The sequence below is a fragment of the Saccostrea cucullata genome, unplaced genomic scaffold, assembly GCF_032062105.1.
Source record: "Saccostrea cucullata isolate Sc308-1 unplaced genomic scaffold, CSIRO_AGI_Scuc_v1 ctg2716, whole genome shotgun sequence".
NCBI classification, from domain to species: domain Eukaryota; kingdom Metazoa; phylum Mollusca; class Bivalvia; order Ostreida; family Ostreidae; genus Saccostrea; species Saccostrea cuccullata.
The window spans coordinates 52,328-115,281 of record NW_026938365.1 but is presented as its reverse complement, the minus strand read 5'-3'; the positions used below and the strand labels follow the sequence as shown (position 1 = coordinate 115,281).

Genomic DNA, 62,954 nt, shown 5'->3' with positions numbered 1-62,954 from the left:
AGATTTTTAATCCCACTTAAAACGTTTTCTAAGCGTTCAAGTCGTGCTTGTTCATGGTAGAATTGTCATAAATATAATATAATTCCTAAACATGCATAAAATTTACAAAAAATTTACAAAAAATTGTTCCAAAAAAATCTTTTGAGCAAAAAACGATAAAACCACGTGTTTTATTTACAGTGGACCCTCATTTATCCGGACGCTTTGGTTCCCAATCAATTTGTCCGGATAAATGAAGCATCCGGATATCTGAATCACCAGTTAAACAAGACAAAATAGCATATAAAAATTTCGTTCCGATGTATTTTCTTTTGGGTTTGTATAAATGCTGTTATCTGATTGGTCAGAAAGACTTGCAAATTGTTTATTCTGTGTATTTATAGCATTCACGGTTATCGCTCCTGACTTCCTTATTTGGAAATCGTCCAGACCTGTTAATATAATCATTGGATGAAGAAGAAACGGGATCTCGGCGACATTCACGTGGGGCTCACGAAGGTTATACCCTACAGGTTTGTTGATACATGCTATCATTTCTTGTGTCTCCATGGCTTTCAAAGAAAAAAATCAGTGTAAACTCGACATAAAAATGCACTTATGACATAAAAAAATTATTGCCATTTGAAAAGCAAACTGTATTGGAACTGCAGAAAGATATTTTGTTTGACATTTTGCCGCGATGACGTATGATTTGGTGGATTTTCCTTTCCTGCACCCCAATACACAAAACGTCAACATTTGTACTTATTCATGTTTAATTCGTCTGAATGCAGACTAAAATGTTAAATATTATTAATCTGAGAATTGCTTTTACCTAATATTCCATTATACTTGTAAACTCTACATTGTATGCATGTGTCATTTTAGAATTCACGTGGTACAATTAAACAGATCAAAGTTGTACGACCCTTGGTTTTCCGGCAGATTCTAATTACGTTAATTTTGTATGAGGAGAGAATATTTTTTTTCTTAAAATGCTTACTTCAACTTTTTACCTTATTCCTGAATGATATATTGGGTAAATTTGAATGAAAAAGCACACGATTAGCAGCCGCATTGCCGCTTTAAAACTTGAGGTACTGTGAGCACTAAGCTCACTAAATGATACACCCGCTCCCCATACGATTATCATGGCAAAGTCCATGTTTTTCTCTGGGAAACTCAAAATAAGTGTCCAATCACAAAGTAATATAGGAGGTGCATAATGGCATTATGGATGAAGAATCAAATTTTGAAAGTTTTATAAAATTTTATTCAGTGGTATAGGATGAAATGTGGATAAAAGCTGTGCATCCGAAAAGTGAAACAGACGGACGAACTTACTGACGAAGAAACATCCCGATCACTTTATAGTACCTCTCATTTTTATAATAAATTGATAAAATTACAAGAAAGATTCTTTATGGATAAACTCTACAATCGGTTTACACATACACACAAGGGTTGAGTTCTGATTTTTTTTTCTGTTCTTATGACTGTCACATGTTTATCTATTAAAAGTAGGTTTCATAAGTACACCTGTCGTTAATCAGGAGACCATGTAAGCATGTAAAGTGGGTCACCTGATAAGAAGTGTCAGATATTTTCATTGAGATAACTTCTTCTGTCATTTGATCATATTTACAATACCCGCTCGAAAAACCAGGGGAATATATAGTGATGGGAATGTCTGCCAGTCTGTTCGTCACACTTTAGGGTTCCCATCTCTTATCTGCAATTCCTCATATACCAATAAATGAAATTTAATGATACTTTCATCGAATCTTTGTTACATAGTGCGATTGTGACATCCTATTTTACCTTTTGATCGGACAAATATTTTGAGTTTCCCACTGCAAAACATTGACACCGCCATTCTTTCTATAACATTGAGGGGTATCCATCTCTTCCTTTACCACAAAATAAAAATAAATTATGCTTTTACAGATTCTTTATAACATACTGTCATTGTGCACTTCCTGTTTTACTCTATGATCTGACTCTATTTCGGGTCTCCCAGAGCAAAACTTGGACTGTGCTACTGTGAACATATGGAATATCATTTTGTGAGCTCAGTGCTCTAATTACCTCTATCTAGTTTACTCCTTGTATTAAGAAGGGCACAATTATATAGTTTATTCTTGAGCTTATCTGGATAAATTAAATTACAAGTTGCGTTTTACGTATAATTGTAACCTCCTCCTCGCAAGATTAAAAATAGGTGGAGTTAGGGTTTACAGAAGTCCCAATGTTCGTTTTTAAATTTTTTGTTGATACAAAAATAATTGATTGCTTTTTTAAATTCATCATTCAGTAAGTTCTATGGTCGATACAATTATCTTGTCAGCAAATACAATTCATCATTGCTAACAACGTTTTCATACTAATTGTTAGTCCATCATTTATACACTGAATTGACGACTGATTTTTTTCGTTATTTCCTGATCATAACATGGAGCACACGGCAGGTTTGACCGACCGACAGGGGATACTCATTCCTCCATGGCACCTGATCACCTGTTTTGGAGGTCCTATTTTGCGTTGTTTAATGGACTTTTTGAGCTTGAATACTCTTCGTTATCTCCCTATATTTCATTTCAACCATAATTCATGCAAAAAAAATTTATATAACTGAATTAGGAGCACTTTTACTTTTATCTGAATTGTCATTTTATAAAATCATATTTATGATTATATTTCACATTATATCAAATAAGTAGGTGTTATTTTTTTTAACCAAGCAACCCGGGGTAATTTGGATAAGTCACTGGTTTCAAAATTGTGTACTGGATGGCTAACTGTATGTTACCTCAGGGTATTAAACAATCCTGACTCATGGTCATTTGAATAAGGACAGGGTCATGGATCCCATGAAGTGTGAAATTCTAAGAATTGATTTGAAAGGTCACGCTAGTCTTATCACATGTCCCTCGCCAATGACACAATTTTTTTTAAAAAGTGTTAAAGTTTCATATTATTTTATCTATTTTAGGAAATCAAACCATAGGCTGTTTGGAAAAGGGTTAAGTGGAATGAAAGTTTAGGTCATGATCTTTCTCTAAGAATATGGAAGGTCGTTTCTCGCATTCAGTAGGTTTTGACTTAGGGTGTTGCATCCTTCAACCAATTACAATCCAGAAGATCCAGGACATGAGCAAATGCAGGATAGCAGAGTTCCTCCTCAAGGTAAGTTAATGTGTACATTTAAATGTCAGACTGACCTGCGGGTGACACTAGTTTCATTGGGACAATTCTAATTGTATTTCAATTTATTTTCGATGTAAAGGCAAATTGGCAATAGATTCTGAAATACAGAAAATTCTTAAAACGACAAAGTATGTTAAATAAGGTCGAGTAAGTTTAGCACTAGAACAGCTGTATCGATGGAGATCATTTATCAGGACAAGGTACTTTAACACAACATTTAAGTCAGTTGTCCCACAACGTATGAATTCCCCTTGACCAAAGATAAGACATCCGCCCCGCTCCTAAACTGTCAGATAAGCAGTATAGTAACAGTCCACACCGTGTAACACTAGTGTTCCATCATGAGGTCCCTGTTAGCTCTTCTGTTTGTCTGTGGGACCGCCCTGTCCCACCCTGGTTTCCGGCTCCTTATCCCCAACGGCATTAATGTCCCTAACCCCTGCATTAATGTAGTCGGTTTATGGAATGCAGTTGGACACAACATAGAAATTGGAGGTGGACCAGGAAATGTCTTCGGAGCGGTAATATTTCATTTTATTCATATCCTTTTATTCATTCCTTTTTTAAGTTTACTCTTTCATCGCTTTGAATCATGTCATGAATAGGTCTTGAAAGATACTGTACAATTCTAAACTCAAAGGAAAAGTACTCCAAAAATGATTTTCTAAGATAGTAAAAATAATGAAAACTTAAAACTCCTCTCTACAAATCCATTAATAATCTTTTGCAGTGGTCTATGTTTCAGCTGTAGATAATAAAATATATAAAGTAAAAAAAACCACCAAAATCGTGGAAAGAAGTTGTCAGAGTTTGAATTCTGTAAAAGATGTATTACCTGTATATAAAAAAAAACAATCTACTAAGATACAACAAAGAAGAGCTGGATCGAAAGCATGGTTTCAGTTGTAGTATGATCAACGAATTTGTGATTGTGATTTTCAGGACTTTGTAGCAGCTAATACTCAATGGACCAAGGACTTGTGTCAGAAAGACTCTGACATGGACGGCAAGACAAACGGGGAGGAGCTAGGGGACCCCAACTGTGTGTGGAAGCAGGGGGACGCTCCAGCAGGGGACGCCACTGGACATCCAGGTATGACGTCACTAGTACATTAACTGGTGGACTAACCAAATTAATGGGGAAGATGGGAAAGGGATACAACATATACCCCATTTATACCTTAAATCAGGGGAACTATAGATAATTAAGCACGCCTTATTTCAAAACATATCAAGATAACTTAAGATTTTCGCATTTATTCTATGTCGGTGCTACCTTAATAGCTGCAATTTCTTGAAAAGGATAACTTGAGATTGAAAAGTCTGTAATTTATAGTGTGTTTTTAACATTAAAAAAACTTTTTGCAACTTCAACTACTGATTGTTTTTTCTTCATTGTTCACTTCTGTAGATACCTGAATATTCGTGTATTTAGCTTCACTGTATATAAAGAATTGTAAAAGGATGGCTTTCATTCTCTGTATTTTCAGGTATTTGTGAACCCATGTCTGATGCCAATTGTATGAAGATTAATGCCAACATCACTTGTATATAACATGTCAATTTCTAATTATACATTATGAACATTAGTGCACATTTCATTCAATGATTATTTTGTACTGAATGTGTTATAGTAGTGTATGCAAAATACGTAGAATGTATAATAGTATAGAAAGGTTTAAATAAATGAAAAAAAAAGTTTTATTTTATTTTTAAGGCCACTTGTTTAATTCTGAACATGTGAGCATGTTCTTAATATCAAGATTGCTTAGGCCAATTTTTGAGTTTGGTTATTGATTGTGGGATTTTACAATATGTACATTCGGTGTACACTATAAACAGTCTACATACATGTGACAGGTTAACTAATATGACTTTTGAAGTCGGCTGGCAACCTGATTTATTACGTCCTTATATACTCAAATGTATTTTTAGATGGAATACTGTTATAAACTGAAGTCTGTTATAAAATACAAATAAGGCTTGTTTCATAAAAAAAGCAAGACATCAAAGTACTCGTTCACGAAGTGTAGGGGATCATAGGACACATCATGGCACCTGATCCCTCCTCTGATGTTTTGGAGGTCAGTGTTTGCTCTGCTCCTACATGTATAATGTATTGCTTTATGGCCGGACTTTTGATCTTGAATACTGTTCTCCATATGTTTCACTCAAATACAAAGTGCAGTAACTAAATGTAAGTGATCACGGGACTTAATTACAAAAGGCAAGGCACTATATGGGACTTAATAACGAAGTGCAAGGGATCATAGGACCCAAATGCGGCGTACATGTACAAAGGAATAAATGCAATGAATACGTGATATAATGATAATTTATTGTATAGTTTTAAATATCGTTATGGTGACATTGAAATTCAATTTGCAGATGATTCTTCTCTTTTTTATGATTTTAGGTGAGTTTTTTTTTCGTGCATGCAAGACAGTATTCTAGGAAAACTTGTAAATATTATACTTATTTCAAATCAATCTGAACTTTTATTATGCTTTTTTGAAAGGTCTCAGATCTGATTACTGAACAGGTTTTATTTACACGTACATGTCACTATGAATAGGTTATACATGTATGTAATATATTGCATGCACAATCGTGGTATGCATTGAAAATTTTTCTTAGGTAACAAAAATTTGCAAAAATAATTTTTATGTATTCTTATGCTTATATGCAAGCTCACCGCAGCTAATTTGCAAAAATAATTTTTATGACTGTTTCAAATGACTGATAAATGTTATTTGTTTGAAGAATGTGTGAAATGTTTTATCCTTCACGTTCACCAGTACAGGAATATGGATTGCATATCAATTGTACTTACAAGTGCACTTGTACACAGTATTTGGAGTACATTTTTCATAATTAATCCGCGAAAGTAATATTTTAATATTTCCTACATAGTTCTGTGGCATGTTAACATGCTGACTTAAATAAGGAGCCCGTTATCTTATCCTACATTGTATATTTTAACATACACTTGTGATTAATTAGCGCCTTTCAAACGAATTTGAAGACTGGAACAGTAATTTTATCACCCTTAATACAAAGTACCGATTACTTTTTCTCTTTTCGATATTTATAAGTGCTTTTCATTTTTCCCCTCTTCTACGAGACCAGTGATATTTTCTGGACTGAGGTTGGCTTAAAGCCTTTATAAGTCGAAAGAGTGTACATACTTCAGTTAACGAACGTTGTAAATTAATGATAAGGCGAAATTTTAAGTAATTATTTTTTTAATTATAATGATTAATACTTTCCTTTTTAATAAAGAATCAAAGCATTGATATGAAGAAATTAAAGAAAAAACAAATGAGAACATTAAAAAAAATGAATTAATAATTAATATCAAAGAGTAAATCTTCGTATCACTGATTGTAAGTGCGTTATGTGTTTGGTCAACTTTCCCGATATGAAAGAACAGACATAGTATTATCAATTGTTACCGTTTAGAAAGTCTAAAGGTCGTGGCAATCTGGATTCTACACTGGGACTGAAATGTTGTCAGGAGTACTAACTGTGCTTTTCTTATCTTTCTCTGTGTTTGGACTGCCCGGTTATCGCTTGAAGATACCTAACGGAATCAACGTTCCCAACCCGTGTACCAATGTGTTCGGATTATGGAACGGAGTAGGGCACAATATTGCAAATGGAGGAGGCTCTCTAAATCCGTTTGGCCAGGTAAAATAGAAAATGAAATACTGAAGTACATTAAAAGCTTAAATTCGATGTTTCAACTTAGTCCTAGAAAAAATTAAACTTTAGATTTAAACTTTTAATGTAACCAAACTTTTAAGAATGGCATTTTGCGTATGTTATAGAATTCATGTTGTATAACATCCCTTCAGAAATGTTTCACTTATACCGGCCATGGAAAGTTACACATTTAGACATGCACTCGGTGGCCATTGAGCATCCAACACGTATACTGCGACACGGGACCTCGGTATACGGTCTAATTTGAAGGACCAGTCTCCACGTCCCTCGATGGGATTCAAACCCGCGACTTAAGGATCGAAACAACTCCTTACATCATGACTCCATTGCAAATGTTCCAACCACTAGCGTGTATAATGTATACTATATTCTATATATAGAATATTTAACTAAAGTTTAAAGAATAATATCTGTTGATCATCCATTTTTTATTAACTTAAAGGATTTTATGGACGCTAACTATACCTGGACTCAGGAGCTATGTGGAAAAGACTCGGATTCAGATGGAAAAATCAACGGACTTGAACTCGGAGACTTTAACTGTTCCTGGTTTGAAGGACAGCCTCCCATGGGGGACCCCACAGGACATCCAGGTACAAGTACATAGAATGCGTAAATACTTTACGGGGGTATGGGGGAGGGGGTCAATTGGGGTACCCAGAAATCGCAACAAAACACAGAACATATTTATGCCTGGGACGCACTGGACATCTACCTTACTTTTGTTGAAATGTATCAGACACAAATAATGCTTCTACCTTTTTTCAGAAAGTAGAATGAATCTTTTTGGGGAAGAACCTAAACTTTTTATCATACAGGGCAGGATTTCGCAAAAGTGTGTGTTCATAACATTATACATTTTAAATATTGAGTCTATTACAATTAAACATATTAAGATCATAATAATGATTTCCCCAACTAAGTTATTCATGATCTAAAATGAGAGAAATGCATGCCAAAATGAGGAGCAATGCTGTTGTGAATGTATCTAAAATAATGGAAAGTTTGGCTTTATAATTGTTTCACAAGCGTGAAAGTATTTTCATGATTTATATTTTGGTTATTTTTTTTTATTTAAAAATTAACTGGGGACTGTTCACTTCTATACGTTGTTATGGGTCAGAATTACCCGAAATGCCAGCAAAGATCAATAACACAATTTAAACTTAACAATAATTTATTTACAGTAATATATAATAAATATATCAAACATAAAGTACAAACTTAGCAAGAATTTAAAAATACATACATCAGAGTGTCCGTTGCTGCACACAATGTCCCAGTGAAAATATATCCCATTTATATCTATATAATAGTATATATAATAGTGCTTATACGACAAAGTATATATATGCATCGAATTGACAGGGTATTTATATAGTATCATAAATCTAGAATATTCTAGAAATTATTAAAACATGATATTACTGGATCAATCTGGACATACACAAAATTTAAGAATGTTCTAGATCAAATGACCGAACATGTTGACCACTCTGGAATGTTCAAGAAACTTAATGTTACTAATAATATACATGAAACAATACAAATACAACACAACTCACAACACCTCCCCCCTTAAAAAGTTTGAATGTCAATGAAAACTTATATTGTTAAAGTAAAATATATGTACATTAATACAAATCTAATTTGTTCATGATACTCTGGACAAGGCATCTGCAATAACATTGTCTTTGCCTTTGATATGCTTAATTGTTATGTTGTATTCTTGTAACAACAAACTCCATCTAGTCAGTCTTTGATTCTTGTTTGACAATTTGTGCAAAAATGTCAGGGGGTTGTGATCTGTATATACAAGAATTGGATGCAAAGTAACATTCAGATAAACATCAAAATGCTGTAAGTAGGGGTGGGACGATACACACATCTTGCAATACGATACGTATCTCGATATATTGGCACGATACGATACGTATCTCGATATTATGATAAATTATAAAACTATTCCAAATAAGAAGTATTTTATTTTTTTGTCCAGACATTAATTCAACAAATTATTCTACATCAAATCATGTTAACTTTGGTTTGAAATTAAAACTTGAAGTTCATCAATTTCATTGACTAAAACTGTACAAAACAATGATACATGTACATACTATTATTACTATTCAGAGTTTGTTCACAAATGGTTGTGTATTTCATCAGAGAACACGGACTAAAAATTCATTTAAAAACATCGATCATATTTACATTATTATTAAATCATTGCTGAAAGTGTGTCGCCAAGTTGAGATTACAAAAAAAGCACGAGATAGATTAACAATTTATAATATCAAATGTTCTGGAAACGATATTTTCTGTGTATAGAACGCATTTCATACTGAACTTTTCTTGTCCAATCTCCCGAGCCTGCTTAAAAGTGAAAACGTTTTACCCCTAATCAACGACTTATTAGTTCTAAAGTGCGTCTTCAATATCAAAATAATCTCTTCACTTCGTACAAGCCGCCATTTTCAAAGGACAGGTACTTTCATTTTAAATTTTTGGATGGGTCCTTCGTGTATCGTTTCGTACCGATATGTGAGTGCTTGTATCGTAAACCGCATCTTGCAGGAAAATATCGGTATGTATCGGTGTATCGGTATATCGTCCCACCCCTAGCTGTAAGGCTAACAACAAAGCAAGGCATTCCTTTTCAATGGTGGAATACTTTTGTTGACATTTTGTAAGTTTCTTTGAAAAATAAGAAACAACTCTATCTACCTTGTCACTATCCCAGGTAGCACAAAACATTTTCAAAACATTTTATTAGTGTTGTAAAAAGGTTTTTTTGAAACATTTCAGACTAAACATTTTAAAAATATTTTTAAAACATTTCCTCTTCTCATTATAACATTTTAAAAACATTTTTAAAATGTTTTTAAGAAGCTTATGATAAAATCCTTTTGGAACGTTTTTCTAAAATGTTTTTGAAACGTTTTAAAAATGATTCAAAAGGTATGTTAACCTCTCAAATATTAAAGATTTTTATATTACGCTTTAAAAACGTTCTTAAAACATGAAATGAAACATTCCTTTTCCATAAATCTGAAACATTGCATGAAAACGTTTCTGAAACATTTGGAAGGAACATTGTCAAAATGTTTTTGAAACATTTTTAATATTGTTTCAGGAACATATTTCTAAAATGTTTTTGAAACGTCAGTCAAAAATTATTCAAAGGGTATGTATTGCTTTCAAATATTAAAGATTTTATATAACATTTTAAAAACGTTCTTATAATATGAAATGAAACATTTTTTTTCCGTAAATCGGAAACATTGAATATTATGTTTCTGAAACATTTGGAATGAACATTTTAAAAATATTTTTAAAACACTCTTAATATCGCTGTTAGTAAAATATTCAATTCCGGGTATATTTCAGCCTTTGCAGTGAAAATGTTTATTTAAAACCTTAAATAAAATAATTCTTTTTACTACAACTGAAACATTTTGATTATAGTTTTTGCAACATTTTTTGGAAACATTTTCAAAATGTTCCTGAAACATTTATGTAATTGCGGCGCAATTTAATTCATTTAGTAATTTTAAGAGTATGTTGCGTGAATGTTTTTAGAACATTCAATTTACTGGATTTTTTTTTTTTTTACAGACTTCATTTCTCATTGCTGCAACATTTTTTAATGTTACCTTCAAAATTTTCTTAAAACATTCAAATAATGTATGATTGCGATTTTCCTAAAATTGAGTTTATGAAGAAAAAAAGAGAATATATAGAAAGAATAGTGTTAAAATGAGGAATTGTAGTAATTTTTTAATTGAAAGATTTTTTTCCGGTATTTTATAGTTTTGGCTTATTGATTAAACAGACATGTATAAAATCCTTGGATGAAATAAAAGATTCGTCAAAAAAATCAATAAATGAAAGGATGGGCAAACAAACAAATTTAAAATATAAATAAATGAATAAAAACATAACCATTTAATAATATTCTTTATGGTTTTTTTTTTAATGTTCTTCATCAAATTTGTGATCTCCCAGATTTTTACTCTGAGGCATTAGATAGGGATTGGCACACTGGTCAGTTTCAATGTCATGATAACCTTGTTATGCAATTCTCCTGCTGGGCAGCGCGTTACAGAGTATAGTGGTTTGCAGCTTATCTAGGCCAAATTTTGAATTCTGGTAAACAAGATGTGCGCATTTCCTCCGTGCCGATTTGAATGAGAAGACTTTGTATCATATAAACCACAATAACAACCTCGGGATTAATTAACTCTGAATGGTAAGAATTATTAATTATCATAGACTTTAAAAGATCATTTAAAAATGACTTTTACACTACCAGTGCATGATCAATGATTGTATACAAATGTATGTAGCAAAGACAAAGCGTTAAGCATGTTAAGGTTAAATACATGTATTTGATTTGATTATTACATTCTTAATTACACAATTATATCCTTGATTCAAGTTGTATTTGTGAAATGTTAATCATCAAGCAATATGTTTATTTTAAAATGAAATTTCTTTGCAGTATGGTGTTGGTTCCATCATTCGAATTTCCGGCCGCGAATTTTGTTCAAATTCCCACATTCAAAAGACCCGCCTTTAGTGAAGACAAAGGTTTACGTAAATACTATTACTCTTCAATGACATTATTTTCATAGTAATTATTTTTAGGCTTTTTTTAAATTTGATATAATTATTTAAAATATTTTTTGTAAATTTTCATTGATCATCTTAAGATACATTAGATGTAGATACAGACACCATTTTCCGTATCTTTACAGGTTGTGCTATTTTTTCCGCGGGGAGAGATTCCTTATCAGCCATTTCAGTGTATGTGATTCTAACTTATAGATCCGCCGCTCTGTTCGACCGATACAGTGAACATAGGATTTCTGTGATTCTGTTCTTTTAAAATTCAGTGAATGGATTAATAGACGCCGTTTTCACTCTTTAAAAACCCGGTGACTTGATAGAAAATAAATCAAAACTTGTACCGAGAATGGAATTTAAATGTGATTTACATATTGAATATGGGTTTGTATTAAAGGTTTAAAAATTAAATATAATTTGTGTTTATTTCTTTTAAAATATAAATATATCATTATTTAATGAGAAAAGGTAAACTTTCAGGAAAAATACTTTTGTAACCTCGACTTAAATGTTTTAAAAACGTTTTGAAAACCATACAAATTAACGCGAATAAAATTTTTTGAAAATGTTTTTGTTACATTTTAAAAGAATGTTATGATAACATTTGTTGAAACATTTTGTAAAATGTTTTAAAAACGTTTAAAAAACCATACAAATTCACGTGATTAAAACATTATTGAAAAATGTTTTTGTAACATTTCAAGAAAATGTTCCGGAAACATTTGCTGAAATATTTCATAAAATGTTTTTAAATCGTTTAAAAAACCATACAAAATCACGCGATTAAAACATTGTTAAAAATGTTTTTGAAACATTTTAAGAAAATGTGCTGACAACATTTGCTGAAATATTTCACTAAAATGTTTTTAAAACGTTTAAAAAACCATACAAAATCACGTGATTAAAACATTTTTTAAAATGTTTTCGCAACATTTTAAAAATGTTTTAAGAACATTTTAAAAATGTTTTTGTGTTAGCTGGGATGTTCTTGAAACAAAGCTGCCCCGATTCCAATATCACTAGCATCAACAGTAAGCTTAAATTGCTTAGAAAAATCTGGAGTTGACAGAACTGGGTTGCTCATAAAGACAGATTTGATTTTATGAAAGGATTTTTCACAGTCCTTTGTCCATTTAAAGTTAACCCTCTTTTGTAAAAGATTTGTAAGTGGACTAACAACTGAGGAAAAATTTGGACAAAATTTTCTGTAAAACCCAGCCATGCCCAAAAACCTCATTAATTCTCTCTTGTTTGTAGGAATCGGGAACTTTGCAATAGCTTCCACTTTAGCCATAATGGGTGTAACATAACCTTGACCTACTTTATGACCTAAATACTCTACATAAGCATGACAAAATTCGCTCTTCTCAAGATTCACAGTTAAGTTTGCTTTAGCTAAAATGTCAAATAAAGCACGCATGATTCGGAGATGTTCGTCCCATGTGTTGCTGTATATGTCGACATCATCAATGTAGGCCTCGCATCCCTCAAGGTCTTGAAGAAGGGAGTGAATCATCCTTTGGAATGTAGCCGGTGCGTTTTTCATGCCAAAAGGCATTACTTTATACTGGTAAAGTCCATCTGGTGTAGCAAAAGCAGATATTTCTTTTGCTCTTTCTGTTAACGGTACTTGCCAGTAGCCTTTCAACAGGTCAAATTTACTGACAAATTTCGCGTTTCCAATGTTTTTAATGCAGTCATCGATTCTAGGTATTGGATATGAATCAGTTTTGGTAACAGAATTCACCTTTCTAAAGTCTGTACATAATCGGTACGAACGGTCCTGTTTTGGTACAAGAATACATGGTGAGCTCCAATCACTTTTACTAGGTTCAACAATGTCATTGTCCAACATGTACTGCACTTCCCTTCTTAGGTACTGCAATTTTATTGGATTAAGACGGTACGGATGTTGTTTGATAGGCAGAACGTCACTCACTATGACATCATGACAAGCTGCATTAGTTTTCTTTGGAACATCCGAGAAGATTTGATGATACTCATTTATCAAGTTTTTAACTTGTTCTTTTTGGTGAATGTTCAAATGTCCAAGTTTGGCATCAAAATCAGCCAAAATTTCTGAGTTTTTCAAGCGGACACTCTGATTACAATCTTTCTCATTCATTTCTTTACTCGTATCACTTTCAATACAATTTTGAACAGTCTTAGCATTGGCTAAATTGGAAACTGGTTTTACAGAATTTCGGTCACACCTTTCAAAATACTCTTTCAACATGTTAATGTGACAAACCCGTTTCTCTTTACGTCGACCTGGTGTCTTAACTACATAGTTTACATCACTGATCTTGCTTTCAATTTCATGAGGGCCATAAAATCTTACCTGTAAAGGATGACCAGGAATAGGTAAAAATACAAGAACCTTATCACCTGGCTTAAACACCCTATTTCTGGCATCTTTGTCATACCACATTTTCATTTTCATCTGAGAATTCTTCAAATTTTCTTGTTCTAATTTACAAGCATTGTAAAGTTTTTCTTTGAAATCAGACACATAATCTAAAAGATTAAGATCACTAGTCTCAGTCAGCCACTTTTCCTTTAACAATTTCAAAGGACCCCTAACCGTATGACCAAACACCAATTCAAAAGGACTAAACCCAAGAGACTCCTGGACTGCCTCTCGTGCAGCAAATAGTACAAGATGAACCCCTTCATCCCAGTCTTTCTCATACTGGTAACAATAGGTCTTCAGCATTGTTTTTAGGGTTTGATGAAAACGTTCTAGCGCTCCCTGGGACTCAGGATGATAAGCAGTTGATCTATATTGCCTTATACCCAACTCATGCATGACTTGCTGGAACAACCCAGACATAAAATTTGACCCTTGATCCGACTGAATTGCCTTAGGTGCTCCTACAAAACTGAAAAACTTGGTTAGGGCCTTAACTATGCTCTTTGCCTTTATATTCCTTAGAGGTATGGCTTCAGGAAATCGAGTGGATGTACACATAATGGTAAGTAAATACTGGTTCCCATATCTAGTCCTAGGCAAAGGTCCTACACAATCCACCAACACTCGACTAAACGGTTCTTCAAAAGCTGGAATGGGTTGAAGAGGAGCAGATGGTATCTTCTGATTTGGTTTACCTACCATCTGACAGACATGGCATGACTTGCAAAACTTCGAAACATCCTTTCTTAGCTTAGGCCAATAAAAATGACTCAAAATCCTATTATAAGTCTTATTGATACCTAAATGACCAGCCATAGGTGTATCGTGAGCTAAACTCATGACATCTCGACGATAAGCAGCTGGGACCACTATCTGGTGAACAACACGCCACACTTCATCTGGAAAAGCGTCAGGTGGTCGCCATTTTCGCATAAGGATGCCATCTTTCATATAGAAGCATTCTCCAACTTTAGTAGCCTCTTCTGGTGGAAGTGCCCTCTTACTAAGTTGAATGATATCTGGGTCTTTATGTTGTTCAGAGAGTAAACGTTCTCGGCTGAGGATGTCCTTGCCTTGGCTAACTAGTGGATGCAACTCATCATCCTCACCACCAAATTTTGGTAAAAGTTCTTTCTTCTTTTGCTTCTTTATATTGTGCGGTTCCATGCTTGTTTGAGTGCCATCAAGGTCAGATAAGAAAGTGTCATTCAAATCAATATCAACAGAGGAATTCGTCTCGTCAAAGGCTTGAGTATGGTCTGCCTCCATTTCTCGTCTTCTGGCCATCGCTCTAGTAACAGCACAGGCTGGATAAATGTCATCATCTTCATCATCGCACATGACATTGGAAGTGATTTTCTCACAAACTATAGGATCAGGTACAACCTTCCCACCAGCTAGATCGTTGCCTAACAACAAAGAAATGCCTGGAACGGGAAGAGTAGGTCGAACATCTACGATAACAGGTCCAGTAACTATATCTGACTTCAAACTAATTCTATGCAGGGGAACATCAATGGCGCTTAGCTCCACACCCTGTAATAAAACTGACCCACCAGTAGAAGTCTGCTCAGACAAAGGAAGCACGCCCTCTAATAACAAAGTCTGGGCAGCACCAGTATCTCTCAAAATCTGGACAGGTTTAATTTCGCTAGAGTCACCGAGTGAAACAAATCCCTGAGACATAAAGGGCTTATACTCCTCCATAGAATCAATAGAACTGGACTGTGAACCCTGGACATCAGGAGTGTCAGAACAAATCGAAACTAAGGCTTCTCTATCACCTCTAACTGCCGCACAAGCGTGTGGTTGAGTTTTATCAAAGTCATTTTTTCTCTTAAGTTTAAAGCATTCACTGATCAGATGACCTTTTTTCTTACAATAACTACACGTAGGAAGCGACCCTATTCCAGATGATCCTTCAAAACGTCCTGGACCGAACTTAAAACCACCTTGGGATGGAGACTGGGAAATTGTGGAAGACCGAGACCCTGAACCACTCTTTTTATATGTGTCTGAATTGGTAGAATTACTGCTAGTCTGAGATCTTGATACAAAATTCTTTTTATGAGACAGAGCATAAGTATCAGATATGACTGCTGCCTCTTCAAGAGTTTTCACATTCTTATCTTCTAAATGTGTTTTCAAATCTTGAGAAACACATTCCTTAAACTCTTCTACCAGGATGACTTGGCGCAAATTAGCAAAAGTTTTATCAAGTTTCTTAGATCTAAACCAGTGATCGAATAAATCTTCTTTCTCTCGTGAAAATTCAACAAATGTTTGATTATCAAACTTTCTATACTTTCTGAACTTTTGTCTATACGCTTCAGGTACTAATTCATATGCTTTTAATATTGCTTCTTTGACCTTCTCATAGTCTGAACTCTCAACTACCCCTAATGCAGAGTATACCTCAGCCGCTTTTCCAACCAGTACACTTTGTAACATCGTTGACCAAACATTCCGTGACCATTTAAGATTCTCTCGACCTTTTCGAATTGGGGGAAATATTTGTCTACAGATTTTTCTTGAAATTTTGGAACTAATCTGATATTTTTTGCTGCGTCAAATTCAGTTTTGACAATTGACGGTTCTGGTTTGTGCTGTAATTTTAATTTCTCTAACTCAAAATGCTCTTGTCTTTCTAATTTTTCTAATTCAAATTTTCTCTCTCTCTCTCTCTTTTCTCTCTTTCTCGCTCTTCTCTTTCCCTTTCTCGATCTTCTCTTTCTAATTTTTCTCTTTCAAGTCGCATTTTCTCTAACTCTAACTGAAACTGATATTCTGCCATTTTATAAGAGCCTAACTCTGATTTAAATGTATATTCTGGAAGATCGTATTTTTCAAAGACGTTTTCTTCTACTAATTTGTTTGCAACCTTTATTCTAATATCTTGCTTTTTCTGAGAGGATTTAACATCTAACCCAAGCAAACCTAATGCGATCAAGTCATCCTTTTTTAACGTATCAAAAACCTGAACACTTGGTGAATTAAGAAAGTCTGTGACCGAAAACACCATGTTGATTTCTGCTGGCTTATAATCAAATTTAACGGTTCAATAAACAAAATTCTGACAATAAACTACAGAAGTGCAAGAAATTCTTTATCCCGACGAGCCCCCAATTCTGTTATGGGTCAGAATTTCCCGAAATGCCAGCAAAGATCAATAACACAATTTAAACTTAACAATAATTTATTTACTGTAATATATAATAAATATATCAAACATAAAGTACAAACTTAGCAAGAATTTAAAAATACATACATCAGAGTGTCCGTTGCTGCACACAATGTCCCAGTGAAAATATATCCCATTTATATCTCAATAGTGCTTGTACGACAAAGTATATATATGCATCGAATTGACAGGGTATTTATATAGTATCATAAATCTAGAATATTCTAGAAATTATGTGAACCCTCGATATCCGGACGCCAGAATATATCCGGATGCTTCAGTATCCGGACGATTTTTCATCGGAACGAAATTTGTAAATGTAATTTTGTCTTGTTTAACTGGTGATTCAGATATCCGGATGCTTCACATATCCGGACAAATTGACTGGGAACCAAAGTGTCCGGATAAATGAGGGTCCACTGTATATGCATCGAATTGACAGGGTATTTATATAGTATCATAAATCTAGAATCTAGAAATTATTAAAACATGATATTACTGGAACAATCTGGACATACACAAAATTTAAGAATGTTCTAGATCAAATGACCGAACATGTTGACCACTCTGGAATGTTCAAGAAACTTAATGTTACTAATAATATACATGATGAAACAATACAAATACAACACAACTCACAACAACGTATATTTGTTTTGTGTGATTTAAAGAAATCTCTTCTTAATTTCTCAACATTTGCTATTCCAAAATTTATAATTTTAACTAGATCTGATTTTTTTTTCAGGTATATGCGAGCCAATGGACGATCCTAAATGTTTAAAAATCAACGAAGCCGTTACATGTTTGTGAGGTGTAAATCAATATTCTATAGACTTTTATTATTATAATATATTATTTTAAAAGCAGGGGTAAAATAGTTATATTTAAGTTACAATTGTGATCTTTTAGGTGTTACTTTTTAATATTTGCTTACTTATTTTTTTTTCATTATTGAATGACTTTGCATTTTGCTTCAGCGATAATAAAAGCACTTTATATAAGTCCTGTTTATCATTGTCATTATCATGGCGTTCTTGTGTTGTTGTTGTTTTTTTTTTCTAAACATAAGAACGTTTCTGACACAGAAATATCCAATAATTAACCCCCCCCCAAAAAAAAAAAACAACAACAAAAAAATATTGACTGTGGTTGGTATTTTTACATTCCATAAAACAAGTAAAATCTAAAGCATTTGGAAAAATATTTATTTTCCATTTATTAACAAATTTGATAAAAATAAATAAATAGGTGTATAAATATAACAAAAGACAAAATACTAAAAAAAGCGTATAAAATACAATATCAGAATCTGGATTTTCATGGGTTGGCTAACTTCTAGTGTGAGATCCATCAAAATGATGTCCTGAAAATAAAGTGAGGATACAGGTGTAATTTCATTGAGAAAACAGAATCTACACTATTACAGGTAAGATTACTTTCATTCCAAAGTTAAGCGGGAAATAATAAAATCTGGATTACAAATATTTAAGTAAAAGAGAATGTTTATATGAATAAGTAATTATAAATTGGTTTCAATTCTGATCATTGTTTGAGCATCATTTTTTAAGTAAAATACAACTATAAATACATGTGTAAATACCTTTATGATCTTTTGGTTCATCGTAACCTTTTTGTGCTACGTGCAGGGCTTGACCTTTTCTTCGTACCTGTAAAACATTTAGTTTCAGCATTTTGTAATTCTTCATTTGATGTTTAATTTTGACGTGCATATCATAATGCATATATATAATGAAAACGTCACTGACTATGATTATTGGCAAAAACGCTTTGCCAGAACTAAAGGTCAATTTCTGTATAAATAAAAATTGAAATTAATTATTATGTACAGGGTTCTAAACTTTTGCTAAGTAAATACATTATAAATAACGAAATCGTCACTCATGGAAACATGCATGTACGTCATCAAAAACAAGGGAAAGTTTATTTTCGTCACTAAATATCTGTCAACCTGCTTGACCTTGGGCTGTATTTTAACTTTTTTCCTATTTACTATACGTACGTTTTACTTAGAGATATTTTTATACATTTATTTCCAATTTAAAATGAATTTTTTTCTGAATTTCAAAGCGTCTGCTGCTAGGCTGCGTAAATTATTCGAATAAAGTTGAATGCATGGAACTATCTGTTAACTGATAAAATATAGTCTAGATATTACGAAAACTATAAAGAATAAAACTTCATTTACTTTATAAAATTATGCTAAACAAATGTCCCTCAAAAAATGTCATTGACAAGAAAAAAATTACTAAATTTTATATCGCTTAAAATTAAAGGAAATGGGATATGCATTCTTAAATGTATTTATAATGTATACATGAATAAAGAAGAGATATATTGTGTATAATTGTTTCGGTCAAATAAATTTTTATTATTACAGTATTGAGATGAGGTGATCAGTTATATTATTGATGGCTCTCTCGTTAAAACATGTTATTTTGTACAAATCTAAGGCAGCTAGAACACACTATGCAGAGAAAAGAAGTCATTAAAAATGTATTTGGCGAAATTAATCTACTCACGCTTTCCAGGCTTCGCAGGCGTTCTTATATACTTTTGGCCCCGTCCAGGGTACAATAGGGACTGTTTATATCAGGGCACCGGAAGTTCTCCCGATTCTTTAAGTCCTTTGGTAACAGCGGTTGTGATGAATGCATTTGAAGACCTATGAATAGAGAGAAGAGTATAGACTAGTATATCCGAGTTTTGTGCCTACCCATTCTTGAACTGTCATAATGTGTTAAGCAGCAAATAATTAAAGTAAATTAGTAAATTAATGAAATTATATTTTTATAATTAATAATTTGAAAGAAATAATTCTCACTTGAAAAAAGAATACAAGCAATTAATGCAATGTGTATCAGCTTCATCTTCGACGATTTATAACAAATTTCTGGTTTTCTTTCTCTATTTATACTATGTCCAAGTCATCTGATTAATTAACATAAATGGGTTATGCATGAATTGCATGTTCATCGTAACACCGGTTTTGTGGCTACCTTGCGTAATTCAAAAATCCCCATTCCTTCCTGAGCTGTAAATAGGTCAGTGCAAATAGTCCTCTTAATAAATTTATGCGTCCATTCTGTGAAAAGTTTAATTAATTCCACCAATCATGTAACACATGCAGGATTGTCCTCAGCTTTTTAGAGGTTATATGGGATTAAAAAGTCACACATGTAGTAAATAAAGGAGTAAATATTTACCGACTTTATTAATTATTTGAGGAAGTTCAGTCACTTAGGTTATTTCCACATATACATCATCAAAACAGGTTTGATACCATTCCTTTGTCATGAGTAAATAAACAACTTTAAAACGTACATCATCTAATTCGAACGGGATTTATAATAATTTATAATTCCTTCACAAAAATGTGGGGATTTAAACATAGGATTTTGAACACAAAAATTGATATATTTTTCAAGAAACACCGCATATTTTCTTAACTTCTTTTGTTGACAAACCTGATTTGTAACAAAATATGAACGTAATAAAAAAAAATATGCCACCGACTTTACAAACTTTATCTTTCCTGAGCTCCACTCATCAAAAAATGTAATGTGTCTATCCCAAAAGAATTTCTTACAAAATAAAAATGCCCACAATTTTTATCAAATCTTTCGGAGCAAAATTTGACGGGAATGTTTAAGACTGTAAAATCTGTGTCTTTTGAATTCAGCGAAACTTTATTTATTTAGAATGTTGATTGTACAATGACAATTCAGCAACTGAACTTGTACAGTCAACATGTGAACATGAACAACAAAGAAGATTTACAATATATGTATATTGTATCACAGTACTAATAGATCAATTTGTTTAAAAACATTTCTGTTCTAAGGAACTCTGTAGTTCAAGTTTAAATGATTCAATACATATAAAATATAGATTCAAATGAACATTGCTAGCATATTCATCTGTATTTCTTTCTAAAAATAAAAAGAGGAATACAATGTGCTTAAATTATAGAAGTCGATTCATCATGGTCATCATTAGTGCAGAAATTACAATCATGCATTTATAAAAACTATACAATCAACCAGCTTCAATTTCAAAGTTTATAATAACAAATGGAAAATTAAATTTACACAAATCTAAGTTCAATTGGTAACATGGTCAGATATCAATGTCATATTAATTTTGTACTTTATATATGTAAGGTATTTTAGAAAATATTTCACATTCTAACCTTGGATAAAACTACAAAACGCTTAATTTATTCTTAATTAACATAACTATCATGCATGAATAAAAATCAACATTCTGAGCATTCCACATTGAATCCAAATTACATTGCAAATGCTAAATATTCTTTTCATGTGACGATATGTATGAATATGCAATTTAATGTAATTTGATTATCTCTGTTTCGAACACACAAAAAGCTTTGTAAGAAACCATCAATTGTATGTGGAATTTTATCCAATTCTGGAAAGAAAAAAAAACAATCACAATGAAGTCCTCGAGAATATTTTAAAATGAATCTTTTTAAATAATTTTCTGAAGACTTTTAAAAATGTTGCAGTTTTTAAAATCTCACGACATGGTGTCAAAAAGTTGCAGTTGCCTACCAATTGGTTATGATGGCATATTTCTGTCCCTTGAGCCAATTTGAAATCATTTTTCTATTGATTATGTTGACTTGCAAAATGCAAACAATTGTGCACATACCACGAAACAATATCAAACATGCAAGAAAAATGTTTACTTTATCAAATTGAAAGAATTTGTTTGTTTGGGGTTTTTTGGCAAATATTGCAAACATGTGATTAATCATGCAATAAATTTATTTTGACCTGCAGCTTAAGTCTATATCTCTTTTTATCATGTGTCAACCCATAATAATTACACTACAACTATTATATACACATGTAACTACTCGTGTTGATGTATTTTTGAGAAGTTGATGCTGATTTAAATGCTAGTAATGCTGATCTATCAGACAACTCTAAATAAGTCTGCAATCATGTTCATTTAAAGCAGAGTCTAAACTTTCTTTAGTGTTTTAACTGGTTTTATGTTTAGCCAAAACTACACCGTAGCAATGATATAAGTTGATAAACAGTAATCTAATTTTCCATTATATTTACAATAACCAAGCTGATAAGCAGATACTACGTACTGGGAACCATATTGTGTATGGTACAAATCTTAAAATGTCTTTTACTTGAAAACTTAGTATATTATATGAGTTTTTCCTTTAAGTTTTCTCATATTGTTTTACTCATTTATGTAGAAATGATGGATATATAAGCAACTTAACAAAAAGCATTGGCAGAGTTTCAGTTTAACCTATGATCAGTAAGATATTTTTTTTCAAAATTTTGGGGGTTACCTTTCTCTAAACTATACAAACACAGATGTTTAAATTAAAGTTTTAACATTATACAGACCAATATACATTGTCATCATCTAGGAAATTATAGGACTAGACTTGTATTAATGACAGTTCAATATCTAGGACCCAATTAAATATTGAATATCTATAAAGTGTAATGTAACCATGTGTAATTCCATTTACCCAACATGAATATACCTTTGAACACTGACTCATGATGGTTCGTCATCGACCCAGTATGTAATTAAACACAGCATCTGGGGTGATTTTGTTCTAACGAAGACCAAAAAGACAATGGAAGTAAATATTGACACAGATATTCATTGTGCATAATTATGTAACTTAAAACCACCACATCAATATCATTCTGTCATTAAACAATTGATGTAAATATGACACTACATGTAACAAAAACCAGAAGTCACTGTCGAGACTGTAGCTCTACTGGTTTGTACTTATAACAGAGGAAGAGAAGACTACTAGCCATTGGAACTTGAAACTTAATAACAGCAATAAATATAATAATGATTCTTCATTAAGTTTCTTTTTCGGACAAATTCACACCGAAACTGTGGGAGGAGTAGTATTTTGAAAGTATATCATAAAGGAATTTCACAGAAATTTCTATTTTTAGTACCGGTTACTATGGCAACATCGTTTATTGATGTAATAAATTATGCATTTTAGTATAGTTTAGTTTTGTGTACTAAGTTTTATTGAAATCAGACCAAAACTGTGGGAGAAGTAGCATTTTCAAAGTATTTCACAATCATTTCTATTATTAGTAAATGGCAACACCATTCATCGAAAACCGATGCACTAGATTATGTACCTTGTCTTGTCTACTTGTGTGCCAAAATTATATTGAAATCAGATCAAAACTGTGAGAGGAGTAGCATTTTGAAAAATTGTTTACAGGACGGAAAGACAGACAGACAGACAGACAGCTGGGCAGACGACAGACACCTTACTATCGCATGAGCTCTTATGGTCTCTGACCAGTAGAGCTAAAAACTACAGGACCAATTTGTATAAAGTATTTGGAGAGAAAATGAAGAGACTGCCATTTTATAGAGTCTAGTTATTTTCAAAGAACATGAACAAACACAAAAAATACCAACTGAATTAGTAAATACCAACATTGTGCACAATATTAACTACTTGTTATCCAAAATTATGCATAAATGAAACCTTCGTTTCAGTGGCGCATTGTCTCTATTAATGGCACAGTCTACGTTTATTTCCCCAATGCTGCCTGCAGCATAATGGAGAGAGACACAACAATACTGAACAACAGGTAAACAACAAAGAACACTCTGTCTAGGGCCACAGCGACAGAGGACCAGTCAAGACTCTCTGGTTCCTCTCCGTTTGGCGAGGATAGAGGCACTACACTCCCTTATTTCCTTCAATATTTCCAGTAATTGTCCCTCAAACCCCACAGTAAGAGGCTGCTGTTGTTTGGCTTTCATTGTCTATATATTGACGTCGCTTACATTCTTCTGGGTAAGGAAAATGGAAAATGTTTCCTTTTCTTTTATAACGTTCGATGTACAAGTTATCCTGAAATAACAGATCATATACATGAAAATTACTCTTTTTTCCTTTCACTGAGTGATTGATATATATACTATATGCTTGATTTACAGGTAGATTTTCTGCAATAAATTTAGCAACATTGCAGCATCTATCAAAATGAAACTAATAAACCCGATTTTGAAAAGGTATAGTTGTTTTGGCGCAATGAAACATGGTGATCTGTTTCTTTTGATACAAGTACATGCATTGGAGATACATATATTTCATAAAAAATTCTGCACATACCGCGGTATATGTGCTGAATTTTAAAGTCAACATATACTGCAGAGTTATAATTTGTAGCTTAAAAACTGGATTGGTACCTTTATATTTTTTTGTACAATTCAGAAGTGCAACAAGTTAATACGATTTTAGGACTCGATAGAAGATTTACGTTAATTTAAATACTCTTTAAACATTCAAAAATATTCATATTAAAATATTTCAGTTACGTTTTTATCGTGGTCGTACTGCGCATGTACACACGTTATCGTCTGCAATGGCCTGATGACGTATTTCCTAACTGTTGAGGACACGTGACCGCTCTTCTTGTAATGTATGTTGAGAACTAACACTGTCATAAGACAGGACAGACCAACCAAGATCATCGACACGAGAAAGTAAATAGCTGAAAAGGAAGAGTAGGATTGTTACTGCAAGGAAAATCTCCTCTATATTTTCTCTGAGTCGATTAAATTTCAATTGCTATCATAAAAAGTTTGCATTCGTTTAGATTTCCTCCTTTCAGACTACATGCAAATTTGGAAAAATGGGGCTAATACAGCTAATGCAAAATTCCTTTCCTTTAAGGTTTTATATATGATTAATGATTAATTCCAAATGCGAGGGCGAAATCGTAATAAATGAGTTCAGAAGAGAAGAGGAGTATTAATGGATATATCGAGCTTTAGAATCCATGGAAAACAAACCTAATAAAGGTGGATTTTCTCCTGACGCCGGAATCATGTTTACGATGACCAGCTGGAAAACTGCCAGGGATAGAAGGACAGTGATCTCCAGATTGACCTTCTCTCCGGCTTCAGGGGGCAGGATAAAGCCAAGACCGGCCATAAAGGACACCAAGAAGCACGGAAATAACAGGTTCATCACGTAGAACAAAGGTTTACTCTTAACCCCAAGATACACTCCATTGTTGGATAGGATACATTACTGTAATAGGTGATAACACTGGAGGCGTCAGCTCTCGTGACGTCCCATTCCGTGTTGTTGACGTAACTAGACATATCCAGGGTGGAACTTTTGTTGACGATGTGCACCTCTGCGCCAGTGTAGATCCACGACCCAAATACCAGGCGACATTCCTGGGTATCAAACGGAAAGTGATAGACGTCGATTGCACATCATGTCTGGACGCTAGAGGGAAACTGATATTGTACCCGGCCATTGCTGTTGACGACGGCTCATAGTCCTTCATCCCCGGTAGTCCCTTCACGTCAGTTCTGAAAGAAAACAATTACATGTATCATGTAGAAATATTTCTCTGCGTATATGCTGATGTTTTTTGCTTCTGTCTTGCTGTCCAGAATCTGGAAACAAACTTGGTCTTCCGTCAAAATTTTGATAACTACACTTTTTGTATGCGTAGCTACATGTATTATCAACTTCAGCTTAAAATGTGATAATGACATCACAGACAAGGCTCACTTTCACATGCCTGTAGGAGACGGGGAATGGGTAGCACCCCTTCCCATAATATTGCTTGTATACATACTGTTCATTTCATAGAATGAAAATGAATTGGACGAGAGTTACAGTTATGCGCCCTTAATAATATTACGCTTTATGATTTTTATGCGCCCGAATCGAAAGATCCGAGGCGTATATTGTTTTTGTCCTGTCTGTCTGTCTGCAAACTTTAACCTTCGCCATAACTTTTGAACCATGAATGAAATACAGTTTATATTTGGTATGCCTACCCACTAATGAAGCTCTTTCAAATGACACCAATGTCAATGACCTTGTGACCTTGACTGTGACCATAGGCTAAAAATAGGTTTTTTGCAAACTTTAACATTTGCCATAACTTTGGGACACATAAAAGATAAGAAGACTTCATATTTGGTATACATACAACACTTATTAAGCTTTTTAAAAAGACACCATGTGACCTTGACTGTGACCTATACGCTAAATATAGCTTTATTGACGGCAAACTTTAACCTTCGCCATAACTTTTGAACGAACAAAGAGAGACTGAATATATGGCATGCACACTCCACGTATCGAGCCCTTTCGCATGACACCAAGGTCAATGACCCTGTGACCTTGACCGTGTGCTAACTGCTAAAAATAGCTTTTTTGAACCTTCACCATAACTTTTGAACCATGAAAGATATAGACTTCATTTTTAGTATGCATACTTCATTGATCAATATCTTTCAAACGACACCAAAATCAATGACTTGGTGACCTTGAATGTGACCTTTATGCTAAAAATATGTTTTTTTAATATTTGTTGCCGTCGGGCGCATACTGTTTACAAACACATCTTGTTTAAAGGTACAAGTTGCTCCTCCCTCCAGTTAACATTGTTAGATTGTCCCAGTTAACATTGTTAGGTTGTCCCCACTCCGAAATCTAAAATTCTTAAACGTTCTTTCTATAATCATTTTTATCCTGCCCAGTTTGGCTTAAAACTAAATCATTTTAGCGCAATATGAAACTTCCCGTTAAGATTTCTGACTAACTTGTTTCCTGATCCTGGGTCTTGGTCTAAGAACTTCCTTGCTTTACTACAAGTATATCAGTATATAACATGTTAATGGTATTTCTGTTTAATAGATCAAACCGTTTTTGAGATATCGTCTGCACAAAAATTGTAAAGAAAAAGTGGAATAATTATAATAAAAGTGAAAAAGAAACAATACAATAATAGAAGGGTCTTCCGTTGGAGACGGAAGACCCTAATAAAAGTGAAAAAGAAACAATAGAATAATAGAAGGGTCTTTCGTTGGAGACGGAAGACCCTAATAACTAGATACGATCTCGTTGCGAGCAACGAGTGGGTCTTCCGTCCAATTCTTGATGAGATGAGATAAGATTTTGATTGCGAGTTTCATTCTAAAATAATGATTTACCATAATCTGTAAAAAGACATTGAACATTAAGGACTTAAAAAATCGGCCTTTTGCCCATAACGGCCCCTAATTTTAGGAATAGGCCCTTTTTATTCATATCATCTTAAAGCTCTTAAGATTTTGAACATTTTTGTTCAACAACCATTCAGAAATTCTTTTTCGTTTTTGAGCTATAAGCAAAAGAAATATTTAGGGGCCAACCCTTCAACTCCTTAATGGGGACATTTAGCAAAAAATGAAAGGTTACATATTATTCAGAACATTATTTTGAACATCTTTTGTTCAATATTGCTTATCAAAATATTTTTCCCTTTCGAGATATAAAGCATCAAAGATTTAGCATTCTGGGCCCTTGTGGCCCCTAATTGTGTACCGTACGACATAAAATTTGTAATATATAGTTGTAAATAATTGAGATAAACATCTTTGCTTCAGTAATGTATTACAAAATATTGACTGATAAAGAGTTATCGATTGAAGACTTTTGGCCCCTCTTGGCCCCTAATTCTAGTGCCCAGCCCCTTTTTCGGGATCTCATCTTAAAGATCTTAAGATTTTGAACATTTTGTGTTCAATAATTATTCAAAAATTCTTTTTCGTTTTTGAGCTATTAGCAAAAGAAATATTTAGGGGCCAACCCTTCAACTCCTTAATGGGGACGTTTAGCAAAAAATGAAAGGTTACATATTGTTAAGAACATTATTTTGAACATCTTTTGTTCAATATTGCTTATCAAAATATTTTTCCCTTTCGAGATATAAAGCATCAAAGATTTACCATTCTGGCCCCTTGTGACCCCTAATTATGTACCATATGACATAAAAAACCATAATATCTATTTGTAGATGGTTGAGATAAACATCTTTGCTTCAGTAATGTATTACAAAATATGAACTGATAAAGAGTTATCGATTGAAGACTTTTGGCCCCTCTTGGCCCCTTATTCTAGTGCCCAGCCCCTTTTTCGGGATCTCATCTTAAAGATCTTAAGATTTTGAACGTCTTTTGTTCAACAACTATTCAGAAATTGTTTTTCTTTTTTGACCTATTAACAAAAGAAATATTTAGGGGCCAACCCTTCAACTCCTTAATGGGGACGTTTAGCAAAAAATGAAAGGTTGCATATTGTTCAGAACATTATTTTGAACATCTTTTGTTCAATATTGCTTATCAAAATATTTTTCCCTTTCGAGATATAAAGCATCAAATATTTAGCGTTCTGGCCCCTTGTGGCCCCTAATTATGTACCATACGACATGAAAATCATAATATATAATTGTAGATAGTTAAGCTTAACATTTTTGTTCAGTAATACATACCAAAATATTGATTGTTAAAGAGTTATCGATGAAAGACTTCTGGCCCCTTTTTGCCCTTAATGTGATGAGTCAGCGCTTTTTTCTTGGTATAATATGAAAGATCTCGATGGTTTGCACAAATGATGTTCAGTATGTTTTAACAAAATAATTATACTTTCAAAGATATGATGCGAAATGTCTTAAAAAATCGATCATGATTCGTGTCCTAAATTTTGACCCCTACCGAGCTTCCATACTAGGCACTCCCGGAAAATTTGAAAACCCAGGTGCACAACTACAACATGTCCTCTACTATCACTAAAAATTTCAGCTCTCTAGCTTTTGTCGTTTTTGAGTTTTTGTGTCGACAAAATGGTCATCTGAAATTCGATAAAAGGGCGATAACTTCTGACCGGAAGTGATTTGTCAAAAACGGAAATGCCGGAATTAACTTCAGATAAGGATGCATCAACCCTGCAAATTTGAGCAAAATCGGTCAAGCCATCTCCGAGAAATCTTCTGCACAAAATTTGTAAAGAAAAAAAAAGAATAATAAAAGTGAAAAAGAAACAATAGAATAATAGAAGGGTCTTCCGCTGAAGACGGAAGACCCTAATAAAAGTGAAAAAGAAACAATACAATAATAGAAGGGTCTTCCGTTGGAGACGGAAGACCCTAATAATAGAACGATGACTTTGGGTAGGTTAAATGTTGTTTAATTTTGTGTTTTATTAAAATTTTTGTATATTTATTACTTACAGATTGTAAATAAATTTTGTAACTCTTATAAAAAAAATTGCAAACTACATAGACGATTTAAAGAATAAGTTCAACTTGTAACTTGGTATCTTGAATAGACTAATTTACCGATTTACAGGAGATATAAGCTATAAGAACACATCTCTCTACAATGAATATGACAGCTAGTCTAAAAACTTTTCTGGTTATTATTACATAGTTACTGCAGAAATACACATTAGTGTTTAAGTTTATTCTATTCGTACAGTGTATGCCCTCTTTGTAAGATCCTTATTAGCACTGAATTCAATAAATCAAAAAATTTAAAAAATCAAAATAAATCGCGTTTCGAAAATGCACGTATAAATATGACATAAAAACATATAAATTCTTCGGGCGTTCGTTATTATACATCGTAAAACTTGAAGCACTCGTGATAAACAACTGACAACTATAATTCGGGACGCTCGTGAATTTTAATATATTTTTTAATCTAATTGTTATTGTAATAAAACACGCATCAAAGACAACAGTTTGGTTCTTTACTAGTTAATTTAAGCCTTGGAGCGCCCGAAATGCTAATTTGGGGCGCTGGTGAAATACGTTTGGGGCGCTCGTGATTAAGATTTGGGGCGCTCATATTTGTACTTGGGCGAAGGTAAAAAACTTTGGGGCGTTCATGCATGTGGCGTTCAGGTTTTGGGGCGCAGTGACTAGCACCCTTACGCACAACTTTTGTTGTATATTTCTTGCCAAACTATTCTCGGTGCAAAAGTAATTACGCGTTTTGACCGGAAATGACGACATTTGACGACTTTTGACAATTCCGGCATTATTTCCGGCTGACATCACAGTCAGCAAGTCAGAAAAATATTGAAAAACTCAAATTCAATCGTTTTAATTGATTTATTTTGATTCAAAGGAAAAACTTTGAATTTTCGAGTACTTCCGGTTTTTACCGGAAGTACTTCTGATGGATGCTTTTTGTTGAGGATTGTGAATAAAAATATATGTTCTATTTGCCTTTAATCAATCCCGTTAAATTTTTCAAAAAATCTTAAAATTAAACATCCCTTCCTGTGTCGACCGGAAGTGACGGATGCGAAATTTAAAGACGTCATGCATAACTCAATAAGATGTTTTATAATCCCTGAAAATATCATGATTCAATCTTGAGTGGTTAACAAGAAGATGCTTGGACAAAATGACAACTAAAAAAAAGAAAATCGGACAAAAAATGCGACCGGAAGTGATTTTACAAAAAATAAATTATAATAATGCATCATTCCTGAAAAAATCTTTGAAATCGGTCCAGTAGTTTTCGAGAAATCACGTGTACTATGAAGAGGGAATAATAATAATAATAGGAAATATAAGAAAAACAGTATGGTCTTCCGAAGGAAGTCGGAAGACCTTAATAATAATAATAATAATAATAAGAAACAGAGTAAAAACAATATGTTCCCCAACTTCGTTTGGGGAACATAATAAGAAACAGAGTAAAAACAATATGTTCCCAAACTCCGTTTTGGGAACATAACTAACAAAAACTATTCATTTCTTGAATGATCACGACACTTACACAGTATAAATGTGTACTCAGTATACTATACATAAGAATATAAATTTGAGACACTTATCCCCACACTACCTGTAATTGGAATTTTACAAGTCCAAGGAGTCAAACTGTTGAAAATTGCTTAATCGTTACCCAAAATAGAATATGATCTAAATATTCTTATGATAAGTCTGTAAAACAAATTTAATTTCAGTATGTGCAACCCCTGAAAAGAAAATGAACGGAATCTGCAAATAATTGGAATTTTGTAAGCCCAGGGGGCAGAACTCTATCAAACGTTGCTCTGTGTACTAAAAACTGAATGTGACCCACATATTCCTGTAAAACAATTTTCATTTCAGTACACCAATCACGATAGCCTAGCGGTAGAGCGTTTGCTTCGTGATTGGGAGGCTTGGGTTCGATTTTCGTTCGCGGCGCCGTGTCAAACCTACGAGGTAAACATAGGTAGTGACTGTTCCTTTGCTAAACGATAACTAATAAACTCTTCCATTCTCCTAGTGGTCATGATTTGAAAAAAATTAAATCTAAATTACGTTTTTGATGTTTTTATATTGATAATCAGTTATGGTTTGTTGTTTTTGTGAAGAATTTTAATAATTTTTCCTTAAGTATTCTCAGTAAAACCTTGGTCACCCATTGTGGCCCCACTCAACAAACTTGAATCGATGCAAATTAGCGTTTCTGCATGCTCTTGCCAGATATTCCAGAATTATTCATGTATTTCTAGGACGAATTCCGAGTTGAAAAACGAGTAACATTAAGCTGGGATATCACTGTGTTCCGCCGTAAGTGAATTTAGGATTACGTTTATCTCAATCACTGTAGAAGAATTTGAAGATAACGAACGGTATTCAATATCGAAGTCCATAAAACAATTTAAAATAGGAGCAGAGCAAACACAAACCTCCGAAACATCAGAGGTGGGATCAGGTGCCATGGAGGAGTGAACATCCCCTGCCCACGGTTTCACCCGCCGTGTGCTCATTGTCATGATCGTGAAATAACGGAAAATCCGTCGTCAATTTAGTGTATAAATAATGGACTAACAATTGGTATGAAAAATGTCAGTCAGCATTTGACTCAATGATAAAATGTATTTGCTGACAAGGTCATTGTATCGACCATAAAACTTACGAATTGATGACTCAAAACGAGACTGTTGATATTCTTGTTTCATCAACTTGCTTGTCAATAATAAATCTCGTTTTAGAAATTGTTGGCAAGTAGAGCATGCTCTTGCGTATCGAATCAACTGAGATATATATCCACTCCGTATGCAGGTGATGAAGGTATATTGCTGTATAAGTAAGGGAAGTTGACGATAGAAAAGTTAAAGTCGTCACGTTTATCATATAACTTGGTTGTTAAGTTACCATTAACATCTTTCTCAATTAAGATATCCATATACTAAAGTACGCATTTTGAAAATATTTCGCAGATATTTCTATTTTTAGTTACAAAGGCAACACCATTTATCCAAATTTATAATCCATAAACAGAACAATATTTAAAGTTTTTTTTCTACATTTTCCTATGTAAAACTTTGAACATCCATTGTGGCCCCAACAGTGTCTTTACTATAGCATACAAAGCATTAATATACATTATGTATGGAAATTAACATTTTGCACTCGCTCCATAGGAACTATAAGTCATTTAGTGCATACAAAGACACAAAATTCTTCAGTGCCTTTGGAAACCTACAGCTTTTTAATTTTTTTTTATCAAACTAACTTGAAATGTATTTTTATTTACTTGAAGTTTACAATTATATTTTGGTAAATTTTACTTCCTTTTTTAATTTTACAAAGAATGATTGAAAACATTGATATTCCAAAATGGGGGTATTCGTATTCAAAAGGTTGTTTGGTTATAATCACCTGGTCAGCCAAACTAAAGTATGTGTTTTTGTTCTTACTTAAGATATAATTCTTAATTGCCTCAAAGAAAAAAGCATATTAACGGTTCAGATTTTGGTAAGTACTATAGTATTAAAAATAAGGATATTTTGAAATTTATTTTTTCTGAAAGACTTGCGCAGATTCAACATTAATTTGTTAATGTGTTCCAATTAAATTTCAAATATCTTCTTAGCGAATTAATATTTTTGATTTTTATAAGCTTTAACATAAATTTGGTGTGATTTGGTGCATAGCTTAATAGAATATGATATCACACTTCTTTATGTTCAATGTTGGCTGTTGCATTTTTTGAAGTATATACTCTGAGACCTGTTGTATGTAAATTAACCTAAGTCTTTTATGGGTGTTTTAGTTAGTTTACGACTTTTTCAAAGTATTCCAATTAAAAAATTATCAGTTTGACAAACAATTTTGAAAGTACGGACCTACCTAAAAAATAGTTACCCAGGCAAAACATCTATGATTCATTGAACATAATACATGTACAGGTATGTATGGTAAATAGAACCCCAAAACCCCTTACAGATCGGGTGTTGCTAAAACGCGGATGGAAAAACGACCCGAAAGCGGAACGGCGGAAAACGGAATATATTATTTGAGATTGAATCACTTAAAATACACAAATTTTATCATAAAAGATATATCTTATATATGTTCAATCTCTCATTATTAATTACAAAGTTGATTTAGTCATGTTCAGTCTCTTATTCACGAAAATCGCTGACAAAGCAGTGGAGGTGAATCGAATTTGAACTTGTGTTGGGGAGAGGGGAGAGAATTTGACGAGCGAAAAAGAAGACAATTGTTTTATACGGGAGGGGGAACTCCAGCATCTTTCAAAACTATTTTTACACTAGCTTTCTACGTTAGTTACATTAACAAAAAGTGTATGGGTTTCAATGAATATTTCTACAGTAAAAAGGTTATGTCTGGGGGAAAAAAGAGGGGAATATTTAATATCTAGATCACCAAGGTAAGAGAAATGAAAAGAAAAAAATTCTTAAGATTACGATTAGAGCAAACCTTTTTCCGGCAAACTCGTATAAACATCTCTTATATGACAATGGTTGTTAAAATTCTATACAAAATTGAGTCGCTTCCTATCTAATAAAATTTTAGATAGATAAAGTTGGAAAACTTTTATGAGGTAAATATAATGTAGCATCTTTACATTCAATTTTAAAGTTTGCATGTGGTACATGTGTGGCGGGAGGGGTGGGGGGTACAAAAATGACTCCTTAAAACATTTATTTTGCTTTCCCCCTCATCGGAAAGGTCTGCCCAGCTAACACAAAAACATTTTTAAAATGTTTTTAAAACATTTTCAAAATGTTGCGAAAACATTTTAAAAAATGTTTTAATCACGTTATTTTGTATGGTTTTTTAAACGTTTTTAAAACATTTTAGTGAAATATTTCAGCAAAATGTTGTCAGAACATTTTCTTAAAATGTTGCAAAAACATTTTCAATAATGCTTTAATCACGTGAATTTGTATGGTTTTTTAAACGTTTTTAAAACATTTTAGTGAAATATTTCAGCAAATGTTTCCGGAACATTTTCTTAAAATTTTACAAAAACATTTTTCAACAATGTTTTAATCGCGTGATTTTGTATGGTTTTTTAAATGTTTTTAAAACATTTTACAAAATATTTCAACAAATGTTATCATAACATTGTTTTTAAATGTAACAAAAACATTTTCAAAAATGTTTTATTCACGTTTAATTTGTTTGGTTTTTAAAACGTTTTCAAAACATTCAAGTCGAGGTTACAAAAGTATGTCTTGAATTTTTACTTTTTCTCATTAAATTATGATATATTTATATTTTAAAAGAAATAAACACAAATTATATTTAATTTTTGAACCTTTAATACAAACCCATATTCAATATGTTAATCACATTTAAATTTCATTCTCGGTACAAGTTTTAATTTATTTTCTTTCAAGTCACCGGGTTTTTAAAGGTTGAAAACGGCGTCTAATCCATTCACTGAATTTTTGAAAGAAATCCTATGTTCACTATATAGGTAGAACAGAGCGGCGGATCTATAAGACTTAGTTAGAATCGCATACACTGAAAAGGCTGATAATGAATCTGCCCCTCGGAAAGAATAGCACAATCTGTAAAGATAAGGAAAATTGTGTTTGTATCAGCGTTCTATATCTAATGTATCTTAAGATGATCAGTGAAAATATACAAAAAATATTTTAAATAATTATATCAAATTTAATTTCTTTCCTCATTTGCATTGAAAAAAGCAGAAAAATAATTACTATGACAATATTATTGAAGAGTAATAGTATTTACGTACACCTTTGCCTTCACCAAAGGCGGGTCTTTTGAATGTGGGAATTTGAAAATACAGATGATGCAACCAACACCATGCTGTAAAGAAATTTCATTTTAAATCAACATATTGTTTGATGATTAACATTTCACAAAGACATCGAATACTTGAATCAAGGATATAATTATGTTGCCTTAAGAGTGAAATATTCAAATCAAATACATGTATATATTTCCATTTCCAATTGTGTTCTCTATGATAAACACTACAAAAGTGAATCTTGTTAATTTCATAATAATACCCTGTGATATGTATATTTCTCTATTACTGAAAGGTCAGGTGTCAACCTGCATGTATATATCACTGGCGTATAAATATACCCGGTACTAAAGAAAAAATAGATGTTGTGTTTAATTGTTTACTAAGTAAATTGATATGATATATGTTTTTAACAAACAAAATAAATAATGAATTATCTTCGGCTCGAAAGCAAGTCACTAACGCAACGCTGTCCACTATCACCGAGGCCTCGCAAGTCCGAGAACTCCACTTCCGTAACAGCCACGTGGAGAAATTGACATTGCCACATGGATCTGCACGTACTCCATCATCTGATACAGACATCGTCCCTCAGTCATAACCATACGACTTCTTATGCAACTCAACTTCTTTTGTTATTTTAACATCCATACAAATCGGTTTCCTGACCATGCTGACCAACTCCCGTTTCATCAACTGTAACATTGCATTCAATATGGCGGCGGAGAAGTGACATATTGCCTATATATATTCGTGCTTCCGACAACCTAAATCTAGGTCACATATATAATTGAAGTCAGCAAGATTACTTTGATCATTATTGAAAATTCTTTTGTTGTTTATTTTATAAATATTGATATTTGACTACGGTAACTAAATATAATCAATAAATTTGTTTCGTGTTTTTGGGACTATTTTTTAATAGTAAAATTTGACGTCATGGGGCCTTGTGCATTTCAAATCTACTCAATTAGACGGTATTTCGATTTATTTTAAGATGGTTATTTCAAGTAAAAATGGAAATATAAGGAATCACTGTCTAGTTTTGAGAGTATGCCAGGGACATCAACAATAGTGGGAAACATGGGATAATTTTAGCATAACGGGCTTCGCCCGTTATGCAAATTATCCCATGTTTCCCACTATTGTTGATGCCCTGGCATACCCTCAAAACTAGACAGTGATTCCTTAAATAACCTTAACGCTTTGTCATTGCTACATACATTTGTACATGCACTGGTAGTATAAAAGCCATTTTTAAATGATCTTTTAAAGTCTATGATAAAAGAATAATTCTTACCATTCAAAGTTAATAAATCCCGAGGTTATTATTGTGGTTTATTTAAGGGATAAATAACGAGATGGTGTTGAATAACTGATAAGCAGTCAAGGTGACCAGACGTGTTTTTTGCAGCTCCTGAAGATCTTATCTCTACTTAGCTTAACAATGGAATAATAATGAGTTTGAGTGATAATTCTAATCTTTTCAAGTCACTTTTGGACTCATTTACCGGATTTTCAAGATCATTTATTTTAACTAATGATCTTCCAACGGAATCTGTGGGACTTAGTGTAAATAATGTGCCAAATTTCTTGCAAGTACAGGAAAATCAGGAAAGTGTTACAATTACTTTCGATGGCGACAAGTACCCCATCATTTTAGATCTGTTGGAGAAGAAACTCCTATTATTCAAAGACAGCAATGAAAGGCGACATGGATCTATTTATAAATCACAGGATAAAACTGTCACTGTTACCATCTACGAGACAACAAGCTCTCTACATATCCAAGGGGAGTCGTATTTTTCTTGGTATCAGGAGTTCCTCACGGACTTGAATAAATTGGATGTAAATTTGGAAACAAATTGTAAGACTTTAGATGAAACATCTCCTCAATGCACCTCCACCCCTAAGGGTAAGACATCACAGAATTGTCATCAGTGTATTAGCAGTGCCAAACTTATTCAGGAATTGTCTGATACCGTCAAGCTTTTGTCACAAGAAGTCAGTGACCTAAAACAGCAACTAAATGGGTCAAAAAATGTTACATCGCTTGTTTCAAGAGCTATCCAAACAACTCCTAATAGGACAAAACAAAAGGAGACATCAACAGACGGACTCCTTCACATTCCAGCTGGTGTATCAAGGCATACCCAATGCACCCTTAAAGCTCCTACAATATCCAACAGTACCATGACAGATGCCAGTGAAGCTCATACTACATGTACCAGGAGTTTTCCTACCTCGCCAGATTCAAACACCAAACATGGCAGAAATCAACCTAGAAAGATCCCAGCGGATAAATCTGTCCTCATCATAGGAAGTTCCATACTACAAAGGATCCGCACCAGAGGATTGCGTTCAACTGTGCAGGTCAGCACAAATCGCGGGGCAAACATCTCCCATATACGGTCCAAGCTCTCAAAAATGGATGTTTCTTCATATCGTAGTGTAATTATCTATGCTGGCGGAAATGATGCATCTAGACGACGAGACCCAGAGGCAATAGAAAATGATTTCGCAGAAGTAATCACAGATCTCAGAAATCGGAATTCTAGTATCAGTGTATTTATCTCGGAAGTATTACCAAGGCGTGATACAAACACCAGTGAAGTTAATGGAATTATTAAAAGTGTATGTGAAATATATGGTGGTACGGTGATTCCAACTTCTAAATTCTTTGGTCGTGGAAATCCCAAACAAGAGTATTATTGGAAAGACAACATTCATCTGTCAGACAGAGGTACAGCAGAACTGCTAAAAATTTTCCATCAATACGTGAGTATCCTCAGAGTCGGAAACGTACGTACGAATGGTGAAGAATCGGAAATACTTGGCAGTACTTCCTTCCGCCGTCCAGCCTTCTGTTATTTCTGTGGAGAAAGTGGACACATATCACGACACTGCAGACATGGAAGAAAGTTGGACTGCTGGAATTGTGGGGAACTAGGTCATAAAACCAAGCTTTGTCCGAATGGACACTAGGAAACTGGCAACGAATGTGTAGCCGACCATAGTTCCCAAACGATTTCTCTTGACAACAATGTTTATTCGACTCTTAGTAGATTATGTTCAGAATGTAATAAGATCCACTGTTCATGCAAACAATGTGAATATTTTTCTCTAGATCTTGTAACAAATTCAAAAAATTTAATTACTTCACCAAATACTTCTAAATTCTCAAAACCAGACAAGAATACTCATAGATTTCATACCAAGAAGGTTTCACAATCTGCTAATCATACTATATCTAAAAATGAGAATATACATGTACCACATGTACCGAGCAATAATTGGTTTGGTTTGGTGAAAAAAGGTCTAAGATTTGGAAATCTAAACATATGCCACTTATTGCCTAAAATTGAAGAAATTAAACTATTACTTCATGACAAACAAACTGTAAATATTTTAGGACTTTGTGAAACCTTCTTGAATGACCAAGTCAGTGATTCTGAATTGTATATTGAGGGTTTCGATATGGAAAGAAAAGATCGCATTCTGAGAGCAGGTGGTGGAATTATTGTCTACATTTCTAATAATATAAGATATAAACGTAGGCCTGATTTTGAAATCAGTAATATTGAAACAATTTGGCTGGAATTAAAGATTAAAAATTCTAAACCAATTTATTACTGTTCAGCATATCGTCCACCATCTGCTCCCTCCTGCTGGGCAGAGGACCTGGCTAGAGAGATTAACTGTGCCTCCTGCTGTGACGATGCAGAAATTATCTTAACAGGTGACTTTAATGTAGACTTATTCAAAGAACCCCCACAAAGTTGGACATATGCTATGGAAGAGTATGGTTTTTCACAATTAATTACAACACCAACCAGAGTAACTAATACCTCAAGTACCCTAATAGATCACTTTTACACCAATAAACCAGATAACATGTGTGAAGTAAATATACCTTTTATAGCCATCTCTGATCACTACCCAATATGTGCCACTAGAAAAACAAAATGCATGCCGCAAAAAGGAAAACACATAGAAATTCAGTATAGAGACTTCAATAAGTTTGATGAAAATAAATTCCTCCAAGACTTAAAACAAATAGAATTTAACAATCTCCTCCAGATGCATGACCCTAATGAAATACTAACTGAATTCTATGAATTATTTAATAGCGTACTTGACCAGCATGCACAGGTTAAAACAAAACGAGTAAAGAGTGAAATCCGTCCTAAATGGATGACACAAGAAATAAACAATGCTAGACATTTACGGGACTATTACCACAAAGAAGGAGACATGGAGAACTATAGAATTTATCGAAACAAAGTTAGCGTTCTTATAAACAAATCAAAATCTTCTTACTATAAAACAGCGATTGAACAGAGTTCAAATCCCAAAGAAATGTGGAACTATCTTAATCAATTAACATGTAATCTTAAGAATACAACTCCATCTCATGTGTCTTCTAATGGTGAAATTGTTGACAATTTACAGGATATTGCAAATACTTTTAATAACCACTTTACGGATGTCTCTAACAAACTTCTATTGGATATGCCAAAACATGATTATGATCCTAATATATTATGTAATTTTGTTAGGTCTAAGCTTGATGAAGAAACATTGTTTAGTATTCATCTAATTGAGGAAAGTGAAGTTTATAACATGTTAAATTCTCTAAATATCAATAAATCAGCTGGCATTGACTTCATTGGGCCACGTCTTCTGAAAGTCACATCTAAATATATATGTAAACCTATAACTCATCTTATTAACGCTAGCATAGCAAGTGGTATTTTCCCGACAAATTTAAAACAAGCCAAAGTAACACCTATTTTTAAGAAAGGTGACAAAGCTGACCCGAATAATTATCGTCCTATTTCTATTCTACCAACTATATCTAAATTGATAGAAAAACATGTAGCTAAGCTAATACAAAATTTCACTAATGAATTTGATCTACTAACACAATCCCAGTCGGGGTTTAGGGAACTCCATTCCTGTCAAACTTCACTTACAAAACTAACAGAAAGTTGGCTTACTGCAATGGATCGTGGTGAATTAATCGGTATAACATTTATAGATTTTAGTAAAGCATTTGATTTAGTGAATCATAATATTCTTCTAGAGAAATTAACCCATTACAAATTTGACCAAACAGCTATAAAGTGGTTTAAATCATATCTTTACGATAGGACCCAGTGTGTTAAATTTGGATCATGTGTCTCCAATATTCTACCCGTCACAGCAGGAGTGCCACAAGGGTCAATTTTGGGCCCACTTTTATTTTTATTGTACATAAATGACCTTCCATTACATGTAAACAATTCAAATATTGATATGTTTGCTGATGATGTAACTCTGTATTCTAATAATAATAATGCAAGATGTTTAGAAAATACACTAAATTCAGATCTTTGTGAGATTGAGAAATGGTGTGCTCAAAATCAAATGGTTTTAAATGTAGATAAAACAAAATGTATGTTAATGGGAACACAGCAAAGAAAATCAAAATTAGATAATCCAAATTTACAACTTTATGCCTCAGACAAAACAATTGAAATGGTTGAAACTGAAAAAATTCTTGGTGTACATATTGATGATAAGTTACAGTATGCAAATCATATTGACTCGGTTTGTAAAACGATAAATTATAAGTTATTTACTCTTCGAAGGATTAAGAAATTTCTCCCTCTACATACCAGAAAACTATATTACAATGCTTATATTTTACCATCTATTAACTATTGTTTGACTATTTGGGGTAATGCCCCCAAGCAGGACATGGACAGACTATTTAAATTACAGAAAAGGGCAGCAAGGATTATTCTTGACGCAAGTCCAGATTCTTCTTCTAAACCACTGTTTGAGAAACTTGGATGGTTAACAGTTTATGAGCTAGTTGATCTATACAAATACATATTATTATACAAAATTTTCAGTGGAACGACTCCCCAATATCTTTGTAATTTATTTGAATTTCATTCTTCTACTTCTTATAATCTACGATCTGAAAGTAATTATGATCTAACATTGCCGAAATTTCGTACAAACTTATTCAAGACCTCTTTTCAGTATTCAGGTGTACATCTATGGAATAAACTTCCCCAACACATTAGATTCTCTCAATCTCTACGAACATTTAAGCGTAATATAGAAAATTACATCATCAGCTGTCGCACAATTTTTTGAGGACAATAAGGTTTCGATATTGTATATTGTATTATGATTGTTAAAACTATACATGGACATTATATTCATAATCGTATGATTGTAATTCCTTAAACATATTACTATTATATATGATGAATTGTATTCTATATTATTTTTTGTATTTGATATATAAAGAAGGCCCTGGGGAAGAATAGTGCTACGCACTTACCAGGTTACCTTCTTTAAATAAAGTATTTATTATTATTATTATTATTATTATTATTATTAATAGTTTAGAGAAAACATTCTCTCCGAGGGCCGACGGCCCGAGGAGGGGATGTTTTCTCTAAACTATTCAACAATATCGAGTTATTTATCTTACTTAAAAAAATTCCCTACTTTGAACCTCAAAGAAATATTTACTCATTCAAATATCCAACTTGCTGTAATACAATAGGATGTAGCGCATTCAAATATCCAGCCCTGACACAAAACAATAGCCTAATCGAACACTTCTTTTATTCATGGACTAGTGAGCATGAAACTACATGGTGCTGATTTCATTTCAATCCTTCTCATTATACTGAACAGTCATGAAATCAGACGAAGAATATTTTGAAATCCAAAGTAAATTAGAGAGAACTTCAGATAGTGTTTTGAATACTTTTGACCTGAAAGCCGAAGAAAACTACAGTATTTTGATAAAAGGTTGGGAATTTGTCATAACATATCACAATATGATGGTTTGTTGAGGAAAAGTGTTGAATTCTAATGGAGTTCCATTCGACAATACTTTTAATAGTGCTTAAACAGATTTACAGATTTTGGGGTAGTTATGCTGAACCTGCTATAAAAAAAAAGTCCACATCAAGATCTGCAATAAAAAGTGTGTCGAAAAATAGATGGGCTGCTGTTTTGGGAAGTACGCCGGAAAAGAATGAAACAGATGAATCTCGGATAATCTGAAGGAATTTACTGATAACGGACCCTGAAATAATATTCAGGAATAAGAAGTGATATAGCTTAAGATTCAAGGTGAAAATGTATTATTGTTTCAAAAAGTGATGCTTTCAAAATTTAAGACCGAAAACATTCATAAAAGTGTGCAAAATTTGGAGGAATTGTTATTTCTGTGAGCATTGGAAGTGCATTTGAAACACGATAACCGTGTGCATTGGAAATTAATTCTAATAGTGTGGCAAATTTGGAGTAATTATTATTTTTCATATGCATTTGAAATACATTTTAAAATTGTTTTATCTCTCTTTTGTTCATTGTTTTATGTTTTCTGCACCTCGGTTGGGTATTTAAATATCCAACCGATAGGCAATTGGATATTTTGAATATCCAACCGATGGCCAGTTGGATATTTTGAATATCCAACTAGTGCTGGTTGAATCGGTAAAATATACGTATACTAATAACAATGGGTGACGTCACAGAAGTTTTTTTAAATGGTGCAAAGTCTTCTCATTTAAATCGACACGGAGTAAGCGCGCACATCTTGATTACCAGAATTCAAAATTTGGCCTAGATAAGCAGCAAACCACTTTACTCTGTAACGCGCTGCCCAGCAGGAGAATTGCATAATAGGTTATCATGACACTGAAACTGACCAGTGTGCCAATCCCTATCTAATGCCTCAGGATAAAATTCTGGGAGTGGATCACAGATTTGATGAAGAACATTTAAAAAAAAAAAAGACATTAAGAGTTTAATTAATGCTTATGATTTTATACATTTATTTATATTCTAAATTATTTGTTTGCCTTTTATTCATTGATTTTTTGATTTGTTTAATCAAAGGACTTTATATAAATTATGTCTGTTTAATCAATAAGCGAAAACTAGAAATCATTATAAAATACCGGAAAAATCTTTCAATTAAACAATTACTACAATTCCTCATTTTAACACTATTCTTTCTATATATTCTTTTTTTTCTTCATAAACTAAATTTTAGGAAAATCGCAATCATACATTATTTGAATGTTTTAAGAACATTTTGAAAATAACAGCAGCAATGAAAAATGAAGTCTTTAAAAAAGAAAACACATTAAATTGAATGTTCTAAAATCATTCTCACAACATACTTCTAAAGTTACTAACTGAATTAAATTGTGCCGCAATTACATAAATGTTTCAGAAAATGTTTCCAAAAAATGTTACAAAAACTATAATTAAAATGTGTCAATTGTAGTGAAAATAATTATTTTAGTTAATGTTTTAAATAAACATTTTCACTGCCTAGGCCGAAAAATATCCGGAATTGAATGTTTTTAACTAACAGCGATATTAAGAATGTTTTAAAAAAAAATTTTTTAAATGTTCCTTACAAATGTTTCAGAAATGTATATGCAATGTTTCCGATTTACAAAAAAAAATGTTTCATTTCATGTTTTAAGAATGTTTTTAAACGTTTTATAAGATCTTTAATATTTGGAAGCTAGAAATACCCTTAAATGAATTAAGAATGTTTCAAAAACATTTTGACAATGTTCCTTCCAAAAGTTTCAGAAACGTATTTATGCAATGTTTCAGATTTATGGAAAAGGAAATGTTTCATTTCATGTTTTTAGAACGTTTTTAAAACGTAATATAAAAATCTTTGATATTTGAAAGCTAAACATACCTTTTTGAAACATTTTTAAAACGTTTCAAAAATATTTTAGAAAAATGTCCCAAAAGGATTTAATCAAAAGCTTCTTGAAAACATTTTTAAAATGTTTTTAAAATGTTATAATGAGAAGAGGAAATGTTTTAAAAACATTTTTAAAATTTTTAGTCTGAAATGTTTCGAAAAAACCTTTTTACAACACCAATAAAATGTTTTGAAAATGTTTTGTGCTTCCTGTGTGAGAAGTTGCAAATGGCCCCCTCCTCTTTTGTGTCCAAAATATACCCATCAATTTTTTTATGTGGCTGTGGGTTCCTTACCCGATCCCAAATTGCCCCCTAGCTCACATAAACTTAATGTCTTTCTAGTTATTTTTGACTTTACAGATATATGTACGTACATACTGGTTGTCCTTTTTTCCTTCTGCCTATTTCAAGACATTATCTTGTTTTTAAGAATGAGCTTTCTTAAAAACAGATTTTGTACGAAACTTTCGGATGGATACTCAGGATATGGGTCTAGTTAGTATGTATTTTATAAACCAAAGCATGTACAGTATGAGTTACTTTAGGATGGACTTGTTTTTACTTAAAACAACTTATCCAGAAAATATGTTAATACGGTAGTATGACTTTTACAGTAAATATTATTAGTAGCACTTTTAAAGGATTGCAAATTAATTTATTAATCTCCACTATGTCGAGATTAGATTATTTTTAACAAATAACTACTATATTGGCAATAGTAACAAAACAAGTTTTGCGAGATATCTAATATTTCAGACAGATATCCTATAAAGATGTTACTGCATATATTGCACAAACAACACAGATAGAAGGTAGAAAGTTTATTTATAAACTGAAAGTACAATAGGGATTTTCTACTTCTAATCATAGTTTTCAAAGTGAACAGGAAATATTTTGTTATAATATTAAAATGTCCTCCTACGAATGGATGTAAGTTAAAAAGAGCAACTTTGTACAAAAATGTAATTATATATACCTAATTTTAATACAGACTTCTTAATATTTCTTGATATTCTAAAATTCACAATTATGTAACAGTGTATGTATAAGTCAGATGTTACAGTAACTAGTGGTGTTGTACAGTAAAAATGAAGAAATGTATGATATTGGTCTATAAATACATTACATAGCGCAATATAAGTAAGAGTCATTTATAATGAATTAAAAAAAACATTTATACGTATATTTTATATGTTTGGTACAGGGACTTGGGTATCCAGCATCTGTCAGAGTCTGTGTTTGTGGGACTGTGTCACATACTGGGGTCCTCAGAGACGGTGGTCATGAGGAGGGAGATGGTGGACTTCAGGGAAATGTTGCAAAATAAAAAAAAAAAGAGACGCGAACATGTTCATGGAGAGTGGGAGTCAGAGAGAAGGGTTCAGGCTACAGGGGTCAGATGTGGTTATAATGATTTGGCCAAAAGATCACATTGTTATTTGGGACTTAGATCAGGCTCAGGATTATGACTTAAATAGAAAAACACTGATTCTCTGTGATTGTTCCGATAGCCCACCAGGATTTGGTTTACTCGAATTACTGACACCAACACAGAGGGAAAGTTTACAGAATGCATGTGTGAGAATAAATGATAGACTCTATATATCCAGTTCCAAATACAGACAGATCACATGTTCAGAACTTTTTCCTAATTCTACGGAACATGGCCCCTGTAGTAGTGGTGTTATGGTAGGAGGAGAGTATGACCATGCCCATTGTTTTGTCTGTGATTTTTGGCCCCCTACTGCCTCCAAATGGATAAACAGATGTCACGCATGGCCCCAGTCTTTTGTTCTTGATGACATAGTCAGAAATGGATGTCACTTTGTAGCAATGGGACACAAGCTAGGAAAACACGCAGACAAAGAATGGAGAATTTCCTTCTCTTTGGCAGAACAAAAACTTGTCTACTCAATGAACCATTGCCAATTCTTAACCTTTGGGCTGCTTAAATTGTTCTTAAAAGAATGCATTAACAGTGGATTACTTGATGAGGATAAAGTACTGTGTTCCTATCACATAAAGACAGCATTTTTCTGGGCAATTCAACAAAACACAATTCCTCAAAGCATCCACAAAATCTTCTTCTGTGTTTCTGGTTCTGCTTTAAATTTATCCTTAAATGGGTGTATGAGGGTGTGTGTCCTAACTTTTTTATTCCAGAAAACAACATGTTTCTGAGTAATATCCATGGTGAAGCACAAAAAAAACTATTTCTTGGGCTTCATAAATTATATGAGAAGGGTTTAGTATCACTGCTTCATTGTCCATCTATCTGGTCCAGTATTACAAGTTTCCTTCAAAATCTCAGACAATCTGTTGATACATATTACAACATGCTGACCTCAAGGGTTTTGTTCAAATTTAATCTATTCAGTGAGTTGTTTTCCGGTAATCAAAAAGTAGATGACCTGCATTCACGTGTTAGGTTATTGTCTACTGTCGAAAAGTTGATAATTTTACCCCTGACTCAGTACCAGGTTCTCATGTTACAGAGGTTTACAACATGTGCACTCTAGAAAATTGCTTTTGCACAATTCACGGTACATACTAGCGCAGCTGTAAACAAACAGGTGTATATAGCTAATAAAACATCCAGTTATATGCTGAAATTAGCAGCAAAGTTTGGGTGTATTTCTGATTTGTTGTTTATTGCAATGTTTTACTACAAGACACTTAGATATATGGAAGCTATATCAGTTCTACAAATAACAAAGGTCAAGTTAGCACAGCCATATGTATTAGTTGCCAACTTTGTGACTAAAGATGTAGTACGGTACATGATGACTGAGTACTTTGGGGGACAGTCCTGGATGAGACATGCTGTAGCATGGGATATTTGTATTTACAATGAAATCTATTACATAAAGGAATTAGTGCCAGGACAACAGTCTAGGTCACAGTCTGGGTACTTTATTTTGCAAATCCCACCGTATGTTCTGTTACACATGTTAGAGATCTTGTGTTACAGACATGTAGAACCATTGAGAGCGCAAATTGCTCTTAATGACTTACAGGATCTGGTCCACCATGATCAGGGGATGTATATAGATGTATATCTCAAAGACATATCCTGGCAGATTCTAGGGATCTGTCAACAGGTGACAGGGAACTATCAAGCTGCTCTGTACTCCTACCAACAATCTCTCAGAAATAGAATACTGTGGTCTCATGAATATTCGTGGGCATCAATTTTCGCGGATTAAAAAAGAAATCAGTTGCGAGGATACGTAAATTCGTGGATAATGGTCCTAACAGAAAAAATAGTCTGTATATTTTTCCATATTCCTTTCACCGTATGCTTCAGCTGCATGTAGTCATCATGTCATTTTAAATGTTAATAGTACATTTTTTTTTAAAATAAATAGTTACTAATAGGTTAATTTAGTATTGATATTTTAATCAATTGGTTTTCAAAACTCGGAACCTTCGAGTGTTTAAAACGTAGTATGGTGTAACAATAAAGGATGAGGCATTCCAAATACCTTCACTGTAACACCATGCGTTCGATGGACCAATAAAATATGAGATATTAAAACGGAATGTGAAAAAATAAACTTTTTTTAATAAACATTTCGGGGAAAAGATATGCAAGCATATCAAAATATTAATACAATTTAAAATGTATCTGTTATTTAGGTGCACATGTGCATACGGACGATAATAATGAAGTATGGCAGCAGGATATCAAATTAAACAACAATCAAAGTTTCAATTTACAAAATGGTGTTAGTTAGAGTGAATGAACTTGAACTTGAAAAATACTTCTTTTCTCTTAAAAGGCGTGTTTCTTGATTTGACAGAGAAATCCAGACCTCCTTGTTTGACATCCACGCTCAATGAATACCACATGCAAAATGGAGACAAAGCTATGATGTTAAGTCATGTTCAGTCTGAGGACGCTTCTGAATATATATATAACTTACCACAGCTTTGATGTTCTTAAAATATTTTTTTTAATTTTACCAACATATATCTCTGTTAACTTTGTTCACCCATTGTGGCCCCATTCTACCCTTGAGGTCATGATTTGAACAAATTTAAATCTACACTACCTGAAAATGCTTTTAATAAATATGACCAATCACGGTGTTGCTGTTCTTGAGAAGATGGTTTTTAAAGGTTTTTTCTTATGTACTCGGTATTCCTATGGTAAACTTTAATTGCTCACCCATTGTTGCCCAAACCTATCTCAAGGGTCAAGTTTTGTACAAAATTGAATCTACATTATCAGACAATAATTCCACTTTCATCTTGTCTGACCCAGTGGTTCTTGAAAAGATTTTTAAAAGATGTCATTATTTTTTTTTCTAATTCTAAATAATCCCCCCATTAAAACAAGGTGTGGCACCTCATTTCAAAAAATCTGAATCCCTTTACCTAAGGATACTCGATGCCAATTTTTTTTAATTGGCCCGGTGGTTTTGGAGAATAATATGAAATTGTAAAAAGTTAAGGACTCGACGCCGACGAATGGACAATTTGTGATCAGAAAAGATCACTTGAGTCTTCGGCTTACAACATTCAGTTTAAAACATTGACAGGCTTGCAAAAAAAGTTATTAAAAGAATCCCCCATGATTTGTGGTTAGATCTGATTTCTATCCAACTTGTGTTTTTTTATCCCCTTGCCAAGGTCCTGGGATGAAAAACAAAAAGAGTTGGATAAACATAGGTATTGAGAAAGAGTTACTTGGAAATGGACTTATAATTTTAAACTAGTCACTTATCTAGAAAATATAATTCAAACCAGCATCTGAAACAAGTTTGAATGTCTTCATCCCTTGCCTCATCATTCGTGCAAGTTTGGTTCAGATAGGCTTTATAAGTTTCTATAAGATCTGCTCCAAAAACCTTAACCTGATCTCTTATCCGGAAAATGTAGGTCAGATCCAGCATCTAAAGCAAGCCTGGCAATGTCCATCCTTAGATGTATCTTCCTTGCAGACAATATAGGACTTATGGTTACTTGAAAATGATCGAGTCTTTCTCCAAAAATATTGACCTTCGTTGAGGCGAGCAAATAATACATGTTTTTCTCAGTTATGTAGAAATTTCGTAGACCTAACTGAATATTGCAAAAATTGTTTGAAAATCATCAACAATTATTACTAACAACTTCTTTATTTCCAATTATGTTTTTTTAAAATAATTTTCCACTTCACATGCGATGATATAAACCGAGGTCCTGTGTCGCAGAAGGTGCTGGCATGAAAAAGATCATCCCTGCTCAATGACCATAGGTGCCGAGTGCAGCTCTCCACCGGCAAATGGTGGCTTCTGCATATGAGTGAAATATTCTCGAGATTGACTTTACCAACATACAATAAATCAATAATAAGTATTTTAGCATATTTATTATCATTATTTTTAGGAACAACTGGATCTTGGAAAAAACATTTACTGTATATAGAGTTATTTTTCGACCCCTGTTATTTTTGCCCTTTTGAACTTGTTAAATATTTTGCCCCGTTTTAAATTCGCCCAATCATATTTCTGTTTAAGAAAATATGAAGTGTAATTTGAATTCGCCCCGTTTTAAATTCGCCCAATCAAGAAGAGGGCGAAAGGGGCTAAAATAAAACGGGGGGCAAAAATTTCGCTGTATACAGTATCTTATTCAAGTTGCTGCTCTTCGTATTCTCTTTATGGGATATTGGATCTGGAGGGCATTGCTTATCACAGGGGATCAGTACTGGGGGCGAAAATTAATGGAACCCAACCTTCACAGAAATGGTTTGAATCCAACATAGTAGAAAAGCTCCGATCCTTTAATCCGGAGAAGGAGGTGTGGGTAGAGTCAGAGAGTGTTCGGATAGGCAATGTACATATCCTGCACACTTTACACTTTATTATCATATCAACCCCCAATGGAAAAGAGAGTACGTAACACATCCTAAAGGATTATCCAGACTTTATTGAAAATGTTTGGTTTACAAAAACAAAAACTTATGAAACTTAAAAGTTATTACAGTAATTCTAAACGTAGTGAATGGTTCTCACTTGGAGATAGTGGTCAGTGGACTCAGTTTGTGGAGGCTCTCCTGACAGAACATTATGATCCCAACTATAGTTTATCACAGAGAAAGAACTTCAAATCTTCCGCACCGATGTTTATTTAGACAGTCTAGATCCTAAGCATTTGCAGTTATTTCTTCACACTTTGATCTCTGATCCAGCAGATGGCGCTCTATCTGAGGTCAAGGATAAGATGTCTGCTTAAACAGGTAACAACTTTTGATTAGTTCCACAGCAATGGCTGCTATGTTCCTACAATTATCTGAAAGAAACAAATGATATAAATGTATGTTTTAAGTTCATTTACGGTCTATGGAGGGACATAAGACTTATTTTCACTATTAAACAGTCTCTTTTTCCTGTATACTGTATGTTCATAATCAAGTTTCTATTTTCTTAAGTATTAAAACACAGCTATTTACATGCACTATACGACACAAGGTAACAATTCTAACTGATCTAAGTGGTAAGATAAACAGATATGAGAATTCTTCAAGTTCTTTCTCTGAGAGTGATGTTGATATAACGTGCGACTTTTCAACTTTATACACAACAATTCCCCACGACAAATTAAAATCCAGGCTTTTTGATATCATTGACAGCTACCTCGTCATTGGTCATTTGCAAAATTATTTTGTTAAAACAGATTCTGATTGCACACATAAGTACTCTGAAGTTGACATCAAGAAGATGCTTGAGTTTCTGATTGACAACATCTATGTGATTTTTGGAGACCAGGTATTACAACAATATATTGGAATTCCCATGGGTACAAATTGCGCTCCGTTATTAGCAGACTTATTTTTATATAAATATGAAGCAGAATTTATGCAAAATCTTATGCGTGAAAAGAAAAAAATACTTGCTGTGGCCTTCAACTCGACATTTAGATATATCGACGACGTATTGTCAATTAATAATTATGGTAATATTAGTTACATAGTCTTTTAGTGACAGGGTATGGGATGATACCTGGTTAGTAAATTTCATATCTGACGAGGCGGAGCCGATTATGACGTCACGTTTGTGTTTGTGACGTTATACATCGACCGGGTATAGATTTCTACTGACCGGGTATGGATTTACAACTGACCGGGTATAAGTAATCCACCGCCTTCACGTGACAGACTTCAACCAATCATAAGCCAGGATTTCACGGAAAAATCAACAGAGGTGGGGTAATTTCCATTCCTACGTCGATAAGATATATCCTGGTGATCTTTAGATAAAAGATACCACAGAGTCCGACACTTCTGTTTCATACTTGGATATTTTAATTGAAAAAGACACTAATGGTAATCTAACAACCAAACTATATGAAAAACGTGATGACTTTAACTTTTCTATCGTCAATTTTACTTACTTATGCAGTACGGTTGATATAATGACCTTGTCAGCAAATACAGTTTATCATTGAGTCAAATGCTGACTGACATTTTTCATACCAATTGTTAGTCCATTATTTATACACTGAATTGACGACAGATTTTTTCCGTTATTTCCTGATCATGACAAGGAGCACACGGCGGGTGTGACCGGTCGGCAGGGGATGCTCACTCCTCCATGGCACCTGATCCCACCTCTGATGTTTCGGGGGTCCGTATTTGCACTCCTCTTATTTTGTATTGTTTTATGGATTTTGATATTGAATACTGTTCGTTATCTCCATATCCTTCCTTTACCTATCCCGCTGTAGTTGGGCCGACTATCTGGGAGCTCCAATTCTCGTAACATGACCATCATTCATTCGGGATAACGAGAAGTTACATCACTGAAAGCTTGTTAATTACACATGTGTTACATCAGTTAAAGCCTATAAACTTCATGTGTTACATTAGTAAAGCTTGTAAACTACATGTGTTACATCAGTAAAGCTTTGTAAATTACATGTGTCACATCAGTAAAAGTCTGTAAATTACGTGTGTAACAGCAGCTAAAGCCTATAAACTATATGTGTTACATTAGTAAAGCTTGTAAACTACATGTGTTACATCAGTAAAGCTTTGTAAATTACATGTGTCACATCAGTAAAAGTCTGTAAATTACGAGTGTAACATCAGCTAAAGCCTATAAACTATATGTGTTACATCAGTAAAGCTTGTAAATTACATTTGTTACATCAGTAAACGCCTGTAAATTATATGTGTAACATCAGTGTGTAAATTATATGTGTTACACTAGTAAAAGCCTAAATTACATGCGGACAACAGTAAAAGCCAGTAAATTACACATGTTTCGTCAGTAAGACTGTAAATTTCATGCTTAACATCAGTAAAATACTTTGAATTACATGTGTAACATCAGTAAAAGACTTAATTATGTTACATCAATTAAAGCATGTAAATTACATGTGACACATCAGTAAAAGCCTAAATCACATGTGTTACATCAGTAATAGCATGTAATTTACTTGCGTTACAACAGCACATCTGTGAAAAATGTCATCATTGAAAAGTCTTCTTCTCAAAAGCCAGTGGGCCAAGAAAGGTGAAACTCATGTTGAATCATTGTCATTTAGAGTAAATTAAAGTTTTTTTTTTTCAAATCATGACCCCTCACCTCCAGAGGTCAAAGTTTTACATTGGAATATATAGGAAAGGTTTTTAAAAAATATTTTTCTCAATAACAGCAAATATATAATTGGTAATATTTATAGGGAAGAATCTGCATTTAGTGTAGATTTAAATTAGTTCAAATCAGGACCCCCGGGGTAAGGTGGGGTCTCATGAACAATCAAAGTTTTACATTGGAATACAGTATATCGGAACCAGACTTCTCTGTAAAAACTGTAGCTTTAATACTTGTTTTTTCTTATAACATAAGGAAAAAGGAGCAGATGTACATGAAACTTTGCAATAGCAATAAATAGAATATTTAAACTTTGAAAACCCAAAATATTGTCAAAACTTTTATCTAAAATGCATTTTTTTTTATTTCTGTTTGGAGAATTAAAAATCAACTTCCGGTAATGGAATGAAAATATCATTCAACCGTTAAATAACTGATCTGACAAAGTTAAAGATGTCCTAACTGTTTTGGTAAATAGTTATAACCCGCATATAATGTTACCCTAAAATGAGGGTGTTGCGTTTCTATAAGTGTCAGTATATATACTAATCAAAATTTCTAAGTCCCCAGGTAAGTATTTGCTTTACAATGGTTTTGTATTAATTTTTATTTAGATAATATAAATTAATTAGTATACAGGATATAAAGAAGCTATCAATTTTTTTCACTTATTTTATTGAAGGGTTTAAACATAAAATGCAGAAACGTAGAGGCACCCTAGAATTAAAAATTCGCAACGTTCAATATACTGCATTTATCCTCCATTCAAACGAACTGAGAGGAAGACAACTGCTTCTCAAAGAGTTCACACTGATAAAGAAAAATCTTTATTGAAGGTTATTCCATGCATTGCTAGGTCGTCCTCTATAGCTACACTTGATTCTGCTGCTGGAAAAGCTCTCACTCTCCTGTCCATCTTGTCTATTCATGAGATGTGGAAGACATTGAAGCTTATCGAAATTGATTGTAATCGACAATATCAAGCCTACAGTACTCCTTACACACATTCCCCTTTCTTCTAGTTTTTTTGTTATAATTTGGATAATCAAGGAGACTAAAATTAACTTTTAATGATGCAGAGCAATTGCACGCGCAGTAAGTTCCTTCCACAAAAGTGAGTTCTTATACAGTAGCCCTGTTAATGTGTCGTTGCAGTACGTGTATACGCCTTGACCATCGGCACTTCCGGTTCCGGTTTCAGCGAATTTCCGGATAAACCCTAGGAAGGTTTAGCGGTATTTGTTGAAAATCAAGCGATTTTTAATGATTGTAAGGAATCAAGTAAGCTTTGTTCAACTTTCTGACGGCATTTTTAAAATGTTTTAAATAAAATAAACAAATACAGGGGAAGGAAATACAACTCTCCTTTACTACCTCCAGCTTAGACCATGTAAACTGTATTTGCACATTGTTTTGCGGACATACACAGCATTTTAATCAATCTTTTTTCTGTTTTTCGTAAATAACTAATGATGGAGAACACATGAAAATTTAAATAAATGAAAGATACACCCGAAAACATATGAAACCCGTACTTCATGCTTTTTAACAAAAATAGTCATGGTATAGTAATTACACATTCGATTACAAATTTTTTGGTCGTAACAGGAAAGGATTGAAACATAAAGGCAAAATTGTAAGTAACTTCTTAAATGATTTTAAGGTTTTTAAATAATTAAAATTATAAAAGAGAGGACTTAGAAATTTTGACAAGTATATATATAAAAAACTTTTTAAATCTTCTCAAGAATACTTAATTAAAATGAAAGGTCAAATTTATAGTGAAAAGTCACAGTCAAAAAAATATGAATGCATCCTTAGTTGGTGTACTTTCAATTTTGATCAATTCGTACCCCTTCTCCTTTATAGGGGTTGGTCAGGACCATTGAGCTATTGAACACCTAACTGATATTCGCTTTTTTCCTCGATACAGTGCTCAGGAGAACAACCTTGTCCCTTGGACTCTTATTTGTGTTACATTGAAAAATTAATGTTTTTGGTGTTTGTTCACTTTGCCGAATTTCAGTGCAATCAAACCTAAAGTACACAAGGAAAAGGTTATTTGTTGTTTTTGAATATAATTTTTTTTAGATTCCACGCATGATAACATTATGATTCAAAACTGAAAATAAGAGTTATATACATAAGCCTTGATGTTAAATATCGAATTTTCGTTATTCTTGAGGCATGGAAAGGCCCACGCATTTATGACTACTACGAAATCAAAAATCTTATATACAAATCTATTTTTATATTGCTTTGTTCAACCATTCCCTAACAGAAAAAAACCAATAGAAACTTTTAAGTGTTTTATAATCCACTTATAAACATTTTTTTAGTCACGTAGATTCTATTTACATCAACTTTTTATTCTAATTTCCGTTGACTGAAATTTGAATCAATTGACTCAGTTGCTTTAGATTTCATATATTTCATATTTCATATATTTGAAGAATCCTCAAGATCATTTAATCTTGATGACTTTTTGTCCAACATTCTTGTTTATGATCTAAATTTATATGTAAAGTTTGCATTAAAAAAATGTGACATTTAAAAAATAGTCACATGAAAGGGAATTTTGTTCATAAAACGTTAACTTGATTATTTCATCTAACGTGCAGATATACATATGTACACATGAAGAAAAACTTTGAACGTCATGCAATCCCTGCATGATTGGAAGCTCTGTTCTAAATAAGGTAATAAAGACAGTGCTGTTCTTCACTTATAAATTACTTAGTAATGATTCATACTTGATAAAGTATGAAGGGCTTACGATTGACTTATAATTCACCTATAACTGACTATACTTGCATAAAGCAAAAGTGGCTAATACTGGCTTTTAAGTCACTTATAGGTCAAGAACCTCATTTGGATATAAAATCCTAATGAGTAACTTATGCCATCAGTTAAATGTATCAACGAAGTGTAAGTCAAGAATAAACAACTTATAAATGAATAAATCACTTATAAGTCATTTATCAGAAATTTCTGTAAGAGTTGTTTTAAAATATTAACAAAGGCAAACAATTTATTGAATCAAATTCTGGTATGTATCATGGTAGATAGAACCCAAAATCTCAACACAGAAGCAGGCCCAAGGGATTTTTTATTTGTATTTTTTATTTATTTATTGTAAATTATAGAATGATACATTTATTTATATATTGAAAGTACCATAAAGTGTATCTAATTATAGCATAACATGTCCTGTTCTAATTGAGCAGGAAATATTATGCTATATTAAAATGTCTTCCTACATATCACTGTAAGTACAAAATAAATCTGCATATACATATTCCTGTATCAAAAGACTACTAAATGTTTTTAATATTCTAAAATTCATTATTTATGTAAGTCAGATATGTTAAAGTAGTTCATGAGCTGCATGATTTTGGTCTATAAATACCTTACATAACGCAATATAAATTAATTATTAATAGTGAATTTTAAAAAACAAAACAACATATTAAAATAATAATATATATAATTTTTTATATGTTTTTACAGGAACATGGGTATACAGCATTTATCAGAGTCCGTGTTTGTGAGACTGTGTCACCTACTGGGGTTCTCACAGACAGTAATCATGAGGAGGGAGATGATGGACTTCACAGAAATTATGACAAATCAATTAATAAAGACAAGAAAAGCAGATAGGATGATAATAATGAGTGGAAGTTTCAGAGAAGGATTCAGACTGAAGGGGTCAGATTTGGACTACATGTTTTGGCGAGATGACCACACGGTAATATGGAACTTAGACCAGGCCCAGAATTATTATTTAAAGATATGTATGCCGTGTTAAACAGTTTTTTTTTTGCACAGCTGAAACCGGACAAAAATTTCGGAAGTATGATAAGCTATGATAAGCTATCAAAAATGAAGCATTCTTGCAAATTCGACGAAATTTTATTCGGTATTAACAAAGTAATGGTTGGGAAAAGAACATTATATTCTCATGCATATTTATAAAGGACTGACGTTTATCCTGGATCTGCGCTTGTGCGCGGGAAAAGCATCGCGAGAATCATCAGGTCGAGGAAAATATTTTTTGTGACGTCTGTTCAGTGAGGAACACAAATAGACCAATCAGCTCAATGAGTTGCATTTAATGCATTTATGGGTTACTACATGAAATACTACATGTGTTTTTCGAAAAGGCTAGTTTTTTTAAATCGCTCTCAGAAAGACTTGATGCATTATGTATATTATTATCTACTAAACCCATGCTCATATTTGCATACAAATTATTAAAAATGATGAAAATTAAAGTTTCCCCCACTCCATTGTACAGTTCCGTTTGTTTAGAGTTTCTGTACTATACTGCTAGAGGACAACATTTACAAAATCTTTAGTATGGAGCGCATTATGCGCAAAAATATTTTATGTCAAGTACAATATATATAAAGTAATTTAAGGGTCCTCCAAACCATGTGACTTGTGACGTATATAGAGAAAAAAAATACTTTTACTTCCGGTTCGATGGAGTTTTGTAAGAACGATTTAACCTAACACCGTTTGTAAACAATGAACACATGGAATGATCACGGAGTGACCGATGGAAAAGGATGTGCGGTTTTTGTTAAATAAAAGAACAACAGACGTCTTGGATTATGTTACATAATAATTCGTAAACAACAGGTACCGGTGAATATGACGAAAAACGTTTAGGTTATTTATCCTTTCAGGCTAATCAACCGAGTCTGTTTTGATAGTTGAAATTTCGGCACACTAATTTGTGCGTTTCAATAATACATTTTATCATTTTTGTTTATAAATATTAATAAAATAGTGTGTGTTTCTAGTTTTCCTCTGTTATATTTGTCCACTTCAGTGGCCAGTAATTATTAAATATAGTATGGTGACGTAGGCGGAGACTTGCCAAAGTTTTTGAGTCCCGGGCAACAGGAAAGATAACTCCAAAAAGGAACTTTGATACCAAAGATTTTGAAAATGTTTTTTCTACATCAGTGCATTTAATTTTAATTCAATTTTTTGATGTAATCTAATTCATTAATGTTTCTTCTCCACAAAAGGAGTCCTTATTGATTTTTCTCGAAATGTATTTCAGAGAAAATGAGTTTTGTGTACTTTTTATAAATAAAATAAATTTCTGTAAACAAATATGTTGGTAGATAAAAATGAATTTTATGGTTATTCCGTAAGCTTAAAAATATACGAAAGGATAAGACAAAGTTTGTTGTGCTAGGTATGAAAATGCTCTGGGAAAAATTTCTTATAACTTGTGAAATAATTATTTTAAAAAATCAGTATAAATGTCACAGTTGTAATTAAATTATAATTATTATTGAATATTTACTTTAATGCTTTGCGCAATATAAGTACGTATTCTGATTGGCGCGCATAGCCAATCGAATACAACCGGTTTTGCAGGTATGTGAGAGCCATGTGCGAGTGTTTAGTTTTGTACAGGTGAATTTCTATTTTTAGCATTTCCTTTACGTATGACTGACCAGTGACCTACCATGGACCAATGGATTTCGTTATACTAATTAATATGCATGTTTTACTAACCCGTGCACTATATAAAGTAAGAAACCCGCCAAATCCCCACCCCAAGCTCTACAGCCTTTACGGTAGCAGATTGCTTAGATATATTATCACAGATCGATTCAATCGATATACTATATTATATTTTTCTGATTTGATACTGGATGCCTGGTAAGATGTTCATTAATCTTGTAATTCATTTACTTGTTTAATTTATGTAACGATCTACTGGCAGTCGGTTAAATATCTATTAATTCTTACTTTTCGTAAATGTCTTTGTTTCGTGTTTGTCTATGTGTACATTGTTTTGTATGAGTGTTGTTAGAGTGTTTTTCTATTTTCTAGGTTTTTCTTTATATCCATCAATAAATTGTAAAACGACCGAACCAGTTTTGTTCTGAATTTTTCAAACAAGACCGTGACCCTGTGACAAATGGCGCCCACGTGAATTTTCAACTTGAAGTGAATACTACAGTGATGTGTATGTTGATTTCCACGATGAATTATCGTCAACTTCAAGTTTTCCAATGGATGATGACCAGGGTCCAGTAATCCACTGAGGGACGAGAGGATTGTCCACAACGCCCGTGTGTACGTGTCCAGTGCCTATTACTTCCCCATGGATCCGCCTAGGCTGTAAGTTTGCGCATTTTGAATACACGTGTTTAAATATCATTCTAGCTAGCTAACTTATGTTTAACATTCCAACCATTCTATGGAATCGAGAACTGTGTCTCTCGGATGCTCAGTGATCCGTGTACCGTGACCAGTGAATTGTGTTCAGGTAAATTCTTCTATTCCGTGTGAAGTGTTCCGGAACCTGAAGCTACAACTCAACAGTTTATTGATTTCTTTGAATTAAATTTAAAGAAAAATATTTGTGCGCACTTGTATTTATATTTTCAATGTGTTATTTATTTGTTTTGTGTATTATTGTGATTTATGTTCTTTGTATTGATTTGTTTGAGAGATGCCGGTGTAAAGACGAATAATGACCCCCATCGAATAATGACCGGGGGTCATTTTTCGACAGCGAAAAATGACCCCGGTCATTATTCGACGTAGAAAAATGACCCTTTTGCCCGTAGAAAAAGTGTCACTTCCCTAAAAATTTGCAGAACCCACGTGAAGAAAAATGACCCCCGTAGAAAAATGACCCCCTGTAGATTAAAGCTAAAATTTTTAGGGGGCAAAAAAAAAATTGGATAAAGAAGCATATTGGCCAAAATGCTCACCTGGGCTTATTGGGAATAAACTGATGATATGTTGATCTCATAACATTATACAATTATAGCTATATTTTAAGGTAAATGCAATGATTCAGAATCTAAAGGAGTGAAAGATTTATCAAGCCTTAAGGGTTAGTAAAACATTGTTTTTTTATGTTTGAAATCATCGAACTGACAGAAAAAATCAGCAGTATTATATATTATTATTTCCTCCGCTTGAAAAGCGGGAGGGTATATAGTGATTTGGATGTCCGTCCGTCCGTCTGTTACGCTTTGAGGTATCCATCTCTTATCCGCAAATCCTCATATATAAAAAGATGTGTTTGTGAAGCAGCTGTGCCCCTGTATGGTTACATAGCGAAGATTAAACTTTTCTTAAATGCAATTTAAATATATTGTTACCCAAAGTAGGGTCTTCTCACTTGAAATACAACTGCAAAATAGGAAAACCCTAGCACCACTTGTTCAAAAGTAATGGCTAAGGATAAGTTTTTGAAAGGTAGGTCAAACTCAAAGGTTGTTTCTTAACAAATGCAAATGATTTCTTAAGAAAATGTTTAATGTAACAAGCATTACACATGTGAAGTATGAATACCCTAGCCCTTACCGTTCAAAAGTTATGGCCAAGGTAAAAAAAATCATAAGTACGGAAAACTCCAAGGTCAAGTTTAAAAGGTCAAGGTTTTCAGTATCCAATGAAAGGTAATGCCAAAAAACTACATATTTGAAGTATGAGAGTACTAGTATCTACCGTTTAAAAGTTATGGCCAAAGTAAAAATTTGGCATTTTTGTGTAAAATGGGATAAACTCCAAGGTAAAGGTCCAAAGGTCAAATTTGGTGGTACCCAAAGTAAGGTCTTGTCACAAGGAATACACATATTAAATATGAAAGTCACAGCTCCAATAAATAAAAAGTTATGGTAATTACAGGTTAAGGTTTTTTGCGGACAAACAAACTGCCAGATAGACAGACGGACATACAGACGAACACGATAAAACTATATACCCCCGAATCTTCGACTACGGGGACATAAAAAGAAATGGCCTTCAATTAACTTTTCATATTAATATACATTATAAAGAAGACGTTACAACAATGAAAATGTTCTGATTTTCATATAAAATTCTCTCAAAAAATATACTCAGAACTGAATAAAAGGGTGGAGTAAAACAAGAATTAAGGTAGAACCTATGTCGGAAAAGTCTTTGTCACAAGGTTTTCAAACTTTTCAAAATGATAAATTAATACTTGCTTATCAATCAGTTAAGATATCATGATATGTTTCCTTGTTTTTTAATCTAGAACAGGCTGTGAAACTTGGTAGGGTATTTACATACTGCGACTTCACATTTTCAAATATTTTTAGGGGTACTTGTCATAAAGGGAATATGAAAAATCACAAAAATATACTCTTCAAAAAAAGAAACGCATAGTAGAATTTTAGTGACACATTGAACATGAAGATTATTTTGTAAAATGATACATTGATAAAACAGAAATGTGGTAAGCAACAGGTTTACTATCTAAATGTCATAATTACGCAACAATTTTAAAATTATAGTCAGTTTAAGACCATTATAGATCAATATCTGGTATGCCCCCCGCAGACACAAAAAATCGCCACAAACGGCATCTTATGGAAGCAAATGTGTGTAATAAAAACTGTATAGGAATACTCTCTTACTCCAAATGTAGAACTTTGGTCAGCTGTTGCAGAGTCTGGGGATGCGATTGTCTTTGGCAAATCATGTCAATCCATTTTGTCCAATGCTGCTTAATTTGGATTAAATATAGCGATCTAGATGACTGAGGCTGAAACAGGTTGTTGTTTCTTTGCAAGAATAGGTGTGTCAAACGAGCCATATGTGGCTGTGTATTGTGAGATTGCAATACGGCTCTAGGATGCTGCAAACTTGAATGGGTATGTGTAGATAGAACATGGTTTGAGTACCTTTTTCCATCAAAGTCCATTGAATTCGAACCAAATCAATTTTACTTTCTTATAATACCGTTATCCATATCATTACACTACCACCACCAACTTTTTTAACGTCCTGGAGGCAGTTATTTGTCTAACATTCATTACAAAGCATTAGCACCCTTAAACTTATAAGAGGCTTTCGGATAAACATTCTGGACTAGTAAGTAAACCAAAATGTTCAGCAGTGATGCTGTGGTCATACTCTATTGATCTGAGATCTTTGAATTAGATATTTGGCGTGTTGAGGGGTCGGAACAATGGCATGAATAATCCTCTTGCAATAATTCGTAGTCATCTGAAAACGGTCTTGTTAGATGATCTGTGCAGTTCAGGGATAGCTAATGCTTTAGATGACGTCCTTGCATTACATTCATGCAATTTACGTAATCCTCGGAAGTGATGCTGTGCTGCTGATGTCACACGTAATCTACCATATTTTTTGCGAACGTTGGGTGTTCGATGTTAATGGTTTATGTTTTATAGGTTAGATATGGTCTGTGTGTAACATTAAAACCTCTTGCAATTGTAGATTGCGGTACCCCTGCTTAAAGGCGCCCATTTTCCTTTTTTTGCTACGCAACACTCAGATGCAGCATTTTTTGGAAGCGTCATTTTTCAGATAAAACCAGATTCAAAATATCGAGAACCCCCGCTTTTGATAGCCCCTTTGTACCTGAAGGAATTGCATCGGAATTCAACAAATGGAAATTGAGATAAAAATTTTTGGGGAAATTTTGCAAAATCAGGTCTTTTAGTCTATGAGACTTGTAGAATAGCTGTAAAGTTAACAATTGCATTAAAAAATCATGCATATTACTTGAATTCATCGTATCCATACAAAAATAAAAGGTATTACAAAACTATCATACATTTTTCAGGGCATTGTTCCTACTATGCGTTTATTTTTTTGAAGAGTTTACTTCTTCAAACATCGTCGTTTATAAACTTTTTTAACTGAATAATATTAAACAATATTTTATCAAAAATAATTTCTTTTTTATTCAATTAACATAAAAGATAAGTCCAACATTAAAAAAAATAGTTAAATGAACTCTATTATTTTTAGTCAATTATTCACCCTATATTTGTAAATATTTTTTAGACGTCTTTGTCACAATGTTTTCAATCTTCAATATGATGAAGAACATAGCCAAATGATTTCAAAAAATGATTTAAATATTTACCTTTCCCCTCTAACTAATGAAAGATAGGCTTTTTACCGATACTCATATTCTTGACCTTTTTGCACTTACACGGGATCTAATAATTAAATGACTGTTTGGGGTTACTTTCAGATTAAATATTTATCAGAAATTGTACTTTTTCTTTCAAAAGATCATATTTAATAGAAAAATTGTAATCAAACACCAAAAATATGAATAGGTAACAAATAATTGTTAAAAGGAATGTACATCATTTCATTATAGATATCACAAAAATGTACACACGATCAAACGATCTACAACACGTACATCTTTGACTTAGACACATTTTATCAAGATAATATTACACTTTATAGCTGGCAACTAAAGATTTCTTACGACTTATGCATTCCTTCAAAATGGTTACATACCATTCAAATTATTACGAAAGTTGTATGTACATTGTAATTTCATTACACTAGATAGTTTTGGGTTTGTCAACTTCAGGTCTAGATCTAGTAAATAAAAGGTGCCTACATATTTTCTCTTATTCCAGAAATATATTGCCATTAAGCATTATAAACCAAAAAATATATGAATTGAATCAAGATTATGTTGGCATGATTGAATTCTGTGAATTTCAAAATGCAGTCTTTTCTACCATTTTTATTGAAGCTGTCAAGTACGGTAAAAAGTGGCATTGAATTAATT

The 62,954-nt window shown here is 33.1% G+C and overlaps 2 protein-coding genes, 1 long non-coding RNA gene and 1 pseudogene across 3 annotated transcripts; 2 read left to right on the top strand and 2 right to left on the bottom strand.

The window, feature by feature from the left end:
* The first annotated feature begins 3,468 nt into the window (after window positions 1-3,468).
* LOC134250056 (temptin-like) lies at window positions 3,469-4,855 on the top strand. The gene is made up of 3 exons (XM_062732413.1): window positions 3,469-3,707; window positions 4,129-4,279; window positions 4,677-4,855. Exons 1-3 carry the CDS (start codon window positions 3,528-3,530, stop codon window positions 4,739-4,741), a joined length of 396 nt encoding a protein of 131 aa, XP_062588397.1. The 5' UTR covers window positions 3,469-3,527; the 3' UTR covers window positions 4,742-4,855.
* Window positions 4,856-6,677: 1,822 nt separating this feature from the next.
* Window positions 6,678-17,942, top strand: LOC134250054 (temptin-like). Its single transcript, XM_062732411.1, has 3 exons — window positions 6,678-6,876; window positions 7,355-7,505; window positions 17,878-17,942. The coding sequence occupies exons 1-3, from the start codon at window positions 6,694-6,696 to the stop codon at window positions 17,940-17,942; spliced, it is 399 nt and encodes a 132-aa protein (XP_062588395.1). The 5' UTR covers window positions 6,678-6,693.
* Window positions 17,943-18,415: 473 nt separating this feature from the next.
* On the bottom strand, window positions 18,416-19,702 carry LOC134250055 (uncharacterized). Its single transcript, XR_009988416.1, has 3 exons — window positions 19,673-19,702; window positions 18,733-18,799; window positions 18,416-18,495 (listed from the first exon to the last, which is right to left on the bottom strand). It is a non-coding gene; the product is annotated as an uncharacterized LOC134250055 (long non-coding RNA).
* A 4,019-nt stretch (window positions 19,703-23,721) lies between these two features.
* On the bottom strand, window positions 23,722-35,621 carry LOC134250058 (neuronal acetylcholine receptor subunit alpha-10-like; annotated as a pseudogene).
* Between the last annotated feature and the right edge of the window lie 27,333 nt (window positions 35,622-62,954).

Excerpts from the sequence above, each read along its gene's own strand:
- LOC134250054 (XM_062732411.1), top strand. The coding sequence starts at position 6,694 with ATGTTGTCAGGAGTACTAACTGTGCTTTTCTTATCTTTCTCTGTGTTT. Across the intron at positions 6,877-7,354 it reads CTCTAAATCCGTTTGGCCAG|GATTTTATGGACGCTAACTA; the intron begins GTAAAATAGAAA and ends ATTAACTTAAAG. Across the intron at positions 7,506-17,877 it reads GGACCCCACAGGACATCCAG|GTATATGCGAGCCAATGGAC; the intron begins GTACAAGTACAT and ends TTTTTTTTTCAG.
- LOC134250056 (XM_062732413.1), top strand. The coding sequence starts at position 3,528 with ATGAGGTCCCTGTTAGCTCTTCTGTTTGTCTGTGGGACCGCCCTGTCC. Across the intron at positions 3,708-4,128 it reads CAGGAAATGTCTTCGGAGCG|GACTTTGTAGCAGCTAATAC; the intron begins GTAATATTTCAT and ends TGTGATTTTCAG. Across the intron at positions 4,280-4,676 it reads GGACGCCACTGGACATCCAG|GTATTTGTGAACCCATGTCT; the intron begins GTATGACGTCAC and ends CTGTATTTTCAG.